The following is a 72,089-nucleotide window of genomic DNA, read 5'->3' on the forward strand; positions in this document are numbered from 1 at the left end:
ACACTGAAGATTCCGGCCCCGGGGAGAGAAGATGGCCGATAAAACCAGGTGTGGTGAGGACACCGCTGGATCGTGGGACAGGTAAGTGTTGGTATTTTAAAAGTCAACAGGTACAGTTTTATTTTTTTTTTTTTTTAAATCAACTGGAACTCCACTTCAAGGACATGCCGGCCCCGCTCCATAACCACTATGGCTCTCACACCTGTTCACTCCTTATGGACCAGAGCAATTTTTACATTTCTGCTATGGACCTGTTTATTCAGCGATAACTGTCATTATTTAACCACTTGCGCTCCAGAGGACTTACATTCCTTCCTACAGTGATCAGTGAGTTTTTGTAATCAGCTGAGAGAACCGAGCCTGAAGGTATTTGTTTCAGGTCTCAGAGCATTTGCACGAGTACTGATATCCCTGCAAATGCTTAGTATGGATACCGGTATTGGTGCAACCCTAAAACAATCCCATGGTTTATTACTTTCTGGAGTTCTGAGCTGCATTGGCCAAACATTCAATGAGTCTGGACATGTTTCTTCTGCTGCTTGTTCTCTCTTATGTCCAACATTCATGACTGTGTGTCAGTATGCAATACAACATGGACAACATTTGGCATGGCAAGGGGTAAGGATGAATCAGATATCTACCCTCTTCCTTGGATGACTTGATTTCTTTCACCATCCAGATCAATATCTGTTTCCATGAAAGCTCTCAGGAAGGTAACCGCCTGTGATGTGTATAACCTGTTCCTTGACTATCCTCATCTCAAGAGTCAGATGTTACATATTCTGAAGCTTCATCCTTTGAGTCTATGCAAATAGACTGAGCATGTTTTTCTCTGAAGGACAGAAGTCACGTTGGACTCAGGGCCTCTGCACATGTTGTGAAGAGAAGGGATATTTTCCCAGTTATAGTATGCCTGTGGGGGAGCTACTGAACCATTCATCTTCTCCCTCTGTAAACACTCCCACTCTCGTCATCCATCTTCATGTCAGAGATCCGTCAATTCTTCTTCCAGCTTTTGATTTAACTACTAGCCTTAGAGTTGGAACCCATTTCTCACGTCTTTCCATTTTGGCCATTGATGATTCTCCCTGGTACTACAGCTTCTATAAATGAAACCTGATGTATGAACAAAAGGTGGCCCATCCATTCATAGATCACATTTCATTCATAGAAGCTGTAATACAAGCTTTTATGAATGAAGGAGCTGGGTGTGAAGCTCAGGAATAGATTTTCAAAACGTGTTGGATTTCCTTAACTGAACAACGCAACAATCAAGAGAGTATAAAAATTTCATACAAAAAAAAAAAAAAATAAAAAATGTAATTAAATACCCACACCTATACTACTCTTATGTGAATGGAAGCCACCTTAAATCATAAATGAATACACATAAAAAACAATAATTGTGCTAAAATACTCTCTAATAGTGCAACTCAAATACTGTACATATATCAAACATTACAAAATTGTGCAAACTAAGGTGAAGTCCACGTGCAATTAAAATAAAGTTCATAAGTGCACACACATAAATGTGTGATATCTTCATAATATTTCATAAATCCTGTGCATTCATTCAATCCACCACCTCAGTGCTCTTGGTGCAAACCGCTCCCAATGGTCACCACCAAAGGAATGTGCCTCTCATTTTATTGATTGGCAATAAGGCATCGCATAAATCTCCCTCAAAATGCTGAAAATGATACTCTTTCCACAATTTCCATTATTCACTTATCCTTCCAGATGGTGCAGCCCGGGAGCCGGCCTCTGATTGGATGAGCCGTCCCGGCTTGGTGAGAAGTCTCCAGTAGTTGTAAGGGGTGGAAGGGAATAGAATCATGACTACCTATATGTACTGTATATATTTATTAAATCATCCATAAATTATTAAATCTATAAATGAATACATTTACATTATAATTCTGCCCATCTACAGCTGTATATATGATTCAGGAACATTTATGTCACTTACATTACAATTCATAGTTTGTACTTTGTATATTTTTCAATTCTTGGTGTTGCAAATCTTCTAATTCTTTCATTTTTTTTTGGCTTGCTTTCAAAACACAGACTTCTTCTATATTGTACTACTAAATCTCTGCCTATCCAAGACTCCCTTAGGTAATATCAGCTTGACATATAATTAGAGAGGAGAGACCGAACCTTTTCTGTGTGGAAATAGTAACTAATATGTAATATGATCCATGTAATGAGTGTTGGGACTTCAATGGAATAATTAAATGATCATTTTTGAACATATTAGTGATAATACGGAGACAGTTGCCAAACATCCAGGCCCATAATACATATTATAATACATTTTCCTTCTATACCTGAGGAACAAGAAAAGTACATGATTTACAGCTGTAAGATTAGTTTAATGTTATTTTTTGTCAGTATACATGTGAAGCTAACTGATGGTAAATTATTATAATAATAATTATTATTAATATTAATAATACCAATATTAATGATGATAATAATAATAGAACCCATTTGAGATGGCTGATGCATAAGCATTTTTTAGCAGTATTTTACAATAAATAACAGATAAATAGAGTGTAGTGCAAGAATTCTGCAATATTAACATACGAAAAAACAGTCCCAATAAAGTCTCTTATAGTTATGTTATGGAACACCATTGTGCAATATGTGACATATACTGTATATATAGTCCTGTAGGTATAGTCTTCAATATTCATCTTGTGCCAAACGTGCCTCAATCAACCAGGTGAAAAACCTGCTCACTCCACTCTTAGACCTCATGAACGGTCAAGATACACTCATCACATCATAATGTATACACCTGTGTACACCCGGTATAATTTTCATCCAATTTTCCCCTTGACAATGCTAGGCAAATCACATCCTCCCACTGACGTTCTAACACATCATACATTGTGGATACCCAAATGAAAAAGCAGAACCAAATTGCTCTCTCTTTCTAAAACGACTGCAACTTCTGCTCACTGTGTGCTTCAACATGCGCTGACCTACCACATGGCCTACCACTTGGTGGCTGAGTTGATGTTGTTCCCAGCTGCTTCCACTTTGTTATAATCCCACTAACAGTTGAACGTGGAATATTTAGTAGCCAGGAAATGTCATGGATGGACTTATTGCACAGGTGGCCACCTATCATGGGACCACGCTTGGAGTCACTGAGCTCCTGAGAGCGACCCATTCTTTCACAAATGTTTTTAGAAGCAGTCTGCATACCTATGTGCTTGATTTTATACACCTGTAGCCATGGAGGCAATTGGAATACCTCAATCCAATGATTTGGAGTGCTGATCCGATACTTTCGGCAATATAGGGTGATACCACCTCGGTCTGCTGGATGGCTGTTTGCTCCTCCAGCCTCTATGTGTTACACCTTGTGATTGGGCTTCCTCAGTAGGCCTATTATTATTATATTTTTATAATCTCAGCAGTTTTACAATAACGTGAATTTTATTATTATTATTATTAATAATACGAAGAGGAAGAACATTGATGAGGTGCTCTCTGACAGTTATTAATATGGCCTTCTTGTGCAGTACGGTATGAAAAAGAGGGGAAGGAGACCCGTATAAACAACGGTCTCTACTTTGTCAATAGGTTTTACTGGTACTGCATCCTTTATTATAGAGACATTAAAATAAGGTACCATACTGGGGCAGCACAGTGGCTAAATGGTTAGCACTTCCACTTGGCAGTACTAGGGTCGTTAGTTCAAATCCCATCCACGGCACCACCTCCCTGCAATTTGCATGTTCACCCTGTAGCTGCGTGGGTTTCATCTGGGGACTCAGGTTTCCGCTCACACTCCAAAGACATGCTGGTAGGTTAATTGGATCCTGTCTAAATTGTCCCTAGTATGTGTATGTATGAATGTGAGTTAGGGGTCTTAGATTGTATGCCCCTTGAGGGTTAGGGACTGATGTGAATGTACAATATATATGTAAATCTGCATAAATTTATGACGCTATATAATTACCTGTAATAACAATCATAAATCTTATGTAAAATTAGCTTTATTATACAATATTAAAAGACATGATTGTAGCACAAAATCTAAGTATAAAAATACTCTCTAAAAACATATACCACTACATATTGTAATAACAGAGACATTCAGCTTGATGTAAATAAATCCATGGTTACATATTACACCAATGAAGAGAGTAAATACAATTCTGAGTTGTATAGCCAGCTTCCTCAGGGAGGTCTGGTATATATCGCTAGGACCATAAGCAGAACCATGATAAATAAACAGAAAGGACAAAACAGGATACATTCTACATTGTATGATGATATATCTATATGTCAAAAGAAATAGTACCTGTTTGTTCAAAGTATACAATGCAAAGAAAATCACAGCGATGGGAAAACGTAATCAACTGTTTTGAAGGAGGACCAATTCATTAAATATATGTAAATATATAGCATATAGAGGAAGCAAATATAGGTTAAAATTAGCAAAGAAAAAAGAGTACTTAAGATAGAAGTAACTTGTGGGTCCTCGTTTGAATTGTTTGATATCAATATTGTGGCGTAAAACCAAATCCCAGCAAGCATTCACCCGATATAAATCTGCTTTCCTAACATACAATACCTCCCTCCATGCTGCCAAACAAGCCTACTTTGTCACTCTTATTAATACCTTGTCATCCAGTCCTCGTCGTCTCTTCTCTACTTTTAACTCTCTACTTTCTCCACCTCCACCCAGCACCTCACTCACTGCTCACGAGATTGCAAATAATTTCAAAAACAAGATTGATGCAATTTGTAGGGGCATCGCCACTGCACAGACATCCATCCCACCTAGCATACCTTATACTAAACCTCCCTCAACACTTTCCTCTTTTGACCTCGCTACTACCGAAGAGTTCACTAAGGTTTTCTCAGAATCCCGTCTCACTACCTGCCCCTGGATCCTGTCCCCTCAAAACTACTGCGGTCACCCTCTTCTTCCCTCCTATGCTCCTTCACTCACATCTTCAATCTTTCCCTCTCTACAGGTGCCTTCCCCTCCCCTCTAAAGCATGCACATATCACTCCCATACTTAAAAAGCCCTCCCTGGACCCCACCAACCTGAATAACTTAAGACCCATCTCCCTGCTGCCATTTACCTCTAAACTCCTAGAACGCTTAGTCTACAATCGCCTGAGCTCCCACCTCACCGACAACAACCTTCTTGACCCTTTACAGTCTGTCTTTTGCTCTCTACACTCAACTGAAACTGCCCTACTAAAACTCACTAATGATCTACTAACTGCCTAAACCAATGGCCACTACGCCGTACTCTTACTACTTGACCTCTCTGCGGCTTTTGATACGGTTGACCATCCCCTCATCCTCCAAACTCCACTCTCTTGGCCTCTGAGACTCTGCTCTCTCCTGGTTCTCCTCCAACCTATTGCGGCACTCCTTCAGCGTTACCTATAACTCTGCCTCCTCCTCTTCACTCCCTCTTTCTGTAGGGGTCCCTCAAAGTTCTGTCCTTGGACCCCTTCTCTTCTCCATCTACACCTGCTCCCTTGGTCACTTGATAAACTCCTACGGCTTTAAGTACCATCTCTATGCTGATTACACACAAATTTATCTTTCTACTCCTCACGACACCCCTTCAGTCTCCACTTGCATTACTAACCTACTAAGTGACATATCGGCATGGATGTCCCTCCACTTCCTCAAACTCAATCTTTCCAAAACTGAGCTCCTAGTATTCCCCCCTGCCCGTGCTCCCTCTCCTGATTCTCCATGAAGATCAATAACATAATCATCAGTCCCTCCCCTCATGCCAGGGTACTAGGTGTAATCCTAGACTCCCATCTGTCCTTTCAGCCCCAAATCCAATCACTGTCCAAATCTTGTAGACGTCACCTCCGCAACATCTCCAAGATACGTCCGTTCCTAACCCCGGAAACCACTAAGCAACTTATCCACTCCCTTGTTATATCTCGCCTTGACTATTGTAACTTCCTCCTCATTGGCCTACCTCATCGCAGCTATCCCCTCTTTAATCTATCATGAATGCTGCTGACAGACTCATCCACCTTACTAACCGTTCTGTATCTGCCTCCCCTCTCTGCCAATCCCTCCACTGGCTTCCCATTGCCCAACGGATAAAATTCAAAACATTAACAATAACGTATAAAGCCATTTATAACTCCCCCCCAAATTACTTCAATGATCTTGTCTCTAAATATCACCCAAACCGTAGTCTCCGCTCCTCGCAAGACCTCCTCCTCTCTAGCTCCCTTGTCTCCTCCTCCTATGCTCATCTCCAGGACTTCTCCAGAGCTTCCCCCATCCTCTGGAACTCTCTACCCCAATTTATCAGACTATCGCCTACTCTGCTCACTTTTAGGCGATCTCTGAAAACCTATCTCTTAAGGGAAGCCTATCCTGTCCTCAGCAAATACTGGAATCTTCTACTCTTCCAACCAGTCCATCTCCCACAGTTACTATATTTTGTACCACTAGCCTCTCCCTCCTATATTGTAAGCTCCAAGGAGTAGGGCCCTCAAATCCCTCTTGTATTGAACTGTATTGTTACTGTATTGTCTCTCGTTATATTGTAAAGCGCTGAGCAAACTGTTGGCGCTATATAAATCCTGTATAATAATAATATAATATTGGCAGTAGGGATGTAGTTAGAACTGTTTGGGCCTTTAAGACACTATTGATGGAGTATGTATTACATTTATTTAAGTAGCTCAGTTTAGAAAGTTACTTTCTTTGTTTCTCCTTTTTAAGTACTTCTTTTTTTTTTCTTTGCTTATTTTGACCATTTTAATTTATTTTTCTATAGGACCTATTGTATATTTACTTTATCTCTATGCTATATATATTTTTAAATCTATTTAATGAACTGGTCCTCCTTCAAAATGTTTGATTGCGGTTTTCCATCACAGTGAGTTTCTTTGCATTGTGAACTTTGAACAAATAGTTACTTCTTTGGATATATAGATATACTTTAATAAAATGTACAATGTATCCTGTTTTATCTTTTCTGTTTTTTTTTCTGTTTGTTTACTATGGTTCTGCTTATGATCCTAGAGATTAATGCTAGACCTCCCTGAGGAAGCTGGCTTTTCCCAGCGAAGTGCCTCGGAATTTTATACATCAAAATGTAATCTCTTCACTGGCTTAATATAAAATCGTGGTGGACAGGAGAGGGGTGACATCAGATGAGGGGGGTGGAGCCTAATCATGGCGGTTGACGAGAGCCCGATGTAGGAGCTCTCGGATAAGCTTCTTCACCCACCTCCCCAAACCCCTACCTGTGATGTGGAGCTGCGGTGTGGTGGTCCCCCTTGGATCGATGGAGGAACCCTGTGGGAGAGCTGATCTCTGAGAAGGGATTCGGCTCCGGTGCTCGGGGTGAAGGTGTGTCGGGCAGATAAGGTGGAGCGGTGCAGTCACGTGGCCGGCCGCTAAGCACCACTGGGAAACCAGGAAGCCGGCCGGTGTTTGATGCAGAGAGAGAGGAGCTGATCGGCTTGTGAATTTTCCCCTGGGAGCACGGCTGCCGACCTAATACCTGGTCCCTTGTTTTAGCACCGATAGTCTGGTGCTCTGCTGGTAGGCTCACTGCGCGGAGCTCTGCATCCTAGCCCAGTGCTCAGAACCCTGTCAGCCGGTATCTGCCCGGAGCTCTGACTGCCGACTTGCTGGCTGAGACCTTAATTGTTGCAGGACTGCTGGGGGTCGTGCTGGTCGGTCCGTTGTTTGGGGCCCTGTTGGTTGGCCCATTGCTCTGAGTCCTGCTTCTGAAGGAGGAGAGACACGGGGGATTGGAGAGAGAAAGGAGGAGGATTATGCTGGAGGAACCCCTGAAACGGACACACTGCCCAGCCGAAGGACGGAGAGAAATGCTGGTCGGGCCCCGAGAAGAAGAGAGATACGAGCAGGGTGAGTGACTCTGACCGAGTCTCAATAAAAATACATGCTTCTTGTGGGCTGTTGGGAGAGGCAGTGTGTGAGAGAAGAGAGGGGATCCCCTTGAGTGGGAATTATAAAGCAGTGAAAAGGAGAAGAGGAAAGACGAATGATAAGCTTGAAAACCAAATGAATGGATAAGTTGTGCTGTATATATTATTAGTTATCTCTCCTTAACCCCTGAGCTTATAAAGAAGAAAAAGAGCAATAGAAGAATGAAAAATAAAAGCGCAAAAGGAAGTGGGCTAAAAGGGACTCAGACTGGTACTATTAAAAAATACACTTCCCAGGGAAATATAACCCCAGAAAGGACTCAGGGCAAAAGTGGAAAAGGTGAAGTAGATCTAAGCCTGGAAAGCAGCCCTAGACTATCACTAGGCCTTGATATTAGCAGCCAACAAATATCGGCTAATACAGAGATGGAGACAGAGCTACAAATACCAAACAAAAAAGAAATGGCAGAAATGTTCAAAGATCTAGAGAAAACAATAAAACAAGAAATTGTAAATATTCGAAATGATTTGGGACACCTTTTGGTGAGAGTGGAAGAAACGGAGGAAAAAGTCAAAAATCAGTCCCAAATTATTGCCGAATTGGAAAAAGAAATAATTAACATGGGGAAAGCCCAAGAAAAACTGCTTTATAAGGCTGAGATACAAGAAAATAGGAACAGGAGGAGAAATATTAGGATACGTGGAGTCCCAGAGAATTCTAAAGGAGAAAATTTGCAAGAGATGGTCTGTAAAATATTAAATTCCATAATGGACAGCACTAGTATGGAAAAAACTAAAATAGAAGGAATCTCTAGACAAGGAAAATTCCAAGGAAATTCGGGAAAGGACAGGCCACGAGATATACTTGTCAAATTTTGTGAATTCCTAGATAAAGATAAAATTTGGAAGAGGATAAAGGGAAAAGCAGTAATTATGTACGAAGGAAAGGACTTACAGATATATGCGGACTTGTCACCAGAGACTTTATGGAGAAGGAGAACCCTTAGACCTCTATTGGAAAGATTGAAAGAACAAAAGGTGCAATATAGATGGGGGACTCCTGAGTGCCTAATAGGATGGAGAAGTGGAAATACAGCATATCTTAGGTTCCCAGAAGATTTGAAAAATTTTTGCGACAGACTCAATCTACAAAGAATGGAGATTCCTGGCTGGGAAGAAGAACACTGGGAAATTAGAACGAAAAGAAAAGAGGACTGGCAATTGGTTGATGGGGGGGGGGCGGGGGGGGGGGGGGAGGGAGAGAGAGAGAGAAATAGTGTTTTTTTTTTTTTTTTTTTTTGTCTCTCTCTCTCGCCCTCCTGTCTCCCTCCGCCTTGTCCCTGCCGCCCTCAAACCACTGTTATTGAGATATTTTGGTAGGACTTAGGGGTTAAAGGGGAGGGGGGGAAGGGTGGAAAGCTGTCCAGGGCTGGAGTTTTGCCCCTATAGATTAAATCAAAAGTGGATAGTATTACCACAAATGATCGGTAGGCAATCAATAGGCCTAAAAAGAGGGGAGGGGGAGGAAGGGGGGTGGGATGGGAAAATGGGTGGGAGGGGGGAGGGGATGGGAGTTGGGTGGGACGGGAGTTGGGAGGGAGGGTGGGGAGGAGGTATTGGGTTAATACTCTGCAGGACAGAAGGGACAAAGAGGAAGAGGCATCTGGAAGAGAGATGGAGTTAAGTGGGAAAGATGGAAGAAATACAGTTTATAACTTATAATGTGAATGGGCTGAGTTGTCCAGGGAAGAGGTTTAGGTTGTTTAATGAGTTACATCATAGGGCGACGTCAGTGGTATTTTTACAGGAGACGCATTTTGAGATAGAGGCAAATGTGAAATTGAAATCTAAACACTACCCAATATGGTACTATGCAGATTCTCCAATTAAAAGAGCAAAAGGGGTTGCAATAGGTTTGGCAAAGAATATGAGATTTGAGCTGGAGGATAGAAGAACCGACCCGGAGGGGAGGTTTTTATTCTTAAAAGGTAGACTTCAGGGGATAGAGTGTACTTTAGCCAATATATACTGCCCTAATAAAAACCCGGAGATATATATGAAGGGCCTGTTGAAAAAATTAATGGAATTCAAAAAAGGGCGCTTGATAGTAGCTGGAGACCTAAATTTCTGTATGGATCCACAAAGGGATAATACCTCTTCTGTGCAGAGAGAGGGGAGTAGGTCCCTGAGAGCTTTGAAGAAAGCGATGTATGAATGTCAACTAGTGGATACCTGGAGAATAACGCATATGAAAGACAGAGACTATACCTTCTTCTCTAATGCACATGAGATATACTCGAGATTAGATTACATCTTAATAGACCATCAACTTATAGATCACCTGGTTAAAATTGACATAGAGACAAGGACGTTCTCGGACCATGCTCCGGTCGTAATGAAAATGGGATGGGGAAGAAGGTGGACTGGAGGATTAGGGTGGAGGTTAAATGAGGTTCTTCTTCTAGATGAGGAGGTAGTTCAGAAAATCGAGGAAGAGATTAAGGTATACTTTAAGGAGAACGAAACAGAGGAAGTATCGATAGCCACAGTCTGGGAAAGCCATAAGGTATTCATAAGAGGAATCTTGATTGCGGCAGGAGCAAGGAAAAAAAAGGAAAGAAGAGAGAGGGTCAGTGGGCTATTAAAAGAAATATTGGATTTAGAGCAGATACATAAAAAGAAAATAACAAATGATACGAGACAGAAGTTATTGGATAAAAAAGATGAACTAGAGAGGTTGATGGATGAGGAGAAGAGAAGAGTATACAACAGGGTTATGAACGAGAGATATAGATGGGGGGACAGACCAGGAAGATATCTAATGAGAGCTTTGAATAAAAAGAAAAATAGGAACTATATAGAAAAGATAAAAAGCTCAAAGGGGGAGTTGGTCCACTCAAATAAAGAGATTATTAAAGTGTTTACGGAGTATTATAAAAAGTTATATAATATTAGTCCCCAAGGCCCTCTAAAAGAAACTCAAGAGGGAATTAAGAAAAAAAAGATGACATACTTAAAAAATGCGGGATTACCAAAACTAAGTGAAGCAAAGTTGAATTCCTTAGACGCAGAAATTTCCCAGGAAGAAATTAAAACAGCATTAAAAAGCACAGGGGGGGGGAAAAGCCCAGGCCCGGATGGTTATACAGTTAAGTACTATAAGAAATTTAGTGAAGTACTGTTACCCAAGCTGGAGAAATATATGAATGCTCTGGGAGGTGGGATGGAAGTGAGGAGAGAATCCCTACAGGCCCATGTAGTGCTTATTCACAAGGAGGGAAAAGATCCATCTCAGTGCTCCAGCTATAGACCTATCTCATTATTGAACACTGACACTAAACTATATGCAAAGGTGTTAGCAAACAGGTTGAGGGACTTGATGCCTGAATGGATACATGGAGATCAGGTGGGCTTTGTACCGGGGAGAGAAGGTAGAGATAACGGCTTGAGAACCCTCATGCTTATCCAGAAAAGTAGAAAAGGGAAAGCCCCGGTGGTGCTCTTGTCGATTGACGCAGAGAAGGCATTCGATAGAGTGGACTGGGGCTTTATGATGGACAACTTAAAAGTCCTGGGGATAGGCGATAGAATGCGAGAGTGGATAAGGAAATTATATAGGGAGCCTACTGCAATCATCACGGTAAATGGGGAGAGATCAGAACCCATTGGAATGTCTAATGGTACAAGACAAGGTTGCCCACTATCCCCCCTGCTATATGTATTGTCACTCGAACCCTTGTTGTCAATAATAAGAAATAGTGGATCGGTAAAGGGAATTCAGATAGAATCCATAGAGCATAGAGTAGCGGCCTTTGCGGACGACTTATTGTTCTATGTGGGGAACCCCCGAATAACTCTCCCAAATATAATGAAGATTCTGAAGGAGTACGGTGAACTATCAAATTTAAAAATTAATCCAACGAAAACAGAGATCCTGAATATTAATATATCAAAGAACGAAAAAGAAAAACTACAAAAAGAATTCCCCTTTATATGGAGAGAAAAAGAGATAAAATACCTAGGAATAAAACTCACTGCCTCATCCAAGCATCTGTATAGATTAAACTATATCTCTTTGATAAATGAGATCAGGGAAGATTTAAAAAGATTGGAAGGAGGAAATCCATCCTGGATAGGACGTATAAACTTAGTCAAAATGGTAATTATGCCTAAAATACTGTATAGATTTCAAATGGTACCAATTAAAATCCCAGAAGCCTTCTTTAAGATAATGAAAAAAACGCTAACAAGATACATATGGAAGAATAAAAAACCCAGAATAGCATATGAAACATTGAGTAGGACTAAAGAGAAAGGGGGATTGGGTCTACCAGATGTCAAGAGATACTATAAAGCAGTGGTTTTAGCAAGAATATATGACTGGACATTTAACCATAAGGGGAAAAGTTGGGTAACAATTGAAAATGATCTAAGTGGCATTAGATTGAACCAGATGATATGGGTTCCACCACAGTTTAGGGGAATCAAAGAAAGCACAAGTATCTACACTCTAAATGTTCTTAGGATATGGGACAATTTACACAAAAATATGAAATGGGAATTTAATTCTATATTAATGCCTCTCATAAATACTGATTACTTTCCTCCGGGAAAAGATGAGATATCGGGGAGATGGTTTAGAAAGGAGGATACCCAACTGAGAGAAGTTTTGGTGGAGGGGGAATTGAGACCACTTAAAGATTTGATAGAGAATAAGGGAGATATTTTTATTAGAATAGATGAATGGAAATATCATCAATTGAAATGTTTTATTGGAAATCTACCGAAACCCCTGAGAGTAAAACAGGAGTGGAATATGTTTGAAAGGTTGTTAGAGACACGAAGGGATGGGAAGCACGGTATTTCAAAAGTGTATAGAATACTCACAGAATTGGACACAAACACAAAGTCAATTTTTATCACAAAATGGGAAAGAGATATGGGAGTGGGGTTTGATGAAGATAGACAGAGAAAGATGTTTAGACTGATACACGATAATGTGAGTATGAGAGAGGTTGAGGTTAATTATAAGTGTGTAACACGATGGCACATTACACCGAGTGTAGAGCACAAGATGAATGGGGAGAACTCAAATAAGTGTTGGAGAGGGTGTGGAGGGATGGGCACGGTGTTTCACATATGGTGGGAATGTCCGAAAATCCAGGCTTTTTGGAAGATAATAGTCAAATTGATCAAAGAAATAACTGAAATTGACATAGGGTTAGACCCAACGACGTGCCTCCTACACAATGTGGAGACATCAGTAAATAAATATAAAGACTCAGGTATTTGGTATTTCTTGAATGCGGCGAAAGGGTTGATACCTAAGTTTTGGCGGAAGGCTGAGGTACCGAAGGAGGAAGACTGGATTAATAGAGTAAACCAGATAGGTAGAATGGAAAGATCATACCATATACAGGAAGATAAGATGAGAGTTTATTTCAGGAGATGGGAAAAATGGGAAAGAGCAGGATTGAAAGAGAAATATAGGAAAATATGAACTAGGATGTTAGCAAAAAATTAATAAGCCTCAAGAAAGTAGAATGGGCTGGAGTCTGCAGAGGGGGAGGAGGGGGGATGAGGGGTGGGAAGGGGGGGTAGTGGGATGGGAATGAAAAGAGATTTTAGTAAGGGAAAGATAGAAATGTTATAAATGTTTATCTGTTTGAGAATTTTTTCCCTTTTTGGGTTTTTGTATTAATATGAAAAATTTAATAAATATTTAAATTAAAAAAAAAAAATATATAAAATCGTGGAGTTATTTACATCCAGCTTAATGTCGCTATTGTTACAATACGTAGTTGTATATGTTTTCAGAAAGCATGTTTATGCTTAGATTTTGTACTACAATAATCTCTTTTAATTTTGTATAATAAAGCTCATTTTTTTATAATATTCATGATTGTTATTGGTGTGGTACCTTAAAATTCCCAGTATTTTTCTTTTTGATTAGGGCTTTGTCTTCTTTCAGTGTCTTCTTGTGCAGTACTGTATTGTTCTAAGCTTCTAACCCAGCCCTTCTCAACCTTTTCAACACAGAGGAAGCTTTGAAACAACTTTCCAGGCTCAGGGAACCCCTACTAGAAATCACTATATCTACAACTCATGATACATTAGAATTATATTCAGTGGGAAGAATGCTCCTTTCACTTGTGGTCATTGGGTCATTGTACCTCTTACAAAAAACTACAAAGATCAATGGTGTCAGTGGGACTTTATCTGAATATCAGAAATTCTTCATTGCTCAACGAACCCCTAGCAACTTCTGGAGGAACCCTAGTTGAGAAACCCTGTTCTAAGCAAAGTATTGTTTTTTTTTTCAGGTGGGACAGCAGAGCCCAGGAAACATGGCAGGGGAAACCACACTACTGGAGGTCCATGGAAGAGATTTAACAGTCGTACAGCTTCCTGATCACTTCCACCTGACAGCCAACAATTGTCTTGTCAGTCAGGAATGAGTGTAAATCCCACCACTGCTGCTGACGTATGCCATGTGGTAGCAAAAGGGTTAAAATAAAGTTATATATCTCTTAAAGTGTGAACTTATTATGAGCATGATTGCATCAACTATAACTAATATTAAAAATTATTTTATTATTACAATACTGCACAATAGCAAAATGCATTTGTTAATATAGCCAGATACATCTACATACAATATACACGACTCAATAAAATTAAAGGAACACTTTGAAAACACATCAGATCTCAATGGGGAAAAATATTGTGCTGGATATCTGTACTGATATGGACTGGGTAATGTGATGGGAACGCAAGGATGCCCCATCGCTTGATGGAAATGAAAATGATCAACCTACCTAGTACAGAATTAAAAGACACCCCAAAAATCAGTGAATAAATGATGCAGCAGGCTAGTCCATTTTGATGACATTTCATTGCAGCAACTCAGAATGGTCCTCAGTAGTTTGTATGGCTCCCACATGCTTGTATGCATGCCTGACAAGTCAGGGCATGTGTGAGATGGGGAAACAGCTCTCATTGTTTGAACTGACATTGGGGGATTTTGGCTGACATTCTGTGGTTTAGCCACAATATGTCACTGTTTTTCTAACACAGCCTCAGACTGCATAGATATTTGTATATTCATGAAGAGGTGGGGTTTTGCACACAGAGTTGGAGATGACAGGTAGGAGAGAGAGAAGCCATGTTTTGGAGCATGGTGAATAAGAGCCGTGTGAGCTGAGAATCTGATAACATCCAGGTGTGAAAGCGTCCCTCAGTAACTAGAGCTGCAGCTAAGTGAAGCTGATTGTGTCATAGACCCTGATCCTGTTCAGAGAAAGGAAGATTGCTGCCAGGAATGCTGATGAGAGCAGAGGAACTAAGCAGCATATACTGCGATACTGCATGCTTGTTGGAGAGACATTTGTTCTGTTCAGAGTCACCAGCGGATGCAAAGCAGACATGGGTCGGTAAGATCGTGCACACACCTCATTTCAGTGTTGGCGCCTAGAGACTGAGGCCAGGCCTATAGTTAGTTAGTTAGGGTCTCTGTTTGTGTCAGGCCACAAGTGTTGTTACTGATTATTGGAAGGACTCCACAACTTAAAGTGACATTTCACATTGGAGAGCTAATAAAATCCCACAAACTCAAGCCAGACTGGCGTTTTGCTCAGAAGGAATATTCAGGCACGTGCTACAGGACCAGTTATGGGAGGGGGAATACTGTAGATTTGTGTAAGATTGTAAGCTGTTGTGCTGCACCGCAGGCTAGCCCATACCGTACACCCATACACTGATTCCTTCTCTTTTAGGGTAATAACAGGTAAGGTGTGGCAGCTTAGTTTTGCCCGCCAGTAGGTAAATTACTTCACTTTCTACCTTCATCCATCAGAAGGCGCCGTGCTGTGCAGCACAAGGGTCTCAGCCTTTGGGCTGGGTGTATGTAAATTTATTGTATGTTTCCAGCATTTGTGGTTGTGTTTATTTGCCACATCTAAGTAAAATTCTGTTGTTGCAAAAGCTGGTGTTGGGGTTGCTTTCCACGTTTGTGACTTCACTGTATCCTGGGGAGCCCACCCTGGTACACGGCTTACACATGCTCCTAATGAGACAATGGATGGTGTCCTGGGGGATTTCCTCCCAGATCTGGACCAGGGCATCACTGAGCTCCTGGACAGTCTGAGGTGCAACTTGGACCAAAACATGATATCTCAGAGGTGTTCTATTGTATTTAGGTCAGGCGAGCATGGGGGGCCATTCAATTGTATTGATTTTTTCATCCTCCAGGAGCTGCCTGCATACTCTTGCTACAAGAGGATGAGCATTGTCGTGCACCAGAAGGAACCAAGATCCCACTGTACCAGCACAGGGTCTGACAATGGGTCCAAGGAATTCATCCCAATACTTAATGGCAGTCAGTGTGCCATTTTCTAGCCGGTAAAGGTCTGTGTGTCCCTCCATGGATATTCCTCCCCAGGCCATCACTGACCCACCACCAAAACGGTCATGCTGAACGATGTTACAGGCAGCAGAACATTCTCCACGGCTTCTCCAGACCCTTTCACGTCTGTCACATGTGCTCAGGGTGAACCTGCTCTCATCTGTGAAAAGCACGGGGTGCCAGTGGTGGACCTGCCAATTCTGGTGTTCAATGCCAAATGTCAATTGAACATCAGAATTGAGCTCTATGGTGCCTGGCAGAGAGCACAAGGCCAACTAGAGGATGTTGGGCTCTCAGGCTACCCTCATGAAGTCTGTTTCTGATTGTTTGGTCAGAGACATTCATACCAATGGCCTGCTGGAGGAGATTCCAGGAGACAGGCAACTACTCTAGCAGATCTGGACAAGGTCTTAGAAGGTCCTTAACTCATCAGCAGGACCGGTATCTGCTCCTTTGGGCAAGGAGGAACAGGATGAGAACTGCCAGAGCCCTGCAAAATGACCTCCAGCAGGCCACTGGTGTGAATGTCTCTGACCAAACAATCAGAAACAGACTTTTTGAGGGTGGCCTGAGGACCTGACTTCCTCTAGTGGGCCTTGTGCTCAGCTCACTGCCTGGCACCGTAGAGCTTGATTGACATTTGCCAATGAACGCCAGAATTGGCAGGTCCGCCACTGGTGCCCTGTGCTTTTCATAGATGAGAGCAGGTTCACCTTGAACACATGTGACAGACGTGAAAGGGTCTGGAGAAGCCGTGGAGAATGTTATGTTGCCTGTAACATCGTTCAGCATAACCGTTTTGGTGGTGGGTCAGTGATGGTCTGGGGAGGCATATCCATGGAGGGACGCACAGACCTCTACCGGCTAGAAAATGGCACACTGACTGCCATTAAGTATTGGGATGAATTCCTTGGACTCATTGTCAGACCCTATGCTGGTACAGTGGGATCTGGGTTCCTCCTGGTGCACGACAATGCCCATCCTCTTGTAGCAAGAGTATGCAGGCAGCTCCTGGAGGATGAAAAAATCAATACAATTGAATGGCCCCCCATGCTCGCCTGACCTAAATACAATAGAACACCTCTGAGATATCATGTTTTGGTCCAGGTTGCACCTCAGACGGTCCAGGAGCTCAGTGATGCCTTGGTCCAGATCTGGGAGGAAATACCCCAGGACACAAGCCGTCATTGTCAGGCATGCATACAAGCACGTGGGGGCCATACAAACTACTGAGTACCATTTTGAGTTTCTGCAATGAAATTTCAGCAAAATGAACTAGCCTGCTGCATCATTTTTTCACTTTAATTTTCAAGGTGTCTTTGAATTCAGTCTTCTGCAGGTTGATAATTTTCATTTCCATCAGACGATGGGGCATCGTTACGTTCCCAACACATTACCCAGTCCATATCAGTACAGATATCCGGTATGATATTTTTCCCCATTGAGATCTGATGTGTTTTCAAAGTGTTCTTTTAATTTTTTTGATCAGTGTATACAGTTATGTTCAAAATAATAGCAGTGTGTTGAAAAAAAGTGAATAAAGCTCAAAATCCTTCTAATAGCTTTTATTTCCATACACACAAATGCATTGGGAACACGACACATTCTATTCCAAATCAAAACATGAAGAAAAATATATCAAATTTGTGTTGTTCCTCTCAAAAAATTGAAGAAAAGTGAATATTAGACTGTTCAAAAAAATCGCAGTGTTTGTATTCTTCTTTACAAACTCAAACATTCACTATATAAACTGAAAAATGTTTGAAGATTTTGCTTTCCTTTGAATCACTTAATGAATATTTGGTTGTATAAGCACTGTTTCTGGGAACTGCTGTACATCTGTGTTGCATGGAGTCACCCAACTTCTGGCCCCTGTGATCAGGTATTCCAGCCCAGGATGATTGGACTACATTCCACAGTTCTTCTCTATTTCTTGGTTTTGCCTCAGAAACTGCATTTTAGATGTCACCCCACAAGTTTTCTATTGGATTAAGATCCGGGGATTGGGCTGGCCACTCCATAACGTCAATCTTGTTGGTCTGGAACCAAGATGTTGCACGTTTACTGGTGTGTTTGGGGTCATTGTCTTGTTGGAACACCCATTTCAAGGGCATTTCCTCTTCAGCATAAGGCAGCATGACTTCTTCAAGTATTCTGATGTATTCAAACTGATCCATGATCCCTGGTATGCGATAAATAGGCCCAACACCGTAGTATGAGAAACATCCCCATATCATGATGCTTGCACCACCATGCTTCACTGTCTTCACACCGTACTGTGGCTTGAATTCAGTGTTTGGGGGTCATCTGACAAACTGTCTCCGCCCACTAGACCCAAAAAGAACAATCTTACTTTCATCAGTCCACAAAATGTTGCGCCATTTCTCTTTAGGCCAGTCAATGTGCTCTTTGGCAGATTGTAACCTCTTCAGCACACGTCTTTTTTACAACAGTGGGACTTTGCGGGGGCTTCTTGCAGATAGCTTGGCTTCACATAGGCGTCTTCTAATTGTAACAGTCCTCACAGGGAACGTCACACCTTCTTTCATCTTCCTGGAGCGGATTGTTGGCTGAGTCCTTGCCATTTTGGCTATTCTTCTATCCATTTGAATGGTAGTTTTTCGCTTTCTTCCACGTATTTCAGGTTTTGGTTGCCATTTTAAAGCATTTGCAATCATTTTAGCTGAGCAGCCGATCATTTTCTGCACTTCTTTATATGTTTTCCACTCTCCAATCAACTTTTTAATCAAGGTACTCTATTCTTCTGAACAATGTCTGGAACGACCCGTTTTCCTCAGAATTTCAGAGAGAAATGCACTGTAACCAGCATGTCCAACATTTGCTGCCTTCCTTCCTTAAATAAGGGCAATAATTGCCACCTGTTTTTCAAGGAATGAATGACCTCACTAATAGAACTCCACACTGCTATTATTTTGAACATGCCCCTTTCAATGAGTGATTCAATGACACAGAATCAGCAGCATGCATGTCATGACTGTTGGGTCTGTTGGATTTCTATTACTCTACTACACCTGCTAGGAAATTATTTGCCATGTAGAAATATCATTTCTACCAAAAACAGTGATTGATCTGGTTAGTGATGTCTGACTGCTATTATTTTGAACACAACTGTATATACACACACACAGAATATACTGTATATAAAACACTAAAAACATATGTTATCCTCTGTTTTCAAGCAAACCTGTTTTTGTATTCAGGTCAGGTCTGAACAGAATTATGTAACATTTTCGGAAAAATATACAACCAAGAAGTCCAATACTTGATGCCATTATAGCAAAAATTTCCACAGCCACCATGTCTTTCCCTTTAGTGCTCAGATAGGCCGGGATCATGGCAATCCAGACACTGCAGAACACCAGCATGCTGAAGGTGATGTACTTGGCCTCATTAAAACTGTCCGGTAATGTCCTGGCTAAAAAAGCTATAATGAAGCTCACAGCTGCCAGAAGCCCCATATATCCCAGGACAGAGTAGAAGCCGATAACTGAACCCTCATTACACTGAATGATGATCTTTCCCTGATAAGAGTGAGCATCTTCATCCTGGAAGGGAGGAGAAATAGACAACCAAGTGACACAGATTATGACTTGAACAAGTGAGAACACACAGATTATAAGATTGGGCAGTTTGGCTCCCATCCATTTCCTCCAGGGACTCCCAGGTTTAGTGGCTTTAAAAGCAATACACACCATGATACTTTTGGCAAGCAGAGAAGAGACAGAAACTGAGAAGATGACACCAAAAGAGGTGACACGCAGCATGCAGGTTACATCTACTGGACGGCCGAAGAACAAGAAGACACAGAGGAAGCTCAGCATGATGGAGACCAGGAGAAGATAGCTCAGGTTCCGGTTATTAGCTTTAACAATGGGGGTGTCCTGGTAATGTACAAATATCCCCAATATTATACCAGTCAGAAGACAACAGAGGATGGAGACAGCTGAAAATACTGCAACAATTGTATCCTCAGTGTAGGAGAGAAATTCCACCAATTTTGGAACACACCAATCCTTCTTCTCATTTGGCCATTCATCATCAGGACATTTCATGCAATTTTCACTGTCTGCAGGAAGATCAATACAAACACAATTAACATCTGTGTCAAAGTTTCTAAGAAAATAAACATATATACTGTTTTAGCTCACAGCTAGCAATTTGATTTCCATCAGTTCATTGTGGGAGAGTGAATAGTATTTATATATTAGAGTTACGTTGTATTATAAATTAAGATATAGATCTTTAGCTTTATTTTTTCTCTGGTTCTATAGCCATCATGTAACATAAAATAGGATTTATGGACTTCCTTGTATGTAGAGACTGGCTATGGCCAGTAGTAAAATATGAAAACATGATTGATGCTTTTAAGGGATTGCAAAGTATGTAAAAAAACAAAGAAGAATGTAGAGGAAATTTGTTATAAGCAGAAAAAGTAATAAAGGTGGAGTTTTATTTTAAAGTGTATGTAAACCTGACAATGAAATTCCCTTATCTGCTACCTTTTGGTCTCCTCAAAATATCATTAAAAGAGAAATGTGGGTTTGCTTTTTTTTTTAAAATCATACTTACCCAGCATCAGTCCGAAGCTACATCTGTCCCCCGCCTTCTCCAAGTGTGAGAACTCAGCGATCACATGCTCACCGATCGCAGAGTTCTCACAGCTGCTCTGAGCATTGTCAGTCACCGCTGTTTGCTTGGTCCCCCCCACAATCACTGGAGCGCTGGGCTATGGAGGGGTGGGAGTGGCTGGTTAAGACTCTCAGTGCATTGCTGAGAGGCTGAGCCAGGTATGCTCCAGACTCTGGGGTGGATCCCGATTTTAAAGTTGGGATCTTTCCCCAGTCTGGACTGGCTGAGTGACTTCAGCTGACAGTGGACTTCTGCCCGCTGTCAGCTGAAAACTGGTCAAAGGAGTGCAGAATGAACTGCACCCTGTGATCCACAGGAGAAGTACAGCCAAAAGAGCTTTGGCTGTACTTCTCTTCTCTTCTAAAGAGCATCTTGGAATACTATCTGATCAATAAGTGCAAACAATACCCATCAATCATGTCAGACATATAGATGTGTCCTGCGTACACTTCCTGTGTTATCTTAAAAAGTCTAATTAGCCCTCCTAGTTTTTATCATAAGACTGTAGAATGCTTGGTTTCTGTTGTGAAGAAGTCCACAAAAATATCTTGTGTTGTCAGCTCATGACAGGACGTAGAACCTGAGGGCATTTCTGTCAGATCAACAGGAACTTTGAACTGAGGGCTTTTCTGTCAGATCAACAGGTCTTGGCCCGGTATGGGATAATGAAGCAAAGCATACCGAGCATCCTGGTGAATGGAGAGATGGAACAAGGTGAAAAGGAGGCCAAATCCAAGAGAGCAAAAATGAATCAGTTTCGGGCATGACCACCATATATGCAATACATCTCCACGATGGCCACAACTCTGAATGCATCGATCATTGCAGGTAGGGTTCGCCTGGGCCAAAGAAACCGGAACCCAATACCAATTAAATAAAACTTTGTATGCTGACTCCAGTGTGGTTGTATTAAATGAATATATGAGAGAGAAGTATGCAACGAACATCTGTTCAAAGCTGCATAAAGAAGGGAAATAAGGCCTGGGGAACCCAGACGCTGTTGGCAAAGCTCTTCAAAGGCAGATTTCTGGTACAGGAAAGCAGAAGTGCTCTGCAGTGAGGTAAGCCAGTGCAGCAATTGAAGGCAACAAAAAAATTCTGCCGGAAGGACAGAGTAGGACACAGAGATGAACGTCAGAGGAAGTGTGCAACATAGACAGTGGGGCAATCTGGCTCTCCTGATAATACTTAGTTACATTAGGCACCCCAAGACCACCCTGGAGTCTATGTACAAAAAGCGTATTTCTGCAGACTCTGGGGTGCCTACAGGCCCAGATAAAGTGCATAATCCTCGCCTGAATAAACTGAAGGAAATGAGGAGGAACCTGCGCTGGAAGGGTGTGAAAATAGTACAACAATTGCGGCAGGATGGTCATTTTCACTGAATTAACCCATCCTATCCAAGACAGGGTGTGAAAATTGCCAGGAGTGCATAGGAGATGATACAGAGCCGAAGCAATGCATAATAATTCACAGCAAACAACGAGACATAGGTGGGGGTCAAGCGAATGCCTAGGTAAGGGAAGTGGGATTGTAGGCGCAAAACCAAATCTGAGGTCAAAGTAATATTGAGTGCGACATCCAAATTAATTCGGAGACCCGAAATCAAGGAGAAGCGCATAAGAACCTGTTGCAAATTTGGAAGCTTCGTCAGGGGATTAGTGAGAGTCAAGAAGGCATCGTCCACAAAAAGGTTCAACTTAAATTCCTGTCCCACATGTGGAACACCCGATATATTACAATCAGCCCAAAGTGCTCAAGCCAGTGGCTCAAGCACCAGGAAAAGAGCACCGAGGACAGGGGCAGCCCTGTCTCATCCCTCTCCAAATAGGAAAGTAATCTGAGAAACACCCAGAATATTTAACCAAAGCTGAAGGGGAAAAATCCAAGGCTTGAATCCAAGAGGGAATAGAGTCCCCAAAACTCCAACGAGACAGCACAAACCGCAGATATTGCCAGGATAGAGAATTAAAGGCTTTATATATGTCTAAGGACAGTAAGAATCCCAGGATTTTTTGCTGTTGTAGAAGGTGTATAAGGTGGACCACTTTACGAACGTTATCACCCGCCTGCCTCCCAGGGACGAAACCTACTTGGTCCCTGTGTACCAGACTACGCAAATATTTATTGATATGAAGACTAAGGATCTTGCCCAATATCTTCAGATCTTCATTAAGAAGAGAAATGGGCCAAAAGGCTCGCGGTTCCTGCACACAATCTGTCGTTTTAGGAAATATGAGCCCTGAGCGCATCCAGAGAGGGAGTAACTCATTGAAATAATCAGCAAAGAAAAGTGCTGAAAATTTATTATAATAGAGACCGGAAAAGCCTTTGGGACTGTAGAGATTTGATAGCTTGAAGCACTTTCTATATGGTTACACTGGCGTTGAGGGCCATCTGCACCGCCTCGGATAATCAACAAGCATCCGCAGAGGCCAGTAGAGAATAAAGATCCAAAAGATGGCGTTCCCACTTCCGTGCCACCGCCAGCTGTAATATGTGACCCATCACCCTGGCTTTATGCGCCTCCCACAGAGGCACTGTCGAAGAGACAGATCCCGAGATTTCCGCAAAGTATGTACAGTGAAGGAAATAAGTATTTGCTCCCCTGCTGATTTTGAATGTTTGTCCACTCACAAAGAAATGATCAGTCTAAAAATCGAATGATAGTTGCATTTTAATAACAGAATTTCAGATTCGGCATCAGAACTTTAACTATGTTCTTAGATCCTGCCCCAAACTGAATCTAGGTACGTTCATCCCTACCCACATAAATCCATCGCCAATCACATCATCCAATGCACGCAGTCCACCGACATGATCCATTTCCAATGACTGCTCGCCAAGAATGATGTGTTTGAACAGTGCAAAAAATACCTTTTGATTCCGCAGGAAATAAGGAGCTGTCCTATCCCAGTGTTATCTCAAACCCTCCCAGTTTTACAGAACAATTGCTCTCTATATTTAAAAGATGGGGAGGGATTTGGTTGTTTAGTAAAGTAGCAGTAGCAAAAGATGATTGGGCAAAGCTGACACCATTTATTTTTATTTCGGTTTACAAACTCCTCAGAAAATGAGCTTACCTTGTAGTAATGTACTGCGTATTTTCCAGCTTTCCCCGCACCCTATAGTAGAACTGCTGTTACAGGGCGGTAGGGCTGCGCAAAATCGCGTATATATATGTGATTTGCATTTCTGGGTAGGGGGCGTGCATGCGCCACCCTACCTGCGCCACCATTGGCGGCTAAGGATGTTAATCACCGGGTCCCAGCCAGAGATCCCCCGTCGGCACTTGGCAATCGCCAAGTAAAACTGACAGGGTAGAGACCTGTGTTGTTTACATAGGTCTCTCTCCTGCCAGTAAGGACATGCTGCTGTGTATAATTTACACGTATTGGGATTTTTTTTAGCAAAGAGATATAGCAGAATATATTTTGGCCTAAATTTACGAAGAAATTTGATTCTTTACATTTTTTACTGGAAATATTTAAAATCAAAAAGTAAAAAATATTATTCTTTGTCAAAATTGTCAGTCTTTTTCTATTTATAGCACAAAAATAAAAAACACACAGGTGATAAAATACCACCGAAAAAAACTATTTGTGGGAAAAAGACATAAATGTAATTTATGTACAGTGTTGCATGACTGCGCAATTGTCAGTTAAAATAACACAGAGCCGTATCGCAAAAAATGGCCTTATCAGGAAGGGGGGTAAATCCTCTGGAGGGCAATAGTGGTAATCTCTATCCCGACAAAAAAAACCACAAACTCTACCAGAAATGTTGGATATCTCTTCTTCTGGACATGGGACACACTCATAGCAGCATTTGTGAACAGAAGATCCAAACTTTTTTCTGCTGCCAGGTAAGCAGGGCTCTGAGCATCGAGATACTGGAACCTGAAATTCAGATATTATTATTATTAGTATTTTGTATAGGTCTATCACATCCCATGAGACTGTGCAAACTAAAAGGTGCATTTATAAAAAATGCAGAGCTCATAATTCTATTAAACTGCATCTACATTTGTTCTGTGTTGGAGCAGAAAAGCTTGTAATATGCCATATGTGGCTCTTTGTGTACCATTATCTGGCCCTTGGGGTACTATTCCACCAGCTGACACCATTGATGGATCACCATCCCCCCTACTGACACCATCAGTGGGGCACTATTCTTCTCACTGATATATGGAGGCACTGAAGCACTGATGTCGGGGTATTTACCAGTCCCACTGGATACAGTCCAGCCCCCCTAAAATCTGAAGGGCAGTAAACTGGCCCTTTCTCCACTCTACTTCTTCCCAAAGGTGTTTTGTTTGAGGTCAGTCAAGTTAAGTTCCTCCACCCCAAAATTGCTCCTCCATGTCTATATGGACCTTACTTTGTACACTGGTGCACAGTCATGTTGGAACAGGAAGAGGCCATCCCAAAACTTTTCCCACAAAGCTGAGAGCATGAAATTGTCCAAAATGTCCTGGTAAGCTAATGCCTTAAGAGTGCCCTTCACTGGTCCTAATGGGCCAAGCCCAACACCTGAAAAACAACCCTACATCATAATCCCCCCTCCACCAAACTTTGCATTTGGCACAATGCAGTCAGGCAAGTACCGTTCTCCTGGCAACCACCAAATGCAGACACATGCATTGGATTGCCAATCAGAGAAATATGATTCATCATTCCAGAGAACAGGTATCTACTGATCTAGAGTCCAGTGGTGGCGTGCTTCACTCCACTGCATCCGTCTCTTTGCATTGCACTTGGTGATGTAAGGCTTGGATGCAGCTACTCAGCCATGGAAAGCCATTTCGTGAAGCTCTCTACACACTTTTGTTGTGCTTATCTGAAGGCCACATGAAGTTTGGAGGTCTTTAGCTATTGACTCTGCAGACAGTTGGCAATTTCTGTGCACTGTGTGCTTCAGCATGCGCTGACCCTGATCTATCATTTTACGTTGCCTACCACTTGGTGGCCGAGTTGCTGTTGTTCCCAGTTGCTTCCACTTTATTATAATCCCACTAACAGTTGACCGTGGAATATTTAGTAGCCAGGAAATGTCATGGATGGACTTATTGCACAGGTGACAACCTATCACGGGACCACGCTTGGAGTCACTGAGCTCCTGAGAGCGACCCATTCTTTCACAAATATTTGTAGAAGCAGTCTGCATGCCTAGGGGCTTGATTGTATACACCTGTGTCCATGGAGGGGATTGGAAAACCGGGATCCGGTGATTTGGAGGGCTGGCCAAATATGTTTGGCAATATAGTGTATCTCTATTTCTACTGCATTGTGCAGGTCAGTGATTATAAGGGCAGGGATGCCTCAAGTGACTGGATTATTTCTTAACTAATAGGAGCAATGCATTAAGTGCTCTGTGCTGTAATCTCCTTGTATTCTGTTTGTTTTGGGGGGTTTTTGGGGCATACCTGGTTCCAAGCTAAGATTCCTGCTGGTGCTTTCCACCCTATAAATACAATATATATATTTATATTATAAATTGCTGCGTAAACTGTTGGCACTATATAAACTCTCTCTCTCCCGGTCTTTAGTAATATGACAGCTGAGCGGGAGCACTTCTATTCTGGGTGGACGTCATATGACATCCTCTCAGGATTGCGCCTCATGCACCCCACGGGACACTCTTCAGCACATGCTTTTTTCATTTTGATCATTTTAGCCAATCAGATGACAGCAACTGCATTTAGGCATCTAGACGTGATGAAAACTACTTGCTGAAGTTCTGAGCATCAGAATGGGGAATACAGGGAATTTAAGTGACTTTGAACATGGAATGGTTGTTGGTGCCAGCTGGGCTGGTCTGAGTATTTAAAACATTGCTAATCTACTGGCATTTTGACGCACAACCATCTCTAGGGTTCACAGAGAATGGTCCGCAAAAGAGAAGATATCCAGTGAGTGGCAGTTGTGTGGACAAAAATGCCTTGTTGATGTCAGAGGTCAGTGGAAAATGGACAGACTGGTTCAAGATGATAAAAAGGCAACAATAACTCAAATAACCACTCATTACAACCAAGGTATGCAAAATACCATCTCTTAATGCACAACACATCCAACCTTGAAGCAGATGGGCTACAGCAGCAGAAGACCACACTCCTGTCAGCTAAGAACAGGAAAGAGAGGCTACAATTCAGATAGGCTCACCAAAATGGGACAATAGAAGATTGGAATAACGTTGCCTGGTCTGATGAGCCTCGATTTAAACTGTGACATTCAGATGGTAGGGTCAGAATTTGGTGTAAACAACATGAAATCATGGATCCATCCTGCCTTGTATCAACGGTTCAAGCTGGTGGTGGTGTAATGGTGTGGAGGTATTTTCTTGGCACACTTTGGGCCCCTGAGTCCTAATTGAGCATAGTTTAAATGCCACAGCCTCCCTGATTATTTTTGGTGACCGTGTCAATCCCTTTCTGATTACAGTGTCCTCATCTTCTGATGGCTACTTCCAGCAGGGTAATGTCACAAAGCTCAAATCATCTCAAACCAGTTTCTAGAACATGACAATGAGTTCACTGCACTCCAATGGCCTCCATAGTCACCAGATGTCAATTCAATAGAGGACTTTGGGATGTGGTGGAACGGCACATTGGCATAATGGATGTGCAGCCAACAAATCTGCAGCAACTGCTATGATGTTAACCATTAGCCACCCGGCCAATGGCCGTTTGGCAGCTTCAAATGTGCCTCTGCACTCCGGGTGCACGCCATTTGGCGTGCTCCCGCACATGCGCAGTTTGCGCTAATGCAGAGTGGCGCAGCAGTGCAATCTGTCACCGGCCATGCACCTTGGACACGGCCGATGACAGATCCGAGTACCGGCTCCCGTTGCTGGTACCATGTGACCTGCTGTGACCAATCACAGCAGGTCACATGACAGTTGTATACAATGGATGGCTTCATTCATGATGCCATCCATTGTATACTAGTGCCTAGCTGTGAATGGTCTCAGCTAATCACATGCACATGTCATGTGATTAGCTGTGACCAAATCACAGCTAAGCACAAAAAAAAAAAAAAGCTGAATGAATCAATTTCATTCAGGTAAATGCTTGCTTATAGCAAAGTAATTCTTTGCTATAAGCAAATTGTGTAAAAAAAAAAGAAAATACTGATCACTTCCCCAAAGTAGTACAATGTTACAATGGTAACATTGTACTACTTTGGTCATAGTAAAATATGAAAAAAAAATCTTAAAAAAAATAAAACAAAATGTAATAAAAAATTAAATATAATAATAAAATTAAAAAAAAAATATATATATATTTTTTTTTTATTCATACTGTCACCAGTCAGTGTCCCTGATCACCGCCATGCCAGTTATATGATGACGCTGTACTGCACTGGTGACAGTATGTAAAAAAAAAAATAGTGAAAATAATTTTTTTAATTTTAAATTTTTCCGAAAAATTATGACAAAAAAATACAACTTCAAAAAACTCGCCATTCCTCTTATGAAGTACGTCGGACTGTCTACTCTGCAAAAAGGGGTCATTTGGGGGATATCTGTACTATTCTGACATTCTTGGACCTCAAGAAATTAGATTGGCTGTCAGTACTTCAGGATTGATCAATATTCAGATCTATACCATAGTTTGTGAACTCTATAACTTTCCTACAAACAAAAAAATACATCCTAATTTGGGTTATTTTCACCAAAGACATGTAGCAGAATACACCTCGGCCTAAATTTATGAAGAACAATTATTTATTTGTAAACTTTTATAACAGAAACAAAGAAAAATGTGGGTTTTTTTTCAAAATTTTTGGTCTTTTTTTGTTAATTTAGCAAAAAATAAAAACCCCAGCGGTGATTAAATACCACCAAAAGAAAGCTCTAGTTGTGTGAAGAAAATGATAAAATTTTAGTTTGGGTACAATGTTGTATGACCGCGCAATTGTCATTCAAAGTGTGAGAGCGCTGAAACCTGAAAAATGGCCTGGACAGGAAGGGGTAAAATTGCCCGGTATTGAAACAGTTAATATGGAGCAAAATCTCTGAGAAATGTTTTCAACACCTCTTTGAATCTATGCCATGAAGAATGAAGGCAGTTCTGAAGGCAAAAGGGGGTCCAACAGGTACTAGCAAGGTGTACCTAATAAAGTGGTCGCTGAGTGTATATCATGGACTTACCTCATTGCCAAGCTTCCATGTTATGGCTTTAGTATTCATTTGTAATTGCTGATCTTCTGGTGCCCAGGATGTAAAATTTCCCACATCATTATAAATCATAGTGTCATTATCCTTAAATACCCAATTTAGTATTTTGTAATGATAAACAAATTCTCCGTATTCATTAAAAAATGATCTTGGCTCGAGTAATCCAAATTCATATTTAATTTCTTTTAAAAGATGATACAACTTCAGTTTGAATATAGAAAGATAAAATGTGTTAAGTAAAGAAAAGCAACCAGACACAGGAAAATCAATATTTATATCCAGCCCTCAGTGTCCATCAGATTATCTCCTGATCTTGTAGATAATAATCAATATACTTAGTTGTCACAAACTGAGCATAGTGGAGTGACCTGGACCCTACTCTGACTATGTCTGGGTTCCCTGAGGAGTGGAGTCTGAAGAACGGGCAATATTCACTAGGGACCCCTCACAGAGGTTTGGACTATTTCCATAAGGTTGCTTCCCCAGATACTAGCAGACTGAGGAGGAAGAAGCCATAGGACCACTAGCAGGGACCACTAGCAGAGACGATCAGAACACTAGAGAGAAAACCGAGATACTGGTGGACAGTCATATATCATATTAGGGACAGATCAAGCAGTGTTTGCAGGGAGAGCTAGTTGCTGCTGTTGATTGTGTAATAATGTGGTGCTGCGCTAATAAATGCACTGTGTAATAATGTGAATCATGAACAATACACCCCCCTATACAAAACAATACCTGAGTATCTATGTGACTAAATAAACAGCATATATGAAATAAATACCCCAAAAATAACAAAAGAAAAAACAACAGCAACACCTCCCCTTATTGGGCAAAAATGAGCCACACAGAGAAAATCTAAACATGTATATATACACATACACACAATGCCTGCCGTGATAATGAATATAGAACCCTAAAAACAACAAGAGTAAATAGATGCAATAGAGTGACACAAACGCATGTATAACCTGCATGTCCAAGGCCAACTAGTGAATAAAGAAAATAACATTGATCCCAATGGGGGATATACGCAAAGTGAATCCCTGAAACCACAAATTGTGTAAACGTGAAAAAAGAAGAGGAATCAGGCTAAACGCCTGTGAACAACTAACAATCGCTGAATAAACAAATGTGTGACCCCTTTATCGGGGATAAGTGAACAGAAAAAATAGACTGGATTGCCTATAAATATTGAAGTAATACGCGACCCCAAATGGGGGTTCTAAATAAACATGAAAATATGTGACACCAACGCCTCACTTTATCCATAAACTTCATTCATAAATCAGTGGATAAACCACAAACCAATATGAACGTAAAAGTCCAGACCTAAGAAATGATTACGTGTTCTAAATAATAATAGCAAACGTGGAATAAATGTCCAATTAATTGCAAAAGGTCTAGAACAGTCCAAATGATGGAGGTGCTCTGTAGTCCTGTAATTAACATGAATATGAAACAGGATACTGTGAATCCAACACTAGGTGCAATGGCTCCTCACCTCCATGCGGTGATCCTGCAGGGTCAACATGCCTTTCGGTAACAAACACCACCGGTCTGGAACCTGGACCCTCTCCAACGGATGTACGGTCCACCGCTATGTCAGTTTCCCTCACTGGTGGGCAAGGTCCTACGCGCAGCCTCCTCAAAGTGGTCCTAGAAGTAATAGCTCCTCATATGGCCAAAGAGAGAATAAAAGATGCTCCCATAGTGCTCCCTTCATCAGGTTCCTGATGAAGTCACATGGCATTGTGGCGTAATGCGTGGGCACGTGGTGACGCAACTTTCGGGCATGTTGACGCAACTTCCGGCGTGGACGCCAACTTGGAACTCCTATTCAGATCCATGTAAAGTACACCCACAGCATGTGGATATGTACAGACGCTTATTATTTCTGTGAGAAATGTGAGTGAGATTTGTAACTTTTATACCATTTGAGCAATTAAAACTTTAATACGCTATGGGAGCATCTTTTATTGCCGGCAAACAGTGACCCAGAGCACAGCTGCATTGTTTTCAATGCAGCTCTGCTCCCTGTCAGTTCCCAACACACTGTCACGGAGAGCAGAGATTAGCTTTCCATGACAGCATGCAACAGTGAAGTACCCCCCCCCCCCCCCGTCCACTAGTAAAACACTCTGCTCACACAGTTAACCCTTTGATTGCCTAAAAAAGTTAACCCCTTCCTTCCCAGTGCCATTAGTACAGTGTCAGTGTTTTTTTTTTCACTGATCACTGTATTGGTGTCACTGGGGATGTCAGTGACCCCAAGTCAATTCCCCCCCAGTATCACAATGTCTGCCACAGATCTGCCATAAGTCGCTGATCGTCACCATAAGTCGCTGATCATCGCCATAAGTCGCCGATCACCACCATTATTAGTAAAAAAATAAATAAAAATCCACTATCTATACCGCCATTTGTAAACGCTATAACTTTCACGTAAACCAATTAATTTACACGTATTGGGATTTTTTTTAGCAAAGACGTGTCGCAGAATGCATTTTGGCTGAAATTTATGACAAAATTTGATTTTTACATTTTTTTACTGGACATGTTTTATAGCAAAAAGTCCAAGTCCAATTTTTTTCTCAAAATTGTAAGCCTTTTTTTTATAGTGCAAAAAATAAAAAATGCACAGGCGATCAAATACTACCAAAAGAAAGCTCAATTTGTGGGGAAAAAAAAGGACATAAATTTAATTTGGGTGCAGTGTTGCATGACCGTGCAATTGTCAGATAAAATAACACAGCGATGAAACACAAACTGCTTCTGTAACCGCTTCCTGACCGCCCTATAGCAGAAATACTGCTACAGGGTGGCATGAGTGCACAAATCCCCATATATATATACGTGATTGGCGCTCCCGTGGTTTTCACGCCCCTCCCAGACAGCGTCAGAGTGCCCGTCAGTACACCAATCATCACATTTAAACCCTTGACTGCCAGGAAGACATTCATGCACAATAAACCTCCATTGCTAGTATAGTGTCTGAAAGAATCAATATCTTTGATCAGATCAGCACTATACCAGCGTTCACATTAGTATAGTGTCCCCAAAAACGCAGCGTCAGCGGGATCAGCCCCGACACCTGCCAGCACCTGAGTTTAGCCCCTACGCTTACCCCCCCTTCTCCCCCAGCAAGTGCAGTGTCAGTAGGTCACTGTCACTTATACATTGCACACAAAACCGCAGTGTTGGCAGAATCAGGCCTGATCTCTATTAGCATTTGTCGGTAAATTTTGATGACTCTCATATGCAGCAGAGTGCCAGTACTAGTGCCACGCTACCTTTTGGTGAACTGGCGAGTACTAGTGGCCTAGTACATCCTGGTCTTTCACAAATCTCTTAGATTGTAAGCTCCTAGGATCAGGCCCTCCTAACCCTCTTGTATTGAACTGTATTGTTCTGTATTGTCTCCCATTATATTGTAGCGCTGAGCAAACTGTTGGCGCTATATAATCCTGTATAACAATAATAATAATAATACCAGCACTGCATTATGACTTTGCGACGTGGCGAGTCCCACAAGTGCAGTATAAGCTGGTGCGGTGGCGAGCACAAGTATTGTCCCGCAACCACCAATAATTTGCACACAGGCCCGTAGAGCCCCTAGTATCCTTCCAGATGTGCTTGCAAATCCCGAGTGACAGCCCACAAATTCTGCAGCACCTGTACTTCCCCCGTTCACTGCCCAACCCGGAATTCAGGTGGAAATAGCAAAGTTAACTCCTCCCCTTGATTTTTTGTAGCTGTTTTTCACGGAATATCTGTATGCGTTGATTGTGGATCAAAGTAATTTATATGCACAACAATTTATCGCCACCAACCCAAATTCAAACCTTGCCAGACCAGTCGCAGGGAAACTCATTATGGTTTTCGAATTGACATTTTTTTTGGGCCTAACCCTCAACATGGGCATTACTAAATAAAAAATGAATTCGGTTGTATTGGTCCGCAGACCCGATTCATCATATGCCGTGTTCTCTGCTGCCATGGCCAGGCATAGATATGAGAGTATAATGTGTTTTATGCATTTCAACAACAATACACTCTGTTGTCCTTGAGGTGACCCTGAATTTGACCGGCTCCGCAAAATTTAGCCCCTTATGTATCACCTTAATCAAAAATTTGCAGATGTCTATACTCCCCAGCAAAACATCTGCGTTGATGAGTCCCTGATTAATTTTACTGGCCACCTTGCATTCAAACAATTTCTCCCCAGCAAGCGTGCCAGATATGGGGTCAAGATGTAGAAGACCTGTGAGAGGGCAACAGGCTATACTTGGATGCCCGACTACATGGGGAGCAGTGGCAAGATAGTTTGGGACTTGGTGTCATCCTTTTTCCATATGGGGTTCTACTTATACGTGGACAATTTTTATTCAAGCGTGCCACTATTTAGACATTTGTTCAATATTGGAACTGGCGCTTGTGGAAAAGTGTGACCTAATGTGTGCCCACCATTAGAAGTGGGTGGATACATGGCGGTATATTCTAATGGTGGGCATACCACACACTTTTTTTGGCAGAGATTTCTTCTCTTTTTTTTATTCAGTCCACAGGCTGCATACAAAAAAAAATAAAACATAGCATATATACCCAACAAGGATCAGCGATGTACTGGTACATCACTGGACTTTGACTGGTTATACCAGGGTGATGCCTACAGCTGCAGGAATCATCCTGGTGTCATTTTTTTCAGCCGGAGATCAGCTTTCATGTAAAAGCAATCCTAGTGGCTAATTGGCAGCAGGATTGCTTTTACAAGCAGCGGGAGATGATGTCCCCCTCCCCCGCTGCCTTCCACTGCCTTCTCGGGGCAGTCCCGTGCCATCAGGGGAACCTGAGAATGCAGCCGGCTGACCATAAAGCTGATTGGAGACCAGAGTGCTGCCAATCATCTCTATAGTCTAACAATTCAGAAGCTATGAGCATTTCATCACTTCAATTTTGCAGGATATAAACAGCGCCATTTGTAAATTGGGAAAGCATCTGATCACACTGAACTTGGTTTGATTAGATAATGTAAGGGCAGAGGAGATATCCAGAGTCTGATAGACCTCAGATTTCTCAAAAAAGAATATATGACAATGCCCATTGAAGTTATAGGGGATATTTGCATTCCCTGTGATAGCATTATGATAAAAAAAAAATGAATGGTACAGTGTAAGAATAATAAAAAAATAAAAATAACAAAAAAATAAAAAACTCGCCCCTCCCATGCGCGCACACCTTTGTGCACAAGCGTTGCCCCTGTGACGGTATGTAAACAGTGGTTGCACCCTAAATGTGAGGTGTTGTCGTGAACGTCAGTAATTCTAGCACTAGACCTCCTCTGTAAATCTAAAATGGTGGCTTTTAAAGGCTTTTAAAATTTTGCCTATGGATATTAAAAATGTATGCAGTTTGTCGCCATTGCACGGGGCATGCACAGTTTTAAAGCATGTCATGTTTGGTATCTATTGGCCAATATATTGTGTTTTTGTGCATTAAAACTAAAAAGTGTATTTTTTTTTTTTTATTGTTTTTGAAAAATTGCTGCGCGAGTTCTATGTGCCATAAAAAATTGTAGTACCCACCATTTTATTCACTAGGCTGTCTACTTTAAAAAAATATATAATGTTTTTGGGTTTAAATTAATTTCCTAGCAAAAAATACTGATTTTTTTCATGTGAACAAAAAGTGTCAGAAAAGGCTTGGTCTTCAGGTGGTTAGAAGAGTGAGAGATGTGTGGCATAAACTTCTAATGCTGGGCATAAAACTCCCCCGCCCCCCAAAACGGCCCCTTTTTGGAAAGTAGACACCCAAAACTATGTGCTGAGAGGCATGTTGAATCAATAGAAGAATTTATTTTTTTACCAAGTTTTTGGAAAATGACAAAAAAAAAAATTGTTTTTTACACAAAATTGTCACTTAAATGATTTACTGCTCACACATGCCATGGGTATATGTGGAATTACTCCCCAAAATACATTCTGCTACTTCTCCCGAGTATGGGGGTACCACATGTGAGAGATGTTTTGGCAGTCTAGCCAAGTACAGGACCCCAAAATCCAATAAGCACCTTCAGGCTTTTAAAGGGCTTTATTTCCTCATTACACTTCCTGACTACCTATCACAGTTTTGGAGGCCCTGAAATACCAGGATAGCACCTAACCCCCCCAAATTAAATTACCCCTTTTTGGAAAGTAGACACCCCAAGGAATTTGATAAGAAGCATGGCAAGTATTTTGCAGATCTCATTTGTTGCCACAATTTTTTGGAAAATGAAGAAAAGAAACAAAAACATTTTTTCTATTCTTTTTTTATATTTCAAAACCTTGTGAGAAAAAATGAGATCTGCAAAATACTCACCATGAATCTTTTTAAATTCCTTGGGGTGTCTACTTTCCAGAAAGGGGTCATTTTGGGGGTTTGGTGCTATCCTGGCATGTCAGGGCCTTCAAAACTGTGATAAGTAATGAGAAAATGAAATGAGGAAGTTACACACTTTCAGGCTTTCAAAGTGGTCTCACACATGTGCTATCCCCATACTCGGTAGAAGTAGCAGAATGTACTTTGGGGTGTAATTCCACATATACCCATGGCTTGTGCGAGAAATAAATCATTTAAATGACAACTTTGTGTAAAAAAAAAATGTTTTTGTCATTTTTCAGAAACTTGTAAAAAAAAATAAATCTTCCATGGACTCAATATGCCTCTCAGCAGATAGCTTAGGGTGTATACTTTCCGAAAAGGGGCCATTTGAGGTTGTTTGTACTATTCTGGTATTTTAGCACCTCAAGAAATGTGATGAGCAGTCAGAAAGTAAAAGCTGTGTAAATTTCATTATCTATACCATAGTTTGTAGACGCTATAACTTTCACACAAAACAATCAATATACACTTACTGGGATTTTTTTAACCAAAAACATGTAGCAAAATACATTTTGGCTTAAATTTATGACAAAATTTTAGTTTTTTGGATATTTTTTATGACCGAAATGAGAAAATATTGTATTTTTCAAAAAAATGTTTTTTTCTTCAAAATTTTTCTGTTTATAGGGCCAAAAATAAAAAGTGCACAGGTGATCAAATACCACAAAAAGAAAGCTCTATTTGTATGAAAAAAGAACATAAATTTCATTTATGTACCATATTGCATGACCGCGCAATTGTCCGTTAAACTAGCGCAGCGCTGTATAGCAAAAAAATGGCGCAAATTGTAGTATCTATACCATAGTTTGTAGACGCTATAACTGTCACACAAAGCAATCAATATACACGTATTGGGATTTTTTTTTTTACCAAAAACATGGAGCAGAATACATTTTGGCTTAAATTTATGACTAACTTTGAGTTTACGATATATTTTTTATAGCCGAAAGTAGAAAATATTGTTTTTTTTTTCTAAATTTTCAGTCTTTTTTTGTTTATAGCGCAAAAAATAAAAAGCGCACAGGTGATTAAATACCATCGAAAGAAAGCACTATTTGTGTGAAAAAAGGATGTTAATTTTGTTTGGGTGCAGCATTGCATGACCGCGCAGTTATCAGTTGAAGTAGTGCAGAGCCAAACAGCAAAAAAAAGCCTGGTCAGGAAGGGGGGTAAATCCACAGGAAGGCAAGTGGTTAAGAAACTAGACAGCCTTCTTATGGCTATAGAAACTGCCCGATGCCTGATATCAATCAAAAGTAGAAAGTGGACATGTGGGGGAACTAGTATCTCAGCGTCCCCATCAGGCTCCATCCACTGTGACATCATTTCATATCTTCGGCGTTCATTTCATATACAAGTTGGTCCCGGTGGATACAAATAATGTATTAGTTTTTTCTAAAGATCGCTATATATGTATTAGTTTTCAGTTGGATTCGTTATTCATTTATACATTTTCAAAGCTAAGAATTGCATTAGACTGTGGAACTGAACTGACTGACTGACTGACAATTACAAATTCAGTTTAAATTCCAACTTTACTTGAATCTGAATTATCAAACAAATTAGAAAATTTTATTTTTTACCATCATTATAACATTTTTCAGACTCATTGGCGCGTTATTATGTCTCGTCAGAGACTCAAATACATTGGAATCTCCAAAAATCAAATTTTTGTCTGAAAATTGATTTGTTACAAAACTAAACACACATGTCTAGTCGGCTGTAAAGTCAACAACATCATTAACAACCAGTGACAGGTAGAAGGGGAGGCAGTAGATGCAACAAATCTGCCACTCGGCTACACAGCAGAGGACAGAGACAGACACAAGTCTTATACACCTCCACTTTCATTATCTACAAACTGAAGGTAATTATTTTTGAATTTGGTACATTAATGGCACCACTTTGTAAAACTGTCATTATTAATAACTTCCTGAATCTTCTGCACATGTTGACAACACTATCAAAACAGAAGGCAGGGCTTTTTGAAGCAGCCACAGGTTATTTGAAAGGGTTGTACCTCCAGAAAAGTTTTGGTAGGCATTTGTTGAATTCCCTGGTCTCCACCTCCCATGCCCGACTGCAGGACTTCTCCAGGACTTCCCCCATCCTCTGGAACTCACTACCCCAATCCATCAGACTGTCACCTACCCTCCTCACCTTTAGGCGCACCCTGAAAACCCATCTCTTCAGGGAAGCCTACCCCACCCTCACCTAACAGCCAATCTCCTCCACTCCTTCTACCACTCCATCCCCCACAGCCACTTCCTCCTGTACCACTATCCCCTCCCTCCTAGATTGTAAGCTCCAAGGAGCAGGACCCTCGAACCCCTCGTGTATTGTTTTGTTACTGTATTGTCTCATGTTCTGTCCCCCACTATAATGTACAGCGCTGAGCAAACCTTTCTGGCGCTATATAAATCCTGTATAATAATAATAATAATAATTCTGTAGCAGGTCTTGTGGGCTGGTAGGATCCAGGAAAGGGGGGGGGGGGCACACATTTGTTCCCCACTCTTCTGGCCATACAGACTGCATAATCAGATTAATGCTCTGCTTTGCATTTTTAAGGCGGCTTCACACTATTTTTTTTTTTTCATGAGAAAATCTATACCAGATCCAAAGGGTGTGTTATGGATTTCCTGGGAAACCTCATACATTTGGTTCCTTTATTTTTTAGTGGGTAACCCCCTTAAAATTCCAGATTCAGAGTACGTTTATGGCTTTTTTAAAATAACAAACATATTATACTTAACCACTTGCCTACCGGGCACTTATACCCCCTTCTTTACCAGGCCAATTTTCAGCTTTCAGCGCTGTCGCACTTTGACTGACAATTGCGCGGTCATGCAACATTGTACCCATATGAAATTTTTATCATTTTTTTCTCGCAAATAGAGCTTTCTTTTGGTGGTATTTAATCACTGCTGGGCACTTTACTTTTTGCACTATAAACAGAAAGTGTGCAAAAAATTTGAAAAAAAAAAAGTTTCTTTGTTTCTATTATAAAATTTTTCAAACAGGTAATTTTTCTCCTTCACTGATGTGCGTTGATGAGGCAGCAGTGATGGGCACTTATAGGCAGCGCTGATAGGCAGCACTGAAGGCCACTGATAGGCGGCACTGATAGGCAGCACTAATGAGGTGGCACGGATAGGTGGCACTGATAGGCAGCACTAATGAGGTGTCACGGATAGGCGGCACTGATAATGGGTACTGATAGACAGCACTGATAGGTGGCACTGACTGGCATCACTGCTGGGCACTGAGTGGCGGCACTGCTAGGCATTGACTGGTGCAACTGCTGGGCACTGAATGGCACAACTGCTAGGCACTGACTGGTGGCACTGACTAGCTGCATTGATGGGCACTGGTGGGTGGCACTGGTGGGCACAGGTGGGTGGGCACAGGTGGGTGGCACTTCTGGGCACAGGTAGGTGGCACTTCTGGGCACAGGTAGGTGGCACTGCTGGGTGGCACTGGTGGGCACTGCTGGGCACAGGTGGGTGCACTGCTGGCACAGGTGGGCGGAGCTAGTGGGCGCACTGCTGGGCACAGGTGGGCGGAACTGGTGGGTGGCACTGCTGGGCACCGATTATCAGGGCACTAATCATCAGTGCCCTGGTGATCGGTGCCGATCCCTGCTCTGACAACTGCCGGCTCTCGGCAGTACTTTCCTCACGCTCTGACAGCGTGAGGAAAGTGCAGCCGAGAACCGGCAATTGCATTTCCCGGTAATCAGCGTGTCATTGGACATGACTGATCACGTGGTAAAAGGCCGCTGTGATTGGCCTTTTACCACATCACGTGATCAGCTGTGTCCGTAGGACACAGCAGTTATGGAGATCACTGGGTGCGTGCCCCTGGGGGCACGCAGGAGAGCGCGTTCTGGGAGGACGTCATATGACACCCTCCCAGAACTAGCCGGCCGCAGTGTAGCCGTCATTCGGCTATCTGCAGTTGGCAAGTAGTTAACTGATCTATATAATTGCACAGAGTAGCCCCAATCCTTCTTTTCTTGGGGCCCTTGCCACCACTCGTGGCTCAATCCCTGCTGAGTGTCCTCAGAGCAAGCCACTTGCTCTAGGGCACTCATGCGTGCTCACTCCAGAGCCAGCCCTGTAAGTCCATAAGACATACAGAGTGCAGCATGTCCCCACCCCCAGCTCCCTCCTCGCTGGCTGTGATTGACAATAGTGGGAGCCAATGGCTCCCCCTGCTATGCCTGAGCCACTGAGGAGGGAGAGAGCTAGCAGAGCAGCTGCTCTCATGCACATCGCTGGATTGAGATTGGACTCAGGTAAGTATTGGGGGAAGGGGGGTGGGGTGAGGGGGGATCTGCACACTAAATTTTTCTACCTTTATCCATAAAATGCTTAAAGGTAGAAAAAACCTTCAACCTTTAGAACCAGTTTATTTGCTGAAAATGACATTTCTTTACTGGCTTCCTTAAATAAAATAATAATAAATAATTAAATAAAATAATTAAATAAAAATAATAATAATAAAGCACACACCAAACAACAACAGAAACAACACCCGTCCAAAGGTCCATCAAACTACGTAGCAGACACTTAGTGGTGTATATGTATAGGGGGTAGTTGAAAACACATTTTAATGCTCGATCATACTGGTGCAAATTGAAATAGCACCTGAAATCGTATTTAAAGAATGTCAGTGTCTTAACACGTGCGATTTGCTGCAGCGCAATTTCTAAAGTAGTTCTTGCATTACTTTTTCTGCAGTTTTGTTGCGATTTCACATACATAGAATATCATGGAAGTCGCACTGCAAATTGCAAGAAATTGTTGAAAATCTTCACAAGTAGTAATAAAGTCTTCAGAAATCACCCTGAAATTGCACACGAATTGCGCAATTTTAAATCTCAGCGGTGTGAGCAGTGACTTAGTAGAGGGAAGCCTGACAGAGCAAGGAAACATTAGTGCAAAAAACATTTATTCACCCCGTTCATATTGCAGCGTGATTTGTCCCTGAAAGTGTCCCTACCATGAATGGACCAATTGGTCATGTTTGCCCCCCTGGTCAGCATCTCCAACAAAACTGTTTTATTAGAGGAACATTTTTTTTGGTAGAGGGATTGAATATTTGAAATTGGACCATATCGCTTTTTTATTTTATACTTTTCCAAAAAAAGAGAGTACTCTACCTTGTGCCTGTAAGGTTGTTTTGTATTCAATGTTCCTTTATAGATCAGGTTCATATAATGCAGTACTTCAGCCATAGCTTTCACTGCATAATACATTCATGGAGAGAGTCCTTGATGCACAAAAGGAAATAAATTTGGACACATTTCTTCCATTATACAATCAGTATAGTTAAGTGGACATGATATGGTACTATTTTCATTTTCTTTGTTTGCAGACATACACTTTGCAATTGATAAAATATAGATGTCTCCAAATGAATTAGTTAAGCTAAAAGTCTTGTCGATTCCATCAAAAAAATGTTCTTTATTTGGGATGAATAAAGGGTATAAATCCACAGCCAAGCTACCATTAAAGGCAAGTATTGGAGTATATCCAGAAAAGCTCAAATACCTCAGAGGAGGAAAGATAAATGTTTTTTCAAAGCTAGTACTTACATCATGTAAATACATATAAAATACACTCTGACTGATAAGTGATCCACATATTACAATTACTTTAGCTTTAGACTCTTTAATAACAGAGATATCACGTTTTATAGCACGGTCTATATCAATGTCATCAGCAAACATATAAGACCCGATTGATATTGTATATTCCACACAAATACTGTTACTTTTCATGTACTTTATTAATATCTCTTTATCTTGGTCTCCGGCATCATCTTGTGATGCAATTATTCCAACCCACGTCCAGCTAAAATGTTTCAGCAACTTAATAACAGCCATATAATGAACGTGGTCATTCTGAACTGTCCGGAATACATGAGGATAGAGAAGCCTGTTGGTTAGAGAATAGTCCGTAGCTCCATAACTGATCTATAGAACAGAAAAAGAGCCATTATTTTCAATGCTGAAGTTGATTTTATGAAATATATCCACAAGATAAAAGGAATTAAATCAGTCTACTATAGTCTAGACCGGGGGGCAGCAACCTGTAGATTGTGATCTACCAGTAGATCGCAGCCAGGTGACTGGTAGATGGTGGTCTGGGATTGCTGACCCCCCCATCCCTGAGCATCAAACAGAGAGCAATGCTACTTATAAAGCTGGATCTGTAGTAAGGAGCAAGAGCCGCATAAGCCGATGCCTCTATCATACATATATCATGGCTTCAACAAGTGCACTATAGGAATGAGATTTAGATTTGCCTGATGATGAATTTGAAATGATTTTCCAGGATTCAAATTCTCCTCAAACTGGTACATTTTGGGTAAAGTTTGCACTGGATGAATTCTGGCTTCCACCCATAATGCGTTCTGAACTAGGGATGCACTGATACCCTTTTCTTTATCGACAAGTATGGATACTTTCTGTCAAGTGCTTGCCTATGCCGATTACCGATACTTTGTGGTGCGATTTGCGTCTATACAAAATGTATGGAAGCAAATTGTACTGCAAAGAATAGAATGTGATTCCTGTCCAAAATCACATGTGGTTTCCCCATGGCTCCTGTGTGAATCCAGGCTTGTCATAGTCTGAGTTCATACAGAAGTAGTGCAGGGAGGTTTCCCGCAGCAGAGTGTGGGCGTGTGGGGATATCTACTATGGTGGCAGATGCTCCATATTTTCAGTGGTGGGAGAGGAGAGGAAGTGGTGAGGATTTGAAATCCACATTGCTTTCTCTCCTCTCCTTGCAGAGATGACAGTTTGGGCTAGAGGGCTTTTGATTGGTCAGCACTGTCACATGGACAGTGCTAACCAGTCAGATGCTGTGTAGCCCATACTGTCATCGCTGCGATTTCAAATCCCCATCACTTCCTCTCCTACCACTGAGAATATGGAGCATCTGCTTCCATAGTCTGCATCCACAATCGCCCACTCTCCGCTCAGCATGGGATGAGTACAAGAATTTTTCCCACACCGCATCTGTGTGAACTCAAGCTATAAAAATCCTGGGTTCACACAGGAGCAGTGAGGAAACCACATGTGATTTTGACAGGAATCACATTCCTGTGCAAATCGCATGCTAATCTTTGTGGTGCAATTTATATTTACTCATATTGCACCGCAAAGTATCGGTTTCCAGTATCAGGAGCATTTTCACGAGTACAATTACTCATGAAAATACTCAGACCGGTATCAGTGTGTCCTTACTATGAACCTTTTATAACACTGTTCAACAGGTAAAAAGTTTTGGGCATAAAATTAGCTAATCTTACATAATTTTGGGGTGCTGAAAACGAAAATGACCCTAAAAAATGTTGATTGGCTCTAGTTTCCATGATATATTCACCCATTAATGACGTAAGCCATTCAAAATTATGATGCAACTTCAGCTGCATATTGCGCAATTGATACTGGTGACCAATAGAAAATTGCATGTATACTGAGATGATGCAATATTAGCCTTTAATTGCATCACTTCACTGCATAAAAGCTGCAGTATCTGTAGCTGATTGTAGTTCGACAGCGTCTTTACATTTCGTTTTATGCTTATATAGGCTACTCAGTAATGCCTCGAACTTGTGTGAATAAAGCAGATAATTTCTGCTATATCTGCGGTGAAATAACTTTAATCTCACAAAAAAGGAGGATAACAGGAATGATTAGGAAAGCCTACAACTTGTATTTTGGCTGCAAGATAGGAGACCAGGACAAGAGCTGGGCACCACATATATGCTGCAATTCTTGTGGGACGGCACTGGAGCAATGGTTGAATGGAAAAAAGGCATCTATGCCTTTCGCTGTGCCAATGATTTGGAGAGAGCCAACAGATCATGTTAGTAATTGTTACTTTTGTATGGTGCCTCCAATTGTAAAAGGGCTAAATAAGAAGAAAAAGTTATCTGTGCACTATCCAAATATTCCATCGGCAATACGTCCAGTTCCTCATGGAGAGGGGCTATCAATTCCTAAAGCACCAGAATCCTTCGTGGTTGAGTCAAGTGAGGAAGAACCTGAAGCTGTAGTCACGTGCAGTTGTAAGAGATAGCCCTTTCCTCGAATACAAGAGAAAAGCCAAGAGAAGCAAAACCGACACAAACTGAAGACAAAACTAGTGAGAATCCTAAGTATTAAAATGATTCAACTTAGCTTATGGCTATAATTTTTCTTGGTAATCCTATGCAATATATTATGCCATTTAGGCTTTATGTAGTCAATATCACTTGCTTTATATTTGTGGAAAGACATCTATCTATATAATTATTGTGCATTATGTAGTCATTACGCCTATAGTAGAAAACTTTCCGTTTACAGAAAAACTAGAGCCAATTGACAAATTTCATTGTTATATTTGAACTCAGAATGTGAAATTCATTAAGAAATGAATCCTTTTGTTTCCAAAACTGGCAAAAAATAAAAATTTGTTGAACAGTGTAATTAGACAGCAGACTCAAAACAATCAATGTGAGGGCAGGGACTGGATAGCCCGGTCCCTCACTCTAAAGGGATGCTCTGAGAGAGGCCATAGTGTCAGTATGTATGAATTGCTGTAGAGAGGAGATAAGGAGAGATCATTGATTACATAGAGAAAGGTTAGGATCAGTAAGAAAACTGTGCTTTACTTTGCTAAATTGCAGTGGTAAGATCTATTTTCTTGTCCCCCCCACCCCCACCTCCAGCACCACCATGTTCACAGTTCTTCACAACCCAAAATTGTTTGTTAGGACTACTATCTGTAATAACAACATGTTCGATTGCTAGCTCTTGCTGCCTTCTTTCATTTTGTGTACTCATTCTTAATGTTTTAATATTTTTTTTGCAGCAACTTTTTTAAGTGAGCTATTTTTTGTGTTTTAATTTTCTGGGGTATCATAATTTTTTTTGTGTTGACTTTGAGTTTGGGGTAAAAAAAGCACATGATATCATATGTACTCTCCAGCGCCTCAGGATATGCACAGCCAAAAGGGAAGCCAGGGGTTCAAGGACAGCGACAACCAAAGGAAATGCTTCAGGGGTGCAGCCCTCCTCAGACGGGGAGTTCAGCCACTAGATAAAGAGAAAACAGGTGGCGCACACACCTAGTGCATTATCCAAGGTTTATTAAAGGAGTGAAAAATAAAAACATACTCACAGACGAAGCCTGTATCTAAAAAGCATTGAAAAATGATGATGGCCACAATGGCAGGCAAGGTGTTCTCACTGTCAGTGCGGTCAAATGCTGACGCGTTTCGGGGATGAATCCCTTTCCTCAGAGCTAATGACCAGCCTCTGATGCAGATGTGTAATGAATGGATAATGGGAGCCTTGCTGGTTATCCATTCATTACACATCTGCATCAGAGGCTGGTCATTAGCTCTGAGGAAAGGGATTCGTCCCTGAAACACGTCAGCCATTTGACCGCACTAATAGTGAGAATATCTTGCCTGCCTTTGTGGCCATCGTCATTTTTCAATGCGTTTTAGATACAGGCTTCGTCTGTGAGTATGTTTTTATTTTTCACTCCTTTCAATAAACCTTGGATAATGCACTAGGTGTGTGCGCCACCTGTTTTCTCTTTATTTTAAAAAAGCACATGCCTTCAATATCCTGGCAATCTGCTGTGGTAGGTGCCTGTTGTTTACAGCATGCTGTTAGTCAAACAAATACAAAATGCAAAAAATACAAAAAAGTGCAAAAGCAATGTGCACCAGAACCACTTCACACTATTACCCACATTCATGGTACCCCTTATTCCCATAGTAAATAAAGCAAGGTATAGACCTGAAAAAACATTGCCAGGCCGGTCTGAAGGCAGGAGTAGGTGTGCTTGGAATGTAGGTAGTAGTGGGTAATTGACTCAACAAGTAAGTCTTGCAGAGTAAAGGGGTAAAAGAGGAATGCCTCCATTTGTTTGGGAAGAGTGACAGACCTATCCATCCACAGCACACATGATGATTGACTGGCTCAAAAAGCTCATATTCTCCCTACGAGGCACAGAGAAGCCAGTATTATTCGCCAGTGTTGCTGATGTGCTCTCTTTCTTCTCTGCCAATCCAAAAGTACTCTAAAAACTGGGCATGAGAAGTTGTAGAATTGTTCCTGCATGTCCGTAATATTTGCTTTAGGAGGATCCACCAAAAGAAGATTATAGTCATGTGAAAGTCTGTTTATCTCTGGGGGAAAGTGAATCAAAACACAACAGGAAAGAGCTGGTCCAGTGGCTATCAGTAGGGATGAGCTTCTAGTTCAGCCTCAACCCATGCTCTGACGGAGTTTTGCTTGTTTGGAGGTTCAGCGAATGAGTCAAACCTCCTGCTGGAGTGGGAAGTGCAACAGTATTTCTAATAGTGAGTAATCTCCACCTAACCCATTTCATTGGAAATTCAGCTGAAAGGTGAATGTGAACAAAATGGTGGGGATAGTAAACAGCATGAGGTGACCCCCAAAATAAACAGGGAGACAACCCCAAAATTGTTATGGCGACTTGCCAGAAAGAACAATATGGATTCTCTTCAATTTTACACTTGACCAGTTGAGTCTTGTGTGGAGTTTAAGGTGTAATCCCACACAGAAGTGAAAAAAAAAATCATTCTCTCCAATATCCCTACCAGGCCCTTATCCAAGCATGCGGCCTAGATGGCCAGGAATAGGGGGACGGTGCTTTTTCCCTCTCCTGAACCATACCAGGCCACATGGCCTCAATATGGGCCTTGCCTTGAAGGACAACCCTGGCAAAGCACCTTGTCCCCATGTTGATGAGAACAAGAATGTTTAAATGTGGATATGCAACCTCTGTACCTCACCAGATTTCCCAGGCACTGCAATGCATTATGGGACATTTGTCTTGGTACTCCCTCCAATCCCAAACTTCACCCCTGCTATCTTTCATCCTGTTGCTGCTTTCTGTGATCCTGAACCTTGTCCTGGTCCAGTTCCTTACCTGTCTTACTTGCTTCTCCTTGCCAGTTATCCTGATCCTGCTTCCTATGAACCTTTATCCCCATCCTCCTGTTCCTACTGTCTGTACCTGCTTCCTGTGTATGTGATTCCTGTGTATGTGATTCCTGTGTATGTGATTCCTGTTCCGGTCCTGTTCCTGACCCATCATATCCACTGTTCCTTGTACCTCCTGACTTACACTGCTTTAGCTGATTCCTCCTGCTGCTTTGCATTTAGTTTAGGTAGTTTACACTTGTACATATCTTAGGAAATTTGCATTGGTTTATAGCATATTTAATTAAAGTGGTAGAAAAGGTAAAATGTATTTGACCTTAATGCATTCTCTGTAAAAAATCTTTAAAGAAGCAGCTCTCCCCACAGCCCCCCTATATAGTCAGCTGAGCTCGATCTTGGTCCAGCACTGTGCACGTCTCCAGCAGCTCTTCTTCCCTCTCCCAGCTCCCACAGCATCGGGAGCCATTGGCTCAAAACCAGTGAGTAGAGAGCGGGGGCCAGGCCAAGCCAGGCTGTATGTCTGTATAGACACATGAAGCTCAGCTTTGAAGCAAGCATGCACATGTGACCACCATAGGAAGCGGCTTCCTATGGTGGGCAATAAGGAGGAGGGAGGAGCTGGGAACGCTGGAAGGGGACCTGAGAATGGGAGGATTGGGGTTTCTCTGTGCAAAACCATTACACAGAGCATGTAAGTATGATATGTTTGTTGTTTATTTAAAAAAAAATAAACTTTAATGTCACTTTAATTGTCAGGTTAGATAGGGGGTTTTGTGTTTTGTTGGTGTTTGTATTTAAAAAAAAAGTGTGCATTCCTAATAAATCTTATTACTTTACCTACTTTTCAGTCTGGCCCTATCGGTGTAGCCCTATATAATTGGTCACCAATCAAACATCTGGAGCGAGAGCTGGAACGCACCAAGGACTGCAGCGCTGGAGTTATGAAGTTGTGCTACGCTGCGGTCCATGATGTGTTCAGCGGTGTATTTAGTTCTTGTGCTGCCCTAGCCAACACAGAACCAACCCCCCTCCCTCCCAGCACCATCACCTTCTGCCACCACAGACCTCTGCAACCATGGCCCCCTGGCCTAGGGTTGCACCGTTTCTTTAAGCCAAACCTGAACACTGTAGCGGTGCAGAGCAATTTTTTTTTCCCTGCACAAAGACCTGGGATACCTTTGCGTGTCCCAAGGAAAGTCGTAATGCAGGGTACATAGCGTGCCATGGTGAACAGTAAGTGTGGCCAAATTGCTCTTGTTGACATCATCGCCCCGTTCCTCCAGTGATGCCAAAACTGCCCACAGCCACCCATAGCTCCTGGAATAGCAACACATTTGTGTGTGAATATTTTGGTTACTTGGGGAGCCACAGTCTGATCTGACTAATGTGTCCGTGGTTCAGGCAGACTGAAATCTGGACACATGATTCAAAACTCAGACTGTCAGGGTGAATCCTGGACAGGTGGAAGTCTAGGTATTCTATGGATGAGCAGTGAATGAAATAGTAGTGTGTGATCAGATCTCGTCCAGCTAGATGGCACTGGGGGTGTATGAAGTCTGCCTTACCTCCCAGTACATAGAATGCTGGACATAAGAGCATATAGAGTGGTCACCCTGGGCTCCTCCAGTCTATGGGATCTATTCACAGTATACAGGTCACAGCCATTCCACCCCCTAAGTGTGATCACTACTGGATCAGATCAAATGTCCTCTGCCAGGAAATCTGTATCATCCTTCCTAGTGCTCCCCTAGTAGGAGGAATTTGGGGGATTCCCAAAAGGAAGCAGCTAATGGAGGAAGAAGAGAACCAACTGAACTATTCCCCCTTCAGTCTGCATTCAGTAGTACTGGAGGAGGGGCCATAGAGCCTCTGGTGGGACATCCAGCCTCCACCACAGACTGTTCACACTGGACCAGTTGTGAGATTTTTACATTCACTTTGATGCGCACATACACTGTCATGTGATCTCACAGACAAGGAATGGTCATTGCAAAGGACTGGAGGATCACACACACTGCTAGAGCCGAGGTCTGACCTCACATGTCACTCATCACACAGACAGGACCCTGGCATGTGCATCCATCGATGGCTGTCCTACACTCACCACACTGCAACAAGAAGCCAGCCCATCATCATTACCCTCCCTCTAACACTGCTCCCCTGTCATCACCACCGATGCCCACTCTACTTCTCCCCCCACAGTCTCCGCTCTGGGTGGAAGAGCCCACTGTGATGGGGTGGGGGCAGGCAGTGACACACCTGAGCTGAGCAGAGATGAAGGGTCATGGTCTCCAATACAATAGACATCGTCCATCAATTATTTGTGAGGATATTGAGCTGGAAGCTGGGGCGGTAGGGGGACCAGGAGAGGAGGGGAATCACAGACCATCTGTCCCATCAACCCCTCCCCCTGACCAGCACTGAGCACCCAACACTGCTCATTCCCCAGCCACTGTCTGAATCCTGGCCACCACTTCCCAATTGACTAACCTTTTCTCCCCAGAGTTACAGAACATTAGCTGGCCATCCATGATTCGTGGTTGACTTCCTCATCCACGTGGCTGGATATACCAGATCCTGTGGCGTTTCTCCTTTGAGAGATGAATGATTGTGTCCAAGTGCATTTAGTGATGAGCCTTCTTGTCTTTTTCAAAATGTGAGTGGCCATTTTTGTGATTTAAATAATAAATGTGTCCTTAAGTCTGCACTTAGAGGCACTTCTCCTGTTCCTTTTATTTTCATCATTAGTTTGCTTCTTGCTCCAAGGATTAGCCTGCACTAGTGGATGCTTTTATGGGACTGTTCTTGGTTTTAGTATCACAACAGTGAATTGGAATATGACTGTTGTATTTGCCTTTTTACTAAAGTGAACTGATTTTTTAAGGTGTGCGCGTCCATTTGTCCCTACTCCGCTGTGGTTTCTTATCCTCCTGCTCTACACATGCTTAGTCGCGCTCTATTTGTTGGCACTGCCAAAGATCTAGAGGCCGATCTGCTGACAGCCTAAAAATGTAATGCTGCTCAGGGATTTCAGCAAAATGTAAGTCTCCAGCAAGAAGAAACAGGAACAATGTTGGAGGCAATTTAGAGCACACACTAATTTTGGTAGCATAAGTATTAATGTTAAATGTATGCTCATTGCTAAAGAACTTTATTTTTTCAAGCTGTTATGGATACATTTCCACTTTAAACTGTATTCTTAGTGTCTGTACAGCAGGCTATGGCTCAGGGGGTTGTGCTGCATGTGCACAGTAGAAAAACTTTGGCCAGGATGTTTTACTTGTATAGCACACCCCTAGGAGCCACTGGTGAAACAAATGCTTTTCCCCAGATTAGTGAACACAGCATGTTCTGCACTTTCATAGAATAGAACAGTCTAGGGGTGTCCTTTTGTTACTTTATTGAAGATCTAACCTTGAATGAGGTGAAGGGAGCATGGGATACCCCAAATTGCAGAACTTACCTCTTTGAGAACTCTTCTCTCTCCCTCTTTCTCTCTCTTTAAGCTGCACAAAAAGTCCCACATAACTCTGTACTTGTAACAGGTGACTAGGTCTTCTTTCCAAAAATGAAAACAAGAGCTACACAGAGTGACTAAGGCCCTGCACTCAAGTCGTTTACTCACAGGATCGTTGGTTGCCTCCTTCCGTTATCCACTAGGCACTTTTCAGTGAGGGAAACACTGACTCACAATATCACTGGACACCTGGACACTCTTTCTTTCAACTTCCTCCTGGTACTCTCCAGTGAAAGCCAAAACAACTCCAAGTCTAGACTTAGCAAATAGACCCCCAGCTTAACCTCCACCTTGGACCCCAATGTCTTATAAATAGCACCTCAAGCAATCCTTCCCCAGGGGCAGAGACTCTGCACAAAGGTCTCCTCCAGCAGGACTGGGCCCAGGAACTCCTTACTCCTGCCCCATGCCTTAGACTATTTATGGGTTTTCCAGCCACCTACTGGACACACCTCCCCAGGGATTAGCAGGATCACCATAAATATTCAGACTGCTCTCTTATCCTTCCTCCCACTATAATTAGAGAATCCTCTAGAATACAGAGGAAAGTATCCATAGCAGCAATTTGTGAAACACTGAGCAAGCCAGAATAATGACCCCCGGCTCCACTGATTACAAAAGAGCTGTACTACATTTTCCTAACATCCTGTACTAACTAGGAAGGTGCTACACTTGCAAAGACTTTGCTATTCTGGGCAGGGCCTCACAGTGAAACCTGTGAACAAGGAGGAGCATTGTATCAAGCAGGATGCAATCAGGGGGATGGGGGTTTAATTAACGACAAGATATTAAATATAATTGTTCTTTAAAATTTAATATCAGGAGGAGTTCCATGTACGAAGCAGTTATTTTCACAATCATTTCAGTTGCATTGAATAAAATGCATTTTCTCATTGGCTTTATTTGATTAGAATTTTGCAGATGATGAAAAGATAAAAGGCTTAGCATCTACCTGTGTATATCCATAGATTCCCAGTATCTCTGCCATTGGAATTGTTGTCACTGAACAAAGATCTCCAATGAAACCCACCAGTTCAGCTTCTTTAGAACATGAATAATTAGGGACTGTCTTCCGTGGTCCAGATAAAATCCTTAGAACATTCCTTACAGCAAAAATAGGATGCAAAAATGAATCTAGCACACGAAATCCAAGTGTAATATTGGGCAAAATTGTTGGATTCTCATTAACATCGCGTATAGCAGAAAGAAAAGCAAAAACATTTATAATTGTATCACTATCAAATCTGTAAAGAAAAACATATTTGTATTGAATAAGCATACATTTTACAATGGACGTACACCAACCGGCCTCTGATGGCCTCTCCTACATCTCTGACAAAACAAACACTCGTCTTGGTGGCACAGAGACACATTAAGCTATACGCTAGTAGATTTTCAAGCAATGTTTGAAAACAAAAATGTGTTCAAAAATTCTCAGCACATTCATTGACTTGGTGAATGTTGTTCGAAAGTAGTTCAAAATTTCCTTTGCTTTTAGCATTCTATTTTGGAACAAATAGACTTTACCAAAGAAAACCACATAGGCATCATTGTGGTTAAAAACAAACATCGATTTGACTCCATTAATGATTAAAAATAAAAAAAAGGATTACAATAAAAATTTTCAAACAAAATTCTACTTGTGTATACCCAGCTTAAGTGTCTGGCTTGTCAAAGGTGCTGGTGGGGAGGAGAAATTGTAGGCCACTACACACATGTTCACTAAATGTTGTCTAACACTTTTAAGTATAACTGGATTTAAATTCAGATTATTTTTTATGTTCAGTATGGGATGAATAACCACTTCAAAATAGATTTTGACTTACAAGATTTAGAGAGTGAAAAAGTGAAGTGATGTGACAATGATGGGGTTGGTGGCTTAGCAGTCTTACTATCTATAAATGAAATAGAAGCACTCACCAGAAAGCCTCCTGGTTCCAAGTATACCAACTAGCCTTCAGTTTTGCCTCCTCCCAAGCCACACCCCACTAATCTATTTCACCTGATCATGGGCCTGACCTCTACGATGACATGATCACAGGGTCCCCCAGTCTAGTTTTATTTGTGTGCCATATATTAAGCAATGGTAGCTAAGACTATGGTATTGAATGGTATTTCCCAGTGAGATCACATATATGGCAAACAATAATGGTGACAGAGATGAGTGTATCCCTGCAATGACCTTTAGTGATCTCCCTGACAAGAAGTGTTTGATCCAGCTAAGCCCCCTAGACCACAGATCATATATATATATACACTACTGTGTATACATACACACACATACACACTATATATATATAAAAACACTTATTGAACGCAAAATACTTTCAATAATCTATGTGTCCAACAATAGACATTGATAGAAAGGGTTTATATATACTTTGAGGAAAATAATTTCAGGCATGTTTGGTATTTTCTAATTTACAGTATTTCCTGTCAAGATGGTAGGAGGGGGGTGGAGCATGACCATGGGACTTCATGGTTTCATGATCTAGAAGCTTCAGTGGGGATCTGCAACACTGTTAATAGCTCCAGATTCAGCCCACACATCACTCCCGAGCAGCAGGATGTCTACAGGCACATTGACCCACCAGCCAGAGGGACCAGAACACCTGAAGCGGCTCCCTGACTTCTTTCAGGGGAAAGACATGATGGCGGCTCAAGATGGAGGAGAGGAGGTTGACATAGTGCACTCCTAGCACCCAGAGCATCGATACCTCTGCAAATTCTGTAGACAGAAGATAAAAGCACCCGCTGCCTCTCTTGCTGCTTCTCCCGACTCCAGAGGGCCAGTGAGTAAAGAACAGATGACCTCAGCTGATGACACAATTACAGACACACATCACACAGCACAACAACCTTTGGCAGAGTTTCCTGCCACAGACCAAACCGCTTCATAATCCACAATTAAAGAAATGCTGCCCTCCTTAAAAAGTAACCTCCAGACGGATCTCCACAAATTCACAAACTGATCAAGTGGAAGAAAGAGTTGATATTGTTGAAAGGAAATTAGGGGGATTTGCAGATACACACAACAGCTTAGTAGATGACTTTCGTGATTACATCATGGATATCCAATGGCTAAAAAACTAAATAATTTGAAATTCTGAGGAATCTGTCACATCTTCAAAACTCATTCCATGTCTGCAGCAGTTGCTAAAAGCCTTTGCTGTGAAAATCTTAAAGATTTTGCTATTGACAGAGACCATAGATTGGCTAAACCTGCTGTGTTACCTGACTTGATTCCTAGAGACGTAATTGCCAGAATTCATTTCTTCCATACTAAAGAAAGGGCCTTTATAGCTGCCAGGAAATGGGAAACTCCCAGACTCCTTTTTGAAATTTCAGGTCTTTGCTGACCTGTCTGCCGCAACTATGCAGCAACGTAAAAAATTCACTTCCTTAACTGGTCACCTGCAGGAACGCAACATTTCCTATCAGTGGGGATTTCCTACCAAAATAACCATTACACACCAGGGCCAAACATGCGTCCTGCATTCTCCAGAAGATGAAGCAAAATTACTGTCTCAATGAGGTCTTATCATCAATAACATATGCAAACCCAGTCACTCTATACCTCCTAAATTCTCAAGATTCTCAAGAGATTGGTCCCCTGTTGGATCCATGTAATGTGTTTCCTGCACTACACAATCCTAATATCATTCATGGCTTCTTAAGTTTCTTATGGCCCATCTTACTTATAACCATGATCCCAATAAGCTGAGCTCTACTGAATTCCATATCCCCCACTTCTATGAGTTGCACAATTCACATTATCCTTGCACTCTGCAACCATTTAAAGTTCTTATTTGTGGATATTTCCTGCTGATTATTTTTCTTTTGTTTATCTACTTTTATGTTTCTTTTATGAAGACAGAGTACACTAGAATTGTTATTTACTGGAGTTCTACCTCTATGGTTATTACTATCTCTGATGCCATACAACTGACTATACTGTACATCTATATGACTGGTTGATTGCTATCTCCCCTTTTGAGTTGTTCCAAGCTTCTAATGTGATTTCAATATGTGCTTTAAAATTACATCCCTTAATGTAAAAAAAGGCCTTAATAGGCCATATAAGTGATCCATGTTGTGGAGGAAAGTTCTATCTCAAAAATGAAACATTTTGTTATTGTTATTCAACACATTAACATGGAGATGCTTTGAGGGGAGTGGTGACGGCTCTAGCTCATGGCTGCACACTATAACAGAAGGAAGGGTTCCCTCCCCACCGCTCACACAGCCACTGACAACTGTATGTCCCCCAACACACTCCAGGATGTCTTCTCAGCAAAAAGAGTGTCCTCAGCCTCAGAAACTGTCCACTTTCTTCCCAGAACAAAATGGTATAGGTGGCCGCACACAGGGCACACATGCTGCAGCTGCAGCTTCTCCTGGGCACTTCCCAGGCAGTGCTAACAACCCTCAGTCCCTTCCAGTTCTATCATTTTCTGACTCCTCCACTACTTCAATCCAGAGCCCAGTGAAAACTAAGGCTCAGTTGTCACAGGACATAAGTGCTGCCTGCAACTCTGCATCTATGGGGTTGAATGACAGACAAGAACACATGGGCAGTGTTACTATTCCAGATCCTATTTCTGAGTTCCCTTTGTCCACCTAACCCATTCTGTACACCACATTGAAGAATAGGTTATTATCCATTAGATCCTCTCTGCAGACAGACATTTTGACATGTATGCAACAATTTAAGGAGGATATCAGCGATCTAGGAGAGAGAGTGGGTCGGACTGAATGCTTTGTGAGGGAGTCTGCCTCATCCTTCATCAATCTCCTAGACTTCCATAATGAACATGCTGACAAATTGTCCTGGTTACGATCTAAAGTGGTGGATCTGAAGGAATGATCCCACTACAGTCAATTTAAAATAAGAGGCATTCCTGAGACAACTCAATGGGACAAACTACCTGCCTATGTCCATGACCTTTTCCACTCTATGCCATGAGTAGCTTGTTTTCTCTTTTTCATGCAACTTAACATCCTGAGGTGGTTTATTGAATTATAACGTTTGAGTTATAAACCTATGTGTTGCTTTTTTGAGGAGAAGCCTTATGGTCTTACATTTCCATCACCATTCTGTGGCTATTATTTTGGAGTATAACTTCTGTGGTGTGAGCTGTGGAGGTACCTCTAGGAGGAGAAGATATACCTGTGGTCTTATCCTCTGGTAAGAGGCTGTATATGGTGTTGGTGGAGGGTCTCTTCTTTCCCAATTTTGGGCAATTCATCACCCTTTTTACGGAAGATTGAGTCACAATTGAAGGACTTTTTCTTTAACCCCTTTGTGCCAGTGCCTCCTGGCCCTTTAAGAGGTTTCAGAAGCCGAAAGATGGGACGGGGTTATAGGGTCATGTGACCACCGTGCTTCACTGTCACAGCGGTCACATGATCAGAAAAGGTCCAGATCGCAAGGGGAGATCGGAACCTTTCAGTGAGTCACAGACATATGTGCTGGGAGCGTGCAGGGCGCGTGCTCTCAGCACATATGTATTTTCAAATGGTATGCAAATATGCGGCCGCTCAGCAACAAGGCCCAGACGCCGAGAGGACGCATATTTGTGTGCGCTCGGCGTCTAGGGGTTAAGGAATTTTTATATTTAATGTTCTAATATTTATGCTAATTGTGAGAGAACAAGTGCTACATTTTGTTTTATATTTAATTTTATCATTGTTGCCATCAATTTTTTGTTAGCTGCTATATAATTTTGTTTCTCCACAAAGACATTTAGTGCATATTTATCTCATTTTATTTTATATATTTAAGGCATTTTTATCATTGCAGCTTTTTGTCTATAATCTTCGCCTTGTTATGGATTTTTACAATATCAGTTTGATTTTCTTTCTGGCTCTCTTTTTTATTTCTGTGGTTCTGTTGGTGGAGCGCAAGCTGCATAGGTTCCTGTGCGGCTATCGCTGCTTCTGGTTTTGTTTCCCAGCTTGTAGTTCCGGTCCGTGGCGCACAATTGTGAGATGATAATTTCCTCTCTGCTGTTATATGTGCTATATATATATATGTGTCAGGAGCCGCCACGATCCGCGGCTCGGTGCAGGCGCACTGTGCTCGTTCACACTAGTGTACGGGCACTAGGTCCTGGCCAGCCGCGGCGGAGACGAAATCCACGAATGCGCACTCGAAGCCACGGGTGCGTGTCTGGCACCAATGACAGCGCAGGGTGCAGTATTTAAACCGCCCTGCGCTGACAGGAGTTGCCGTTTGGTCTCCCTGTGTTCCTGATTTGCTGTTCGTGATTCCTGATTGTTGCTGACCCAGATTGTTCCTGACCTTGCTGTATTCTCCTGCTCTGACCCCTGGCTTGCCTGACCTCCCTCCTGGATGCCCCCTATTGGACCTGATATTCTGTTGCTGACCTGGTGTGTGACCCAACCATTCTCTGCCCACTGCTTTGTACCGCACTGCTCCCACGGTTACCGACTCGGCTTGTCTGACCACGCTCCTGCTCATCCATCCACCTCACTCTGGCATATCTGCCTCTTCACATCAGACTCTCCCCCTGCAGAAACCTCTGGCGGATCCCTCTACCACAGGAGGGTGTACTCAGGAGCCGCCACCTGGTCTTCGCTCCAAGTCCATCCCCACCATCAGGGGCCCTGGTGAACAAGCATACCGGAACTTAGACTCCGCGCTCTGGGGAAACCTAACCAGTGGGCTGCTAGAGGTGCCGTCAGGCGGTTCCTTGACTGAGTCTGGAAGAGGACCATCCCCATTGGAAGATATATACCAGCACCTGGCGGCCCTGACCCAAGCCGTCAAGATGCTGCAAGATGGATATACCCATCTGGAAAACCGTATCCAGACATTGTCTGCACCTGTCGCCACCTCCCAGGGCCCAGCCTCCCCTGCCCCTTCTGGGGAATATCCAGGACCATCCACAGGGGCTCCAGCCACACTGCCTACTTCTGAACCCTGTGTTCCATTACCAGAACGCTTCCGCGGGCACCGAGCACGTTTCAGGGCCTTCCGGAACGCATGCCTCCACTATTTCAAATTGCAGCCACGCATGTTCTCCACGGAATCAGTCAAAGTGGGATTCATAATATCCCTGCTCCAGGATGAACCCCAAGATTGGGCTCATCGATTGATGGAGAACCACGACCCCCACCTGGAAACAGTCACAGATTTTTTTGAGTCGATGGCCATACTTTATGATGACCTGCAGCAGGCAGCCTCCGCAGAATCAGCCCTATACTCCCTTAGACAGGGCCGCCGGGCAGCAGAGGAATATGTGTCAGAATTCAGACGGTGGATGGGGGATACCAGGTGGAACGACGATGCCCTACGCCACCAATTTTGCGTAGGGCTCTCCGAAGCTCTTAAGGATGAACTAGCCCGAGTAGGTCTACCCGAGTCTTTGGAGGAGCTCATTGTCTTGGCCATTCAGATAGACCACAGGCTGCGGGAACGCAGGTTTGAAAGAACCAGCCAGGGTCAGAGAACAACATAGGCACCCTTCCGGGAAACAGTCCAACCTACGCTAGAGGGGAACCAGACTCCAGAACCTATGGATACCCACGAGCCCATGCAGCTGGGACTGGCTCGGCCTTCTCTATCGCCCGAGGAGCGCCAGAGGAGACGGTCAAAGAACCTCTGCCTGTATTGTGGAGAAGCCGGCCACATGGTGCCTTCCTGTCCACTGAAAGTGAGTAAGTCTGCCTCTATTTTTTCTTCTATGTCTGCTGAAAAAAGTAAACAGTCCAATTACTTAGCCTTACCTATTTCCTTCCAGCTCCCAGGAAGAACCGTGGAGGTGACGACCATAATTGACTTCGGAGCATGCAGTTTCTTTGTGGACCTAAACTTTGCCCATCAGCAAAAAATTTCCCTCCAGACTAGAGAACAAGGCCTTAATATATTTTTGGCCGACGGATCACGAATTAAGTCGGGGTTGGTGGATCAGGAGACTCCTCCTATTTCCACTACGGTCTTCATCAGGAGTTTCTCCAACTAGACCTCATAGCCTCCCCTCTTTTCCCAGTCATTCTGGGGTTTCCTTGGTTGCGGGCCCATAACTCCCAGATTGATTGGGAAACCGGTTCCGTTCAGTTCTTATCCCCATATTGTCAGGAACACTGCCATGCCTCGGGCCCCGCAGCTCCCCAATTCCTCCTATGCTCGGATGGAGACTCCAATCTAAGGCAGGTCGTCCCTTCGGCCTACCACAGTTTCTTGGACGTCTTCAGCAAACGAGGGGCAGACGTCCTACCTCCACACCGAACATATGACTGCCCCACTGATCTTCTACCGGGCTCAGAGATCCTGTTCGGTCAAACTTTTCCCCTGTCCGAGTTAGAATTAGGAGCTCTCAAGGAGTACATTGACGAGAATCTCCAAAAGAAGTTCATCCGCCCCTCCACTTCTCCAGCAGGTGCCGGAATCTTCTTTGTAGAAAAGAAGGAAAAGTCCCTAAGACCCTGCATTGACTATCGTGAACTAAACAAAGTCACGATAAAGAATCGTTATCCATTGCCCCTGGTCCCCAAACTCTTCCAGAGACTTAAATCTGCAGCCATTTTTACAAAACTAGATTTGAGGGGTGCGTATAATCTGGTCCGTATAAGGGAGGGGGATGAATGGATAATGACATTTTGTACTCGATTTGACCATTTCGAGTATTTGGTCATGCCATTCGGACTCTGCAATGCCCCGGCCTCGTTCCAACATTTCATTAACGATGTATTATTATTATTATTATACAGTATTTATATAGCGCCAAAGAGTATGCTCAGCGCTGTACAGTAGCAAGGGGGACAGAACATGAGACAAGACAGTAACAATACATTACACGAGGGGTTCGAGGGCCCTGCTCTTTCGAGCTTACAATCTAGGATGGAGGGGAAGGTTGCACAGGAGGAGATGGTTGTGGGGGTTGGAGTGGTGGGAGGAGTGGAGGAGGTTAGTTGTTAGGTGAGGTCGGGTGTTAGGTGAGGTTGGAGTAGGCATCCCTGAAGAAGAGGGTTTTCAGGGTGCGCCTGAAGGTGAGGAGGGTAGGCGACAGTCTGATGGATTGGGGTAGGGAGTTCTAGAGGATGGGGGAAATCCTGGAGAAGTCCTGCAATCGGGCGTGGGAGGAGGAATACCAGGGAGCTAGAGAGTAGGAGGTCCTGTGAGAAGCAGAGGCCACGGGTAGGGTAGTATTTGGGTATCAGGTCAGTTATGTAGTTTGGGGCAGCATTGTGAATGGCTTTGTAGGTCAGAGTTAGCATTTTTAATTTGATGCGTTGGGCAATCGGGAGCCAATAAAGGGATTGGCAGAGGGGGGAGGCAGATGTGGAGCGGTTGGTGAGGTGGATGAGTCTAGCCGCTGAGTTTAGGATCGACTGGAGTGGGGATAGCGGTCGTTTGGGTAGGCCAGTGAGAAGGGAATTGCAATAGTCCAGGCATGAGATGATGAGGGAGTGTATGAGTTGTTTGGTGGTGTCTGGGGTGAGGAATGTGTGTATCTTGGAGATGTTGCGGAGGTGGGGCCTGCAAGATCTAGATAGCAGTTGGATGTGGGGTAGGAAAGAGAGGTGGGAGTCCAGGGTGAGTCCAGGGCGTGTGGGGTGGGAGAGATGGTGGCGTTGTTAGTAGTGATGGAGAGGATGGGAGGGGGGGGCGCGGTTTGGGGGGAAGGCAAGGAGCTCGGTTTTGGACAGGTTTAGTTTAAGGAAATGGAGCGAAATCCAGTCTGATATGTCGTTTAGGAGGTGGGTGATGCGAGCAGAGAATGAGGGGGTGAGGTGGGGGGTGGAGAGGTAAATTTGTGTGTCGTCGGCATCGAGGTGGTAATTGAAGCCGTGGGAGTGAATAAGTTTGCCAAGGGAGGAGGTATAGATGGAGAAGAGGAGGGGCCCGAGGACAGAGCCTTTGGGGGACCCCGACAGAGAGGGGGAGGGGGGGAGGCGGCAGTGTTGTAGGTACGCTGAAGGAGCATTGGGAAAGGTAGGAGGAGAACAAGGAGAGAGCAGCGTCCTTGATGCGAAGGGACTTCAGTTTGGCAAGGAGGAGAGGGTGGTCAACAGTGTCGAAGGCCGCGGAGAGGTCGAGGAGCAGGAGGATAGAATAGTGGCCATTGGCTTTGGCGGTTAGCAGGTCGTTGGTGATTTTAAGTAGGGCGGTTTCGGTGGAGTGCAGGGGATGGAAGCTAGACTGTAGGGGGTCAAGGAGGTTGTTATCAGTGAGGTGGGCGCTCAGGCGATTGTAGGCCAGGCGCTCAAGGAGCTTGGAAGTGAAGGGCAACAAGGAGATGGGTCTAAGGTTGTTAAGGTTGGTGGGGTCAAGGGAGGGTTTTTGAGTATGGGGGTGATGTGTGCGTGCTTTAGAGGGGAGGGGAAGGTGCCAGTGGAGAGGACAGATTGAAGATGTGGGTGAGGGAGCGAATGATGGAAGTGGTTGCAATCTCGTGGGCGGTGAATGAGGTGCTGGGTGGAGGTGGGGGACAGAGCAGGGATTTGAAAGTGGAGAAGAGCCGACGAGGACAGGTGGAGAGGAAGGGGGATGCGGAACCAGGATGCCGATAGATTACCGCAATCCTTAGGGGGGTGGGAGAGAAGAGCCGGATGCAGTGGGCCTCGAAGGAGAAAAAGGATAGGGGGGGTTAGGGAGGACCTGGAAGGTGCTCAGCGGTGGTAGGAGCATATCGACTCCTCCGCCTCTGCGTCCGCTTGGTCTGGGTGAATGGGTCCAGACGAGGCCTCCATAGGAGAGGGCAGCAGGGGAGGTGGAGTCAGTGGCTTGGATCCAGGTTTCAGTGACCGCTAGGAGGTTGAGGGAGTGGGAGACAAAGAGGTCGCGGATGGCAGTGAGCTTGTTGCAAACCGAACGGGCGTTCAGGAGTGCAACAAAGAGGGGAGGGGTGGATGTGGGGAGGAGGGGGACAGATATGAGATTGAGGGGGTTGCGGTGGTTGGCGTGAGTAGGGGGGTGCCGGAGGGGGAGTGGGGAGATGGAGGGCCAGGGTTCGGAGGGATTGGCCCGCGGTTAGGAGAAGGAGGAGGGTCAGGAAGGTGGCATGGGAACGGGAGGTGCAGGAGTGCGTGGGTCTGTTGGTGGTGGCATGTGGGTCGGCAGGGGCGTGGAATATTAGGAGGATGTGGTGAGAGCCGTAGAGGGGGTAGGGAAGAAGTGAGGGTGCGATGTAGAGCTGTTTCAGGGGAGTAGGGGGGTAGAGGGAGGCAAGTTTAGGGATGGAAGAGAGGAGAACGAAGAGGAGGAGTGCAGGTGGCATGCTAGGGTGGGCAGAATGCTGATCGGGTCGGAGAGGGGGGAGGTTGCAGTCAGGACGTGAGGATGGGGAGAGTCCGTTATGCCATGGCGGAGTTCATCAGTGTCCAATCGAGGACGAGCCGTGGGACGCGGTGATTGGAGGTGTCGTAGGCCCGGCGTCAGGGTTGCTGGAGGCCCGGCATCGAGAGCCGTTGAGTGCACAGCTTCGGGAGGTGATGAGGGCCCGGCGTCAGGAGGTGGTGAGGGCCCGGCAACGGGAGGTGTTGGGTCGCCAGAGTTTCGACAGAGGGCCAGCGTGCCAGAGGGCGGGGTGGAGGTTTGCAGTCCCTGGTGGGTAGTGGGTGCCCCTGTTTGAGTCCCCGGTGGGATGGTGGGATGGTGGTCCCTGGTGGGGTGGTGGGCTTGCAATCCCAGGTGGGATAGTAGCCTAGGGTCCTTGGTGGTTTGCAGTTCCTGGTGGGTAGTGGGTGCCCCTGTTTGAGTCCCTGGTGGGATGGCGGGCTTGCGATCCCTGGAGGGATAGTGGCGGTCCCTGGTGGGGTGGTGGGCTTGCGGTCCCCAGTGGGATAGTAGCCTGGGGTCCCTAGTGGTTTGCAGGGAGGCTGCTGGTGGAGGAGGCTGACCTTTTCGGTGGTGGTGGGGGCTTACCCTCTCGGTGCGGGTGGTGGAGGTGCGGCGACATCTCAGTTCGCTGGGTGGCCTGGAGAGGTCCCTGTTCTGAGGCTGGGTGTCGGCTGATGCAGGGCGCTGGGTGGTCTGAGGCAGCCCCTAGGTGCCGGGTGCAGGTAGCTGGGTGCCCGGTGGCTGGGTGTCCAGAGGTGGTAGCCGGGTGCAGGGTGTCCGAGGGTGGTGGTAGGATGCCGGTAGCTGGGTGCAGGGTGGCCTGAGGTGGACCCAGAGCCGATGGGGAGGGCTCTGGGGAGACAGGCAGGCCAACGGGCTGGGTGGTGGAGCAGCGATTCACAGTGGGCCAGAGCTGGTTCCCGGTGGTCAGTGATGGACCCAGGTCCGGAGGGGAGGGCCCTGGGGAGGCTGGCAGATCGGCAGGGACCGGGGAATGGAGCGGCGGTGGTCTGGGCCGATGCCCGGCGATCTGGGTCAGCCGTGGGCAAAAATCGAGGCCACGGCTTTGGGTACGGGGTAGGCTGCAAGTCCGGGAGCTCTGGGAAAAGGTCCAGTAGCCTTTCCTGGATGATGAGCAGGGACCGGAGAGTCGTGGGCCCCCATCAGGGTCCGCTGCCACCCAGATGGCAGCGGATTGGGGCCAGGGGAGCAGGAGCTCTCTGCTGCACGTCCGCCCCTATCTTGATATTTTTGTGATTGTCTATTTGGACGACATACTAATATTCTCTTCCTCACTCGAAGCTCATAGGTGTCATGTGACAAGTGTATTGGAATGTTTGCGCCAACACGGTCTGTATGCCAAAGCTGACAAGTGCAGCTTCGAGCAACACAGTATTGCATTTCTGGGGCTGATCATCTCCACCACGGGGATTGCGATGGATCCTCAGAAGGTCTCGGCGATCTTGGATTGGCCAGTACCCATGGATAAGAAAGGCATACAATGCTTTATTGGGTTTGCTAACTTTTATAGAAAGTTTATCAGGAACTTCTCTGGTCTGGACTCCCCCATTACCCAGTTGACCAAACAAGGGGTCCACTTCAAATGGATGCCCGAGGCTCAGGCAGCATTCGAGTCTTTAAAGAAGTTATTTACCACCGCTCCCATCCTCAGTCATCCTGATTCCTCTCTGCCTTATGTCCTCAAAGTAGATGCCTCAGAAAATGCAGTAGGGGCCATCCTGTCCCAGCGAAAGGGCACTAAGGAACTTCTGCACCCAGTTGCGTTTTTTTCGAGGAAACGTTCTCCGGCAGAAAGAAACTATGACAGTGGAGATCGAGAACTGTTGGCTATAAAGACCGCATTAGAGGAGTGGAGATATTTGCTGGAAGGAGCCACGCATCCCATTCTGATCTTTACCGACCATAAAAACCTAGAGTATTTGAGAACAGCAAAGCGCTTACGACCCCGCCAAGCGAGGCGGGCATTCTACTTCTCTCGATTCTCCTTCCATATGTACCGACCAGGCTCCAAAAACACAAAGCCCTCTCACGCATGTTTGAGGATCCTGAGGAAGTGCCCAGGCCAGATACCATCTTGTCCTCAGGGAACTTCCTTGCTCTCCAGATGGAACTATGTTCTAGGCTGCAAGATGCATCCCTGGGTATGCCAACCCTACCTGGGGTGTCCTTCCAGAGCAAGGGAGGACTCGTATGCAAGGAGGGACTAATCATGGTACCAGAAGAAGTCCGAACATTGGTCCTGTGACACTGCCACGATCACCCGATGGCAGGTCATTTCGGGCTGGCGAAGACTCTCGAATTGCTCCAGCGCACGTTCTGGTGGCCAAGCATGACCAAGGACTGCGAACGCTACATTAAATCCTGTGCCATTTGTCAGAGGAACAAACCATCCAGAAGCAAGGCCTGGGGTTTGCTACGCCCACTGCCTATACCCGATCGACCGTGGCAAATGATTGCGATTGACTTTATAGTCAAGCTTCCTCCGTCCCAGGGCCACACCGCGATCTTCGTGATCGTGGACCGTTTGTCAAAAATGGCTCACTTCCTACCCTTGAAGAATACGCCATCAGCTCTTGAGACTGCACAAATCTTCATACGAGAAGTAGTGAGGCTGCACGGAGTCCCGGAAGACATCGTCAAGGATCAAGGAGTCCAGTTTACCTCCAAGTTCTGGAGAGCCTTATGCGAAGCATTGGGTATCAAATTGTCCCTCTCCTCCTCTTACCACCCACAGACCAATGGGCAGACGGAGAGGACAAACCAAACACTGGAACAGTATTTGAAATGCTACATGTCCTTCCTGCGGGATGATTGGCTGGCATTCCTACCACTGGCAGAATTAGCCTACAATAACGTGAACCATTCAGCCACGGGGCAATCTCCGTTTTTTGCAAACTATGGGTTCCATCCCACATTCCTACCCGATCTGGTTGCCAAAAGTTCAGTTCCTGCCACTCAAAGCACACTCACTTTTTTTTTCTACCAATAACAAGTTGCTTCAGGAAGCTATTTCAAGAGCTCAAGAAGACAACAAAAAAGCCTTCGATAGGAAGCGAAGGGGAGAACTAGTGTTGCAGCCGTGGGATCACGTCTAGTTGGCAACAACAAACTGAAGATGTTGTGTCCTTCGCAGAAACTGGGACCAAAGTTTGTGGGTCCATTCCGAGTGAAGCGAATGATTAACAAAGTGGCGTATGAACTCGTTCTTCCGGAGACTTTTAAAATCCACCCAGTTTTCCATGTATCACTTCTGAAGCCAACTGTGCCAGATCCATTTCCAGATCGGGAGTCCAGACCTCCAGAGGCTATAACCATTGAGGAGCATGAGGAATTTGAGGTGGAAGCAATCCTGAACTGCCGGAAAAGGGGAGGTCAGACCCAGTTCTTGATCAAGTGGAAGGGTTATGGTCCCGAGGAAAACTCATGGGAACTGGCTCAAAATGTTCACGCCCCCAGGCTTATCCGGGAGTTCTATCGTAGTCACCCACAGTGGAGAGTTCAGTTGGGCACCCGGAGGTTGCCAGTAGGGGGGGGGCAATGTCAGGAGCCGCCACGATCCGCGGCTTGACGCATGCGTACTGTGCCCGTTCATGCTAGTGTACGGGCACTAGGTCCTGGCCGTCTGCGGCGGAGACGGAATCAGCGCATGAGCGCACGAAGCCGCGGGTGCGCGCCTGGCACCAATGACAGCACAGGGCGCGGTATTTAAACCGCCCTGCGCTGACAGGAGTTTCTGTTTGGTCTCCCTGTGTTCCTGATTTGCTGTTCGTGATTCCTGATTGTTGCTGACCCGGATTGTTCCTGACCTTGCTGTATTCTCCTGCTCTGACCCCTTGCCTGACCTCCCTCCTGGATGCCCCCTATTGGACCTGATATTCTGTTGCTGACCTGGCGTGTGACCCAACCATTCTCTGCCCGCTGCTTTGTACCACACTGCTCCCACGGCTACAGACTTGGCTTGTCTGACCATGCTCCTGCTCATCCATCCATCCACCTCACTCTGGCATATCCGTCTCATATCAGGCTCTCCCCCTGCAGAAACCTCTGGCGGATCCCTCTACCATGGGAGGGTGTACTCAGGAGCCGCAACCTGGTCTTGGTTCGCTCCAAATCCATCTCCACCATCAGGGGCCCTGGTGAACAAGCGTACCGGGACTTAGACTCAAGCGCTCTGGGGAAGCCTAACCAGTGGGCTGCTAGAGGTGCCGCCAGGCGGTTCCTTTCAATATGGAGTGAGGGATGCTGTAGACGCTCTGATGACGCCATCTATGATGAAACGTGTAGGGTGGAGCTATGTCTTCTGATGTCATCACGCCATGTACTGCGGCCATTTTGTCAGCTGGAAACAGTAGAAAACCCATATGCTCTTTCTACTGTTTGTCTGTAAGTGCATTAGTTCTATTAAACATTGAATTTTTTTTATTTTTTTTACATTTTATTTTATTATTTCACATAATGGCTTTGAAGTGATTGTTTCATCTTTAGATGTCTCTTCTACCTACCATATTATATCTATTCAGAACTGGTAAAAAAAAAAAAAACAGATTTAAATCCATGATTCTATAAAGATTAAAAAAGCTGCTGATATCTGGTTGATTTTTAAAAAAGCTCCTGGATCTCAAGGCTTATCACAAAGCAGTGATCCTAGATCAACTCCAATATTGGTGGTCACCGACTGCAGACCATATTTTCACTTTCATTGAGCGTTCATTATTGGGATCATCCTCGCAGGGCACATTAAGTGCTATATTACTAGGCCTATGACCTCGTCGATTTTCATTAGTTCACCATAAGGGCAACAATCACCACCTTCTACAAATATTAGCCTCTGGTCCATCCCAGCGAATCTTGTACATGTACAATGCATCTCACAAACGCAAGGACATCTCCTTTTTTCTACCGTATCATCAACAACAATCTCTTCTCAATTAAGCCATCTTCCGTAGAAGTATTGGAATCTGAGCTCTCACAAATCTTTGAGAGGAAAGGACACCAGGCCTCTTAGTGTCTGTCCCAGTACTCCTGATACAATGGCCTACAGTGCTGGGAAACAGTTAATTTCTTTATTGTAATGTGCAGAACACATCTGGGTTTAATGAACATAAATAAAGTTTGTGTGCTAAATCTGAAACCCCATTGAAGTCAATATGTGCTGAATGTTAAAAACAGACTAGACTAATAGACAATAAATTATCAAAAAAATGGCATGGGGGACTGGACACTGCCCTTGAGGGTATTTAAAAAAATAATAATTAATAAATAATAATAAATTCTCTTTAGTAGACAACATCAATTGTAGCAATACATAAAGTGAAATATTAAAATTGCAAAACTCCATTAAATACCATGGCTTGGAGATATCCTGACCCTGCCTCTGAAATGGCATATCGTTGTGAGGTATCAACCTACAATAGCAACACCTACATAGAGGGCTGATGGCTGTCAACTGCCAAAGAAATGACAGCTCTCAGCTGATTTGTCTGTCTGTAAACAAACAGCTAAAGATTCCATTCACCTATACCAGACCCGCATCTTATATGCCTGATATAAATATTGGCCAGGAATATGTACCCCCCTCCTGATCCTGAACCATATCAGGCCACATGCCCTTACCATAAAGGAGGGAGCACCTAGTCCCGTATTGATGAGGACAAGGACCTTGTTTCCACAACCATGGCCCAGTGGTTTTTGAGGTCTGCAGGCAGGGGTGCTATTGAAATTTGGAAATTCCTTCAACAATAAGGGGGTCTCATATACCGCCTCCAATGTAAATGAGTATTGGGAATATAGTACTTTATCCACAGAAAAAGTAAACAGCAAAAATGTGCAGAGTTTTTTTTACAAGTTCTGCTTTAAAGGAGAAGTAGGACCAAAGTTCATTTGGCCTTTCTTTCCCTACAGATCACAGGAGTTCACTTTGTTGTGCCCAGGGCTAAAGTCTACTATTGGCTGGCATCATTCAGCTGATCCAGACTCTGGAGAGATCCCCCACGTTAGTGCTGAGATCCACCCAGATGCCTGGATTGACAGCTGGTTCAGATTCTCAGCATGCTGATGATATCCTGAGCCAACTACTCCAGCCCCCTGCATGGCCTGGCATTCCAGGGAGTGCTGGACGGGAAGAGCAGAGAGCCAGTGACTGACAGTCACCTACTGTCTGCTCACTAAAGACAGAGATCTGATCAATCAGTGGTCATTGATAGCAATCAAATAAAAATGGCGAGCGCTAGAGTCTTGGAGCTGCTTGCAACAAAGGTAAGTGACAATACCCAGAGAACAAATAAATCAAGATGGTGCAGTGCTATATATATATATATAAAACAGTGCTTATTAACCACTTGCCCTCCAGAGGATCCCCCCCCCCTTCCTCTCCTTCCTGACGAGGCCATTTTTTTGTGATACTGCGCTGTGTTATTTTAACTGACGATTGCACGATCATGGAACGCTGCACCCAAATGGAATTTATGTCCTTTTTTCCCATGCATTGATCTTTCTTTTGGTGGTATTTGATCACCTGTGGGTTTTTTTATTTTTTGTGCTATAAAAAAGAAAGACCGATAATTTTGAGAAAAAAAAACAATATTTTTGACTTTTTTCTATTAAACATGTCCAGTAAAAAAATTTAAATATCAAATTTGGTTACAAATTTAGGCCAAAATGTATTTGGCGCCATGTCTTTGCTAAACAAAAATCCCAATACGTGTAAATTAACCGCATGCCGCCCAGCCACTGTACATATACGGCGGCAGGGCGGCACTCACAGGCAAAACCACGTTTTAAAACGTATGTTTTGTAAACAAATAGGGGGCGCGCACGAGGCGCGCTGCCGCCATATTTGTCCTGTGGATCACCGCCGCAGATGTCAGTTGCCGGGTTACAGCCGCTCATTAGCGGCTATGTCCCAGCGATCGGCGGTAAACGGTGACAGAGAGCACAGCTGCAGTAGCTGTGCTGTCTGTCACTTCCCTGACAGCTCGAGGATGAGCTGATCGAGAAAGAATAGTTTCAGTTTCTCGATCAGCCTTGTCCCGTCCAGTACACACCCCACCCCCTAGTAAAACACTCCCCTCACTCCTATAACCCTTCCCTGCTAAATAAAGTTAACCCCTTCCTCCCCATTGCCATTAGTACAGTGTCAGTTTTTTTTTTTTTTGCACTGATCACTGTATTAGTGTTTTTGGGGATGTCAGTGACCCCAAGTCAGTACCCCCCAATGTCAGAATGTCCGCCGCAGTCCCGCCATAAGTCGCTGGTCGCTGCCATAAGTCCCTGATTGCCGCCATTATTAGTATAAAAAAACCCCTAAAAATCCCAGTATCTTTCCCGCCATTTGTAAACGCTATAACTTTCACGTAAACTAATTAATTTACACGTATTGGGGTTTTTTTTTTAGCAAAGACATGTCGCAGAATGCATTTTGGCAGAAATTTATGACTAAATTTTATTTTTGCATTTTTTTTTACTGGTCATGTTTTATAGCAAAAAGCCCAAAATATAGTTTTTTTTCCCTCAAAATTGTCAGCCTTTTTTTTTATAGCGCAAAAAATAAAAACCGCACAGGCGATCAAATACCACCAAAAGAAAGCTCAATTTGTAGGGAAAAAAAGGATGTAAATTTCATTTATGTACCATATTGACCGCGCAATTGTCCGTTAAACTAGCGCAGCGCTACATAGCAGAAAAATGGAGTGAATTGCACTATTTATACCATAGTTTGTAGACGCTATAACTTTCACAAAAAGCAATCAATATACACTTATTGGTATTTTTTTTACCAAAATCATGGAGCAGAATACATTTTGGCCTAAATTTATAACCAACTTTGAGTTTACTATATATTTTTATAGCTGAAAATAAAAAATATTGTTTTTCTTCAAAATTTTTGGCGTTTTTTTGTTTATAGCGTGAAAAATAAAAAGCGCACAGATGATCAAATTACACCGAAAGAAAGCTCTATTTGTGTGAAAAAAAGGACGTAAATTTTGTTTGGGTGCAGCATTGCATGACCGTGCAATTATCAGTTGAATTAGTGCAGCGCCGAGTAGCAAAAAGAGGCCTGGTCATTAAGGGGGGTAAATCCTCAGAAGCTCAAGTGGTTAATTGGTTTATGTGAAAGTTATAGCATTTACAAATGGCGGTATATATATACAGGAATTTTTTTTTGTTTTTACTAGTAATGGCGGTGATCAGCGACTTATAGCGGCACTGCGGTGGGCATTCTGACACTGGGTGGAACTGACTTGGTGTCACTGACATCCCCAGTGACACCAATACAGTGATCAGTGCTAATAAAAAGCACTGACACTGTACTAATGGCATTGGGCAGGACTGAGTTAACATGTGGAGTGATAAAAGGGTTAACTGTATGCTGTTCTACTGTGGGGCTGTGTGTTAGCGCTTCACACTGCTGTTCATGGCTGTGTAGAACTGTTTGCTTATAAACAGTTTTTCCCGCCTCCCCCCCGCTGGAGATGCTCCGCAATCACTGGGTACCAGCGAGTAATCCAGTGATTGACAGCTGCGGCTGTGGATGTGCCACGGTTAAGGTGCCCGTGCAATAATATAGTCAAAGTCCTTCATGTGACAGTTCAAGAAAGAATATCAGTGCTTAATCCAAAAAGTGAAACTCTTCTGTGCGGAATCCTCCACCACTTTGCTCCTCACCAGAAGGCTTGCTGGGTATCAGTTTGTGATACAATATACCCGGAACCTCCGTCTCTGACTCTTAGAAACCACTGATGATACAACCAGGAGTCTGAGATATATCTCAGGTGAGCTCTTCTTCTCAGGCTCCTGGTCGTGCCATCAGTGGTTTAAAAGAGAAAGACGGAGCTTTTGGGTTTGCTCTATTGATATATCTCAGGCTGCTGAAAAAACACTTGAAAGAAGGACTTTTATTCCTCTATTTCCCAGATTATGTATGTGAAGGATTAGGATACAGGCTTGTTTTGTCATTAATGATTCTTTACTTTATAATTCATTTTATAAGTGATTGTTTAAAACTGGGTGGTGGTACTAATTGTATTTATTTATTTCAGGTACTTATATAGCGCTGTCAATTTATGCAGCACTTTACATATATATTGTACATTCACATCAGTCCCTAACCCTCAAGGGGCGTACAATCTAAGGTCCCTAACTCACATTCATACATACACATACTAGGGACAATTTAGACAGGAGCCAATTCACCTCCCAGCATGTCTTTGGATTTATATCCACTTGCGGATCACCAGCAATGTACTGCGGACAGACGGCCCATACAGGCAATGCAACGTACCTGTACACCGCTGGACTCTTCCACCTACAAGGTGAATGTGCGCACCCCCGCCCGCCGATTGTACACAGTGGAAGTTTGTCAGCAGGTCCCAGACAATGATTCATAGGTGGGACCTGCTTGACAATCAACACAGGGCTCTGTACAGAGGGAACGATCTCTCTGTTTCTACTCCCTACAAAGCAGGGAGGAGAATCAAAGAAATTGTTTGTAAAAAGCATCACACATTACACAAATTAACATGTATTAGGTACACACTTTACCTCTTGATTATCCAAGATGCTAACCCCTTCCCAGCCAGTGTCATTAGTACAGTGACAGTGTATAGTATAGTATTATCACTGATCACTGTATTAGTGTCACTGGAGATGTCAGTATCAGTTAGTGTCAGATTTCCCTCAGCAGTATCACAGTTCCACTATATGTCGTTGATGACCACCATTAGCAGTATAAAAAAAGGAAAAATCCAGTATATATACCATAGTTTGTAGACACTGTGACTTTCATGCAAAGCAATCAATATACACGTATTGGGAATTTTTGCCAAAGACATGTAGCAAATACATTTTGGTCTACATTTCTGAAGAAATTTGATTTTTCTCATTTTTTTTTATTGGGTATGTTCTATAGCAGAAAATAGAATATATTATATTTTCAAAATTTGTAGCCTTTTTTAATTCATATAATAAAAAATAAAAACCCAGTGTTGGTCAAATGCCACCAAAAGAAAGCTATGTTTATGTGAAAAAATGTATATACATTTAGTTTGGGTACATTGTTCAGTGGTCTATTTTTCTATAGTGCTGCTCTAGGCAACACAAAAATCATGCGCCCCCCAAATAAAAAAAGGGAGAGAAAGAAAAAACAGCTAGCCATCCCCGGGGCCACAGACAGAGAGAAGCATTCTTCCAGCACTCACCTGCACCTCTCCAGAATGAAAGCAGCCAGCCATCCCCAGTGTCGCCCTTGTGTGGGAATGAGAGTTGGTCTCTATCTACACCCTCCAGAAACCCGCAGCCTCTCTCGGATCCCATGGCAGAGCTCAGGCAGTGTCTCACTTAGTCCCCATCATCTGTCCCCTGCCACGTTAGTGTATTCTTCTAGGGGCCAAATGCCTTTTTCGCTTGGTAAACATGCCCCCTAAAGTGTTGCATGACCGTGCAATTACCAAAAAAGTAGCTTTTTGCTGAATAGGAAAAAATGGCCTGGTCATGAAGGGGGTAAAACCTTCCAAAGTTGAAGTGGATATAGAAAGAGCTGCCTAATATTACTATGTGCATCCTGCATAATTAATCGAAGTCAAGGACCGTCTAGCCAATCAATAGAAGATCAATATCAAAATTACGAAACTTCTGCCCTAAAGGAAAACTGTATTCCTTTGGTCCAATACATCCTGAGACAAAAACA

At 43.4% G+C, this 72,089-nt stretch overlaps 1 protein-coding gene across 1 annotated transcript; it reads right to left on the reverse strand.

Annotated features, from left to right (window-relative positions):
- Positions 1 to 19,506: 19,506 nt before the first annotated feature.
- LOC149435048 (vomeronasal type-2 receptor 26-like) lies at positions 19,507 to 53,348 on the reverse strand. Its single transcript, XM_089663072.1, has 6 exons — positions 53,311 to 53,348; positions 51,029 to 51,320; positions 41,210 to 41,558; positions 29,126 to 29,436; positions 24,750 to 24,873; positions 19,507 to 20,411 (listed from the first exon to the last, which is right to left on the reverse strand). Exons 1-6 carry the CDS (start codon positions 53,346 to 53,348, stop codon positions 19,507 to 19,509), a joined length of 2,019 nt encoding a protein of 672 aa, XP_089519198.1.
- Between the last annotated feature and the right edge of the window lie 18,741 nt (positions 53,349 to 72,089).

This window comes from Staurois parvus, unplaced genomic scaffold, assembly GCF_062004578.1.
Source record: "Staurois parvus isolate SC_StPar_1 unplaced genomic scaffold, SC_StPar_1.0 ptg001621l, whole genome shotgun sequence".
Lineage (NCBI taxonomy): Eukaryota > Metazoa > Chordata > Amphibia > Anura > Ranidae > Staurois > Staurois parvus.

Excerpts from the sequence above, each read along its gene's own strand:
- LOC149435048 (XM_089663072.1), bottom strand. The coding sequence starts at position 53,348 with ATGAATTCTGGCAATTACGTCTCTAGGAATCAAGTCAG. Across the intron at positions 51,321-53,310 it reads GTCTCTAGGAATCAAGTCAG|ATTTGATAGTGATACAATTA; the intron begins GTAACACAGCAG and ends TTTTCTTTACAG. Across the intron at positions 41,559-51,028 it reads GAATCTATGGATATACACAG|ATCAGTTATGGAGCTACGGA; the intron begins GTAGATGCTAAG and ends TCTGTTCTATAG.